We start from the raw sequence: 72,089 nt of genomic DNA on the forward strand, positions 1-72,089 counted from the left end.
GCAGTCGAATGAGCACGTAGCTTATTTTCTGTAATACTTGGTGGTGGTAACAGTCTCTATACATGTGCTAATGTAGCCAGTAACAGCAGAAGCATATTCATCCAAATCAACAGTACAATTTTCCCTCCCCGCTGCAGTTTTAAACACATCCCAGTTTTTGCAGCCAAAGCAGTCCTGAAGTACTTGATCAGTTTCTTCATTCCACACTTTAACTTCTATATGTACAGGGGGAGCTTGTTTGAGAAGTTGTCTGTATGTTGGATAAAGGAATATAGAGATGTGGTCAGCCTTTCCAAAGTGGGGTCTTGGAACAGCCTTCAAAGCACCTTTCATGTTGCTGTAGACTTGGTCCAGGATGTTATTTTCCCTTGTGGTAAAGCTCACATGCTGGTAATATTTGGGGAGGACAGTCCTGAGGTTACAGTGGTTGAAATCGCCAGATATAATAAATACAGCGTCTGGGTGTTTGTTCTCGTGTTTATCAATGATGTCATGCAGGAGGCCTAGTGCGTTAGCGTTGTTAGCTCGTGGTGGGATGTAAACAGCAGTTAAATACACAGCGCTAAACTCACGAGGTAAATAAAAAGGAATGCATTTCACCATCAGCAGCTCAATGTCCTGCGAGCAGTGCTTTTCCATCGTCTGTACGTCTGTGCACCACCGTTTGTTTACGTAGACACAGACGCCGCCACCTCTGTGTTTACCAGACGCTAAAGTCCGATCTCCCCGGTAAGCAGCAAATGTTTCCAACTGGATCGCCGAGTCCGGTATATCCTCCGTCAGCCAGGTTTCTGTGAAGGTGAGGACACAGCATTCCCTGATCTCACGTTGAGCTGTAATCCTTGCTCTTCGTTCGTCCATCTTGTTTTCGAGGGAGCGGACGTTGGCTAGCAGCAGGCTTGGTAGCGGTGGCCTAGTCGCTCTAGCCTTTAACCTAGCATGCAGGCCGGCCCGCTTGCCTCGTTTACGCCTCGGATGCTTTGCTTGCCGGGTATTCAGCTCACCGGGCCCGCAGGCTGTTGCGGTCTCCCGGCGCAGAAGAAAGGCAAAGTCTGAGAGGCTAAATGAGAGTTCATGGTGAACCCTGCCGATGTTCAAAAGTGTCTCTCTGTTGTAATGTACTGCGTGAGTGTGTTGAATGTCCCAAATGAACAATAAAATAGCAAAAAATAGAAAAAAGCGGGAGAGTGTCACAGAGACGTCTGCCACGGAGGGCGCCATCTTTAATAATGTTGTTATACTGAAGCTAATCAATAAATAAAATACTTCTTGCCCTTAGTGTAACTGTATTACTGAATTACAGTAGGGTGGGGAGCTGTTCTTTAATTATCCTTTATCTAATGTAGGAAAGTAACTGTATGGGGCTTGGTACACTTGCTGTAGGCTGCTCATCCATAAGAACGTTGATGGTGCTTTTGTCTTATTTTCTTATGTAAGTGTATATATTTCTAGGAATGCCAGTGTATAACTCCAGCCGCTACGGCGCTGTGCCATCAGAGCAAGCAAGGAATGGCATGTATGTCTCATCTTAAATGTTGTGCAAAATTCCACAAATCGTGTTCAATGTAATTATGAATGATGTACATCTTTTCTTTGAGACATCATTCCCAGCTGTACAAATGAGCTCAGATCAGCTGACTTCAGATCACTTGGCTTGGGTAAAGATGTCTACGTTCCCATTTACCCCCCAATACACAATAACCTAATGCATGATGCCTGTAGTTCTGAAAGACATTGCCATGCTTGTATCACTTGGATTTCTTTTGAAACTTACTAAATACTGTAACTAAATGAACAATATTGTATTGCTTTTTGTTAATAGAGCATGCAGTTAAGCAGCTATTCTCACCGTGTTTTCTTAAAAGAAATGCAAATGGGCAATCTACAAGCTCAGAACATATTTTTTAAATATTCACCTATGACATAATTATAATCAAGTATGGGGTCCCCCAAAACATGTCTCTGTGTAAGTGGGGTCTTTGTACAAAAAGGTTGACAATCACTGCAGTACAGCATACTTCCTATATAATCTTTGTCTGTATCTTTTTAATATGCTTCATTTAGTTCTGCAGGGGTTGCTCCAAACTTGTCTATTTGTGATATCATTGCCACTCAGGCTTATGGCAGTGATATCACTGAGAAGTAGACTACTTTGGTAGCTCCTGGTTGAAGTATACCATGAATAGAGTAAGTTAGTGATTATTTTTGAATAAAGCAAGGACTGAAACAACATGAGACCTTTTGGATTTATAAGCTTCAAGCCACATAATACCAATGAGGGCATGGATTCCAAGTTTTTATGACTGTTTTATTCTTCTAAACAATGTTCCATTTACATAACTGACCTGCATATTAACCAACCTACAGCAACATGTTATTGTAGGAGCTAACACCGAAGAACTACTTACTCGATGGGCAGTTGTCCATCTGGTCTGGTCTGGTCAGGACACCCCATACCCAGAAAAATGGGGGATTGCTGGCATATGCTGTCCAGTGCAGTGAGGAAAGCACCGATGTTTACATTGAGGAAACCGAGCAGCCACTGACCAGGCGCATGTCACAACACAGATGGGCTAACTGGTCAACTCAAGACCTCAAAGAGAAAGCACTCTTTTGAGGACAAACATGTACACATTCTGGGCAGAGAAGACAGACCGTTTGACAGAGGAGTGAGGGAAGCCACAATAAGGTAGAGAAGCCATCTCTGAATAGAGGGAGAGGTCTGCGACACCACCTTTCTCCCACATTCATTGCTGTATTTTCATCCCTTTCTAAAAGATTCAGTCATTTAGCCTCTAACAAATAAACAAGGTATAGTCACCTTGATTTCAGGTGGCTCCATGACCATTACTGTGACGCGGAGTGCGCAGGAAAACAGTTTATAATGGATCCCCAGATGCAGAAGACAAAAGAAGTTGTAGGACAGGCTTTAATAGTCTCTGTTACCAGTAAGAACAAAAAACAACGGTGCGATAAGAAAAATCAAAAGGGCACCGGGACAAAAAGGGAATAACTGTACCAGGCTTGAAGGAGCTATGGGACATGTAGCAGAACTGCTCGGGAGATGACCTTGGAAGCGTGGTGTAGCATCGTGATCCGGAGGAATAGCTGAGTGCCGAAAACAGCAACAGGTGAGTATAAGTAGGTTAGTTAATTAATGAGCAGCTGCAGCACATCCCGCAGCTCCGCCCCAGGCAGGAGGGACCAGGGTCTGAGTGCAAGACATCAGCATAAGTAAATGCACCATAAACAGAGTGACAGTCAATGACCCAAACATACCAGTAGTGTCACAGCAAGGTGTGACAATTACATTTGAATGGAATGCTGACAAAGGTGATGTCATCCAAACGACCATTGTTTGCAGTCAGAGGCCCCACTCCATTGTATCCCGATGATCGTCATTTGACACCACAAGAGCAAAACCATTCCTGCCTGGACCTGCCTCCTCAGCTCTCAGGCTAGAGCTGTCCCATCTAATTTGTGGGTCCCACCTGATCATGAGCATAAACTGATGAAACCTGCTCGGATGAGAGGCGAAACGTCTTCTAAGACAACTTGAACAAACCATTTGTGATTGATTCAATGCCCTGAAAATAAAATGACCTGGTTGAAGGAGAATATTCACAGGCATACTGGTGTCCATACTGTATTCCCTCAAAAACATGTTTTTTACATTTCATTATATAATGTTGTCAGAGTGCAATATGCTGTGGTAGTGCTAATGGTTTAATTTGATTTGAACATGCATACAAGTTACAATGGAATTCATCACATAATTCAATTCACAGTTCCACATGTCCAAAAGGAGTAGGAAGAAGCACAGCTTATTTAATCCTACTGCCCATCCTTTCCACATCTTATGCAGTAGATTTATTCACTTCCTGTATTCCATATGTGATTTGTTTAATACATAGAAGAATGACAAGGTAATGTAACAATATGATGTCTGTGTAGGCTCTCAGTCGTACAGGAGTTGTCCATCGAGTAAAAGGCTTCTTGAGACGTCATCTGTACTTCTGTGAAGAAGGTGTCGGACGTTTCGCTCCTCATCCGAAGAGCTTCGTCAGCGAACTAATAAGTGCTGGTAGCTTAGGCCTTAAATACAGTAAGAGTGGGCGGAATTGGTGTGCCAACACCCTCCTACTATAGGTTCCTTACACTAAGCCTGGGCGGAGTAGTGGTATAATCCTATCCTGCTATTAACACCTCCGATAAAAGGGAAGTGTCGCTCCCTGAATTGGGTAAGAACGACTCTGATACTGGCTCGTTAGCATCTATTGTTCTGGCTCGGCCCTGGCTTCACCTCATTTGCAAGACTAAGAGCTGTGGGTTTTGGTGTCAGTAACCTGCTGAACACAGGGTCCAAATTAAACCTCAAACCACCATTCCGATTCAATGATGGGTTCTGTTGTTTGACAAAAATAGCTTCCTTTACTCCTCTTTCAAACCATCTGTTTTCTTTGGCCAAAATCTTTACCTCGCTGTCCTCAAAAGAGTGATTGGTAGCTTTAAAGTGTAGATGTACTGCTGATTGAGGACCACTAGAATTGTCCCTGCGATGTTGATAAAGCCTTTTTTGGAGCATTTGCTTAGTTTCCCCAATGTAGTGCTCTTTGCATTCCTCATCTTTACAGTGGATGGAATAGACCACATTGCTTTGTTTCTGGTTTGGAGCCTTGTCTTTAGGATGCACTAATTTTTGTCTCAGGGTATTTACTGGTCCAATATCACGGTAGGTGTGAGGAAAGCATTAGCGGCTCTGCAGAAAGATGAGAGCATCACCATCTTACCAGCTGATAAGGGCAGATGCACAGTGGTTCTCAACACATTGGACTATGAAGAAAAAATAACAAGTCTAATTAGTGATGCCAACACATATGAGCAACTTAAAAGGGACCCATCCAATAGGTATAAGAAAGAAATCATACACTGTCTCCAAAAGTTAGAGAAGGAAGAACTAATTGACAGACAGATGTATCATAGGTTATACCCTGGGGAGGCTACACCATGTATCTATGGCCTTCCTAAAATTCACAAGGAAGGGTTTCCCCTCAGACCCATTGTCTGTAGCATTGACTCTACCACGTACAATGTAGCAAAATATGTAAAAACAGTCTTATCCCCATTGGTAGGCAACACTGATCATCATATAGAGAACACAAAAGGGTTTGTGGCGAGCATCAAAGACCTCAGATTGGAGCCGGAGGAAACTTTGGTGTCTTATGATGTGACTTCACTTTTCACATCCGTCCCCACCTCAGCAGCAGTCTCGGTGGTGAGGAAGAGACTGCTCGAGGACTCAACTCTGCATCGGAGAACAAAACTTAGTGCTGACCAAATCTGCCAATTATTGAAAATTTGCCTTAACACTACATATTTTCAGTTTAGAGGGAAATTTTACAGACAAATCCATGGTTGTGCTATGGGCTCACCAGTCTCACCCATAGTGGCGAATCTGTACATGGAAGAGATGGAGAAACAGGCTCTCACATCTTTCTCAGGGACAAAACCAAGGCACTGGTTTAGATACGTGGATGACACCTTTGTCATAATCAAAAAACAAGAAATTCAGTCTTTCACAGATCACATCAATGCGGTGGACACCAATATCAAATTTACTCGCGAGGACACTAAAGAGAACCAACTAGCCTTCTTAGACTGCAAGGTAATTATAGGAGAGGACAGACAGCTACTTACAGAGGTCTTTAGAAAGGCCACACACACTGACCAATACCCGCTTTTTGAATCAAACCATCCACTACAACATAAACTAGGGGTTATTAGGACCCTCCAACATAGAGCGGAACAAATACCAACTAGTGCTGAGGGAAAGAAAAAGGAGACACAACATGTCCAGAGAGCGCTCTCAACCTGTGGGTACCCGCGGTGGGCTTTTAACAAATGTCAAAAGAAGAGAGTAGGGAAAGAAACCCAAAAGCCCACAGAAGCAAAAAGGAGAGGAGTGGTAGTCCCTTATGTAGCGGGGGTCTCCGAAAAACTCCAGAGGATCCTATGGCAACACAAAATTCCTACCTATTTCAAACCAGTAAATACCCTGAGACAAAAATTAGTGCATCCTAAAGACAAGGCTCCAAACCAGAAACAAAGCAATGTGGTCTATTCCATCCACTGTAAAGATTAGGAATGCAAAGAGCACTACATTGGGGAAACTAAGCAAATGCTCCAAAAAAGGCTTTATCAACATCGCAGGGACAATTCTAGTGGTCCTCAATCAGCAGTACATCTACACCTTAAAGCTACCAATCACTCTTTTGAGGACAGCGAGGTAAAGATTTTGGCCAAAGAAAACAGATGGTTTGAAAGAGGAGTAAAGGAAGCTATTTTTGTCAAACAACAGAACCCATCATTGAATCGGAATGGTGGTTTGAGGTTTAATTTGGACCCTGTGTTCAGCAGGTTACTGACACCAAAACCCACAGCTCTTAGTCTTGCAAATGAGGTGAAGCCAGGGCCGAGCCAGAACAATAGATGCTAACGAGCCAGTATCAGAGTCGTTCTTACCCAATTCAGGGAGCGACACTTCCCTTTTATCGGAGGTGTTAACAGCAGGATAGGATTATACCACTACTCCGCCCAGGCTTAGTGTAAGGAACCTATAGTAGGAGGGTGTTGGCACACCAATTCCGCCCACTCTTACTGTATTTAAGGCCTAAGCTACCAGCACTTATTAGTTCGCTGACGAAGCTCTTCGGATGAGGAGTGAAACGTCTGACACCTTCTTCACAGTAGTACAGATGACGTCTCAAGAAGCCTTTTCCTCGTAACAATATGATGGTGTCATTGTTAAGATTTTTTCACAATAAATTATCAGTATAATAATGAATAAATAATAATAATAATAAGAGAGACAAGCATAACAAAACAATTTCAAGACTCTTCTTCTCTGTATTTTGCAAACATCAAGTGCTTGTATTGATTCTTGAATTCGCTCCTCCTGGTGCATTGTTTGAGTTCCTTGCTCCATCTGTTTCCATACACTGAAACGCTGTGGGTTTTTAGCATTGTTCTCGCATATAAGTGTTTCAAGTTTAGTTTTTCCCCAAGATCATATTTCTCCTCTCGTAGAAAAGTATTGTATGGCATTTTTGGGTAGCAGGTTATTATTAGCTTTATGCATTATTTTAGCGGTTTGAAAATTTACAAAATCAGCAAATTTTAATATTTGTGATTTTAAAAATAAGGGATTTGTTTCTGGGCCGCACGGTGGTCTAGTGGTTAGCATGTTGGCCACAAAGTCACAGTCTGGAGAACGGGAAGACCCGGGTTCAATTTTCCCTTGGGCATTTCTGTGTGGGGTTAGCATGTTCTCCCCGTGCGTGTGTGGGTTTTCTCCAGGTACTCCAGTTTCCTCCCACATTCCAAAAACATGCATGTTAGGTTAATTGGCGACTATAAATGCCTATATATTATACTGTATTTAGGATATATACACTGCTCAAAAAAATTAGAGGAACACTTCGAAAACACATCAGATCTAAACTCGGGGAAAAATGATCTTGAATATCTTTCCTGATAATAAGTGGGTGATGTATTAGTAACAAAATGATGCCACATCATTTGATAGAAATGAAAATGATCACCCTATAGAGGGGGGAAATCAAAGACACCCCAAAAATTAAAGTGAAAAAATTATGCAGCACACTGGTCCTTTTTGGCCAAAATGTCATTGTAGCAACTCAAAATGATTCTCAGTAGTTTGTGTGGCCCCCACGTGCTTGTACGCATGCCTGACAATGTGGGGGCATGCTCCTAATGAGACTATGGATGGTGTCCTGGGGGATCTCCTCCCAGATCTGGACCAGATCATCACTGCGGTACCTGGACGCAGATTCCAGGAGACAGGTAGTTACTCCAGGAGAGCTGGACAGGTCCGTAGAAGGTCCTTCAACCCTCAGCAGGATCGGTATCTGCTTCTTTGTGCAAGGAGGAACAGGATGAGCACTGCCAGAGCCCTACAAAATGACCTCCAGCAGGCCGCTGGTGTGAATGTTTCTGACCAAACAATCAGAAACAGGCTCCATGAGAGTGGCCTGAGGGCCCGACGTCCTGTAGTGGGCCCTGTGCTCACTGCCCAGCACCGTAGAGCTGGATTGGCATTTGCCATAGACCACCAGAATTGGCAACTACACCACTGGTGCCCTGTGCTCTTCCCTGATGAGAGCAAGTTCAACCTGAGCACATGCGACAGACGTGAAAGGGTCTGGAGATGCTGTGGAGAACGTTATGCTGCCTGCAACATCATTCAGCATGACCGGTTTGGTGGTGGGTCAGTGATGGTCTGGGGAGGCATATCCCTGGAAGGACGCACAGACCTCTACAGGTTAGGCACCTTGACTGCTATTAGGTATCGGGATGAAATCCTTGGACCCATTGTCAGAACCTACGCTGGTGCCGTGAGACCTGGGTTCCTCCTGGTCCACGACAATGCCCGACCTCATGTGGCTAGTGTATGCAGGTAGTTCCTGGAGGATGAAGGAATTGATACCATTGACTGGCCCCCACGTTCATCTGACCTAAACCCATTAGAATACCTCTGGGACATTATGTTTAGGTCCATCCGGCGCCGCCAGGTTGCTCCTCAGACTGTCGGGGAGCTCATAGATGCCCTGGTCCAGATCTGGGAGGAGATCCCCCAGGACACCATCCGTAGTCTCATTAGGAGCATGCCCCCATGTTGTCAGGCATGCGTACAAGCACGTGGGGGCCACACAAACTACTGAGAATCATTTTGAGTTGCTACAATGACATTTTAGCAAAATGGACCAGTGTGCTGCATCATTTTTTCACTTTCATTTTTGGGGTGTCTTTGATTTCCCCCCTCTATAGGGTGATCATTTTCATTTCTATCAAATGATGTGGCATCATTTTGTTACTAATACATCACCCACTTTGTATTTGTACTTTATTCATCCCACAGCGGGGAAATTCACTTGTTACAGCAGCAAGCAAGATACACAAGTAAAGAGAACAGTGTAAAGAATGCATATTGACTACAACATGGTTCAGGTGGTGCAGGTGTTGTAGAGCCTGACAGCGGTCGGTATGAAGGACCTGCGGAACCTCTCCTTCTTACACCGTGGGTGTAACAGTCTGCTGCTGAAGGAGCTGCCCAGGGAACCAACAGTGTCACGTAGCGGGTGAGAGGTGTTGTCCATGATGGATGTCAGCTTAGCCAACATCCTTCTCTCCCCCACTTCCTCCACGGAGTCCACAGGACCGTCCAGGACAGAGCTCGCTCTCCTGATCAGCCTATTGATCCTGTTCCTGTCCCTGTCCGTGCTGCCCCCTCTCCAGCAGCCCACAGCATAGAAGATGGCTGAGGCCACCACAGAGTCATAGAAGGTCCACTTATTATCAGGAAACATATTCAAGATCATTTATCCCCCAGTTTAGATCTGATGTGTTTTCGACGTGTTCGTCTAATTTTTTATATTAATTGCTTTTTATGTATAAAGTGTTTGGCCCTGTCCTTGTAACCCAGGTTAACTGGATGCTCAAAAGTAAAAGCCTGTTAATAAAAACAGCAATAAATACTTTGTATAAAGAAACAATATGAGACAATATGGTTATATAATCTGTAAATATGTGTAATAATCTATGTTGTTTAAAACCTGTTAAAATATGAAAATAATGTAAATTCATTGGTTATTGTAATTTACGTTTGAATTACGGAAATGTGACTTTTATTTTGAAAGGGTACGTTGCTACGTAACCCATGTGACTAGCTCCATTTCCTGTGCAGAGGAGGGAGAACATTACGCAGTCAGCATATAGTGGGCAGCAGAAGGAGAAGAGCAGGAAGCTTTCCAGAAAAATATGAAAACGTGTCTAAATACTATTTTTGTTGTCTGAAGAAAGTGCAAAGAAGGTATTTTTGATTTTCCACCGTGTTCCTGTTTTGGAGATGTTTTATTTTCTCGAACGGGACTTGGTAAGTGAAAGAAATGTATTTTATTTCGTTTGAAAGTGATGTGAGATAATATAGTGGTTATGTTTTGTGGTGAAGTTATGGTGTATTTTCAATAGTTAACATACTATACTGTTGCAAGTGTATTGTTCCTTCCCTCATTTCGGCGACGGCACTTGTTAATGAGCACTAATTAAGAGACGAAAGTGACGTGTTCTTTATTGTAACACTACCCACTGGTTTATTTGATGTATTTATGCATATTTCATGTTGTTTATGATAGGCCAATTAGATTGGGTTGAAGAACTATCGCGATAGATCGACATTATGGAGGATTAAAAGTGCCAAAATTAAATAAATACATCATTAGATAATTAATTAAATCTGTCAATCAATTAAAATGTATTTAATTCCAATTTTAATTAATTAATGACATATTTAATTATCTAATGATGTATTTATTTATTTAATTTTGGCACTTTTAGTCCGGTACAGTGGCTCATGAATTTATTTTATCTGTCAACCTCGCCCATCAAAGTTGGTGGGCAGATCCTGACACCTGATTGGTTACCCTGCACATCAAGTCAAGGCAAATCGATTCCAGATAATGGATTGATGCCGAACTTGTGAACACATTCTGATACACTGGGTGGCGCTATTCACCTCTACGTTGGTTTGGATACTCTATCAAACAAAACTTTATTGACAACTCGGTCCTCTAGCCCCAATGATGATACATCGCGTGAGGCGCAGGACAAAATGTCAAAAACCTGCCCAGAGCTGCTGAGAGAAGCAGCGAATTTGATTGAAGAAGCTCTGAGCAGAACTCCTTCGGCTCCGGCGGCTCAGTCACAGCAAATACCTGCTGCTCCATCACGTCACGTTACACCTGTCCAAGGTAAGCTAAATAATTTAATGTTAGCCAGGTGTGCTACTAATCAATGACTCAGGACACAGGTGGAGGTTAATTTAGAACAATTTGGAGTTGGATCGAAAGTGTATTTGCGGTAGGCTCATTACTGTGTACATGTTCAATGTAGCTAAATGGTGGGAGCATAAAACTAGTTCGCTAATCGGTAAATAGTGTTAGCTGGCAGTAACATGCCAAGATAGAAGTTGAGGCTGTTTGAGCTGATTGGTGACCATTGATGCCGCATCACTGGCTTCCTAAGGATGTTCATTGAAACGGGTATTAACACTTTATTTGAAAAATGTATTGCTCTCTTTACAAATACTTCCATGTCTCATGGATAGATATGATCAATTAAAGTTTAACTAAATGTTGTCTTGAATCCATTTTATGACTTTTAGCTTCATCAGGTACACTGGCCCAGCTGCTGACATTCTGGGTTGGCTGGGAGAAGCTTCCTCCTGAACTGAAAGTGGAGACCTCTGGGGGAACCCTTCCTACGTCCGCCACATGCTTTGAAACACTAAAGCTGCCAGCTCATTTCAAAGCCTACATGGACTTCAATGAAGCACTTTTCTCTGCCATAAGTAGTGCACAGACTGGATTTGGACTTGTTGAAGTTTTCAGACAGATGTCATTGAATGCACTGTTCAGTAGGTCAGGTCAATTGACACAAGTTCAGTGTCTTTGAAAACATGAAACATACTGTGCAGTAGTTGATAAAATTCATAATATTTTTTCCACTTACTGAAACCAAACAGTTCTGCATGTTCAGCTTTCAGTGTTAACAGAACAGCATTCATGTTATTCATTCTGTGGCCAATAATGAGACAGGAAGAAAAGGAGTGGAGCTATGCATAAAGTGCATTTACAAGATCTTAACAATGATTATGGTAGAGCTTCAAAGTAAAACAGCTTTTTATACCCCTTTTTTTTAAGGAAAGCAAACTTTTTCAGTTTATGCTTGCTTGTTGTAAGATGCTAAATAAAAGCATAGGTTGGACATCAGTCTGCTATGATTCTTGATAAAACTTGCACAGTCTCTACATATGATCTAAGTGCATCAGTTACAGAAGCTCCTGGAGCTGGCAAAATGGCAACCTCTTCCAGCGAGAGCTCACGGGCCAGCTGAACCTCTGGGACTGACACAGTGCCTCCATGAAGACTGTGAGGTCCGTTCCAGTCGATCCCATAGTCTTCATAAACCTGAATGGAGGACAAGCATGATCAATCTTGTACTTGAAACTAGTCTTACACATCATTACACAATTTTTTTTATAAAACTGAATAGGCAACATTTAATTTCTCATCAACTTGGTGACCAAAAATAACAGTCTTAAATTAGTAGTTATGCAGAGTATACACAATAGAAACTACAGCTCAGAGGTTGATCTTTGAAAGCTTTAACCTCTGAAGTAAAATATTTTCTCCAATAATTCCTTTGGAGGAACAGACATTTAAAAAGTGTTAAAAGCTGATCTTTCTTTAACCTCAGTAGGATCCTCCATAGGGCCTTGCTCTCTGTATCTTCTCCAGAGTTGCTGTGGTGACTGATTCCTTTCAGTTCTAAGACCAGGAAAGTTCCAAGCATCCCTGAAAGAGTCAAGGCTTTGCTGCATTAGTGGAAGGAAGCTCTGGTGCAGTGCAAAAAGATGGACTTCATTGTCTGGATTCAGTGTTCCCTGATCTTCCAATGAAGTGAAGATCTGATAGAAGAGGTCCAGGGCATGTTCATACACATCTCTCCACATCCTTTCTATTCTGTGTTTAGGAAAAAAAATGACAAGGTGATCATTTGTGTGACATATGCGAAAGAAGTACATTCAACTGGTATGCCGCTTGTGTGAGCCTAGTTGCCAAACATATTTATTTACCGTTGATTGTGGACACTTCTGCCTGTGATGTGCCAATTCCTGTCGGTACCTCTGCTCCCGATCATGAATTCTGCTACATCTGCATTCTCGCCCCCTTTATCAGACCGTACCCTTGATGGCAGCCCGTACTGCTCAACAGCAGCGATAAAGCTCTGTAAGACCGTACTAGCTCTGTTATTGCCAGCCACAGTCAGGTAGACGACTAAACGACTGAATCCATCCACCCAACCATGGACAACAAATCTCCACCTGTCAGGCAATTGTGAACACAAAAAGGTACAACTTTATTGTAAAACAATTCTAATGACATCTATAGAAAGAGGAATTATTTATCTGCTAGTATCACTGACCTGATGAGCTTATGATTGCCATCTATATGCCATAAAGAGTTTGGGCCAGGAACAGAATACTGCCGTCGTCTTAATACACGCAGTCTTAGACGCCTCATGTAGACTCCCTCTGCATCAACTCTGCGTAAAGACTCTTGCAGTCTTGAGACTGAGGGGAGGAAAATAAAATAAATAACCATAAACTCAATGCCAACTTCATTAGAAACACCTGTTCAATATACTTGACCAGTACTGGAACAACAAAGTACCACTGTGATTGCCAAGTGTGTGTGCTGCGTTGCCTGGCAACAGACTAAGGGAACCCTTTTTTTTCCGTGGAGCTATATAGCTTAACATAATTTATTTCATCACCCTCTATTAACATTTCCTTACTCAGCACTGCTAAAAGCTGTGGTTGAACTTTAGTATAAAAGCAATATCACACGAGATGTAGTGATGTTGTACTGTATATCGTTAAATATTGCCCATATTATACTCACTTGGAACACGCACACCTCTTGCATTCAGATGACCACGCATTAGCTTGTAGCCGGTGTTTGGATGTCTTCTGTGGACTTCACTCACAATACGGTCCAACTCCTCATCATTCACAGCTGAATACAGGTCTGTCTTTCTGTACAAACAAAAAACATTAACATCGAGTGATTCACTAAATGTAATATCCTTTCGGAGTGGATGAGACTGGCAATTCATAAACTGAAAACTCATGAATTTAATGTAAATACCTTAAACCGTATTGTTGCATGCGCCTCCTGATGGTCCTCTGACACTCCGAGCATCGCTGCAATTTGACAGGCTGGTAATCCACAATGAACGTGATGTTCCAGAGCAGCCCTCGGTATGTCAAATGCCAAACGCCCTGGTCCCTGTGTGTGCTCCTGTTGCACCCTGGTACCAGAAAAGCGGCGAAGTACTTCTTCTAAATGTGCAGTCACTCTACGGTCAACATCTTTGTCAGAAAGTGCGGAAATAACTCCAACAACTTCAATAAGTTCCTCTGCTTTACACGCTCGGGGTCAGCAGGTCCTGCTTCCACGTACTCTGTAAGGTCTAAGACATCTCTCACCAACTCTGTAGAAAGTTCACGGAGATCCTCCATCAACACAGCCGCCATGTTTCTACTTTCAGTTTCACGGCAGACCAAAGCAGTGGATAAGACAAGATTTGCGTTAGCCCCGCCCACCGACTTTGATGGGCGAGGTTGACAGATAAAATAAATTCATGAGCCACTACACCGGATTAAAAGTGCCAAAATTAAATAAATAAATACATCATTAGATAATTAAATAAATATGTCATTAATTAATTAAAATTTATTTAATTCCAATTTTAATTAATTAATGACATATTTAATTAATTAATGACATATTTAATTAATTATCTAATGATGTATTTATTTATTTAATTTTGGCACTTTCAATCCTCCACACAACATAAGAGAACATGTGCTGGAGCACACGTGCTTGAGATAAAGAAGGCGAGCCACCCAGGGAACCTGTGAACTGCGCATGCGCCAGGACCAGTTCAGGAGCAACAAGCCCTCTGCTGACCGGTGCGTGGTACTACAACTGGTAGGATTATCTATTCTTTCTGCAAAACTGCAGTGGACCAAGGATAACCGTTGGATTGTTCAAGACAATCAAAGGACGAACAAATAGAAAAGAAAGAAAAAGACTTATTCTGGTTATTCAGTCTTATGCTGAATCACTGAGTTTTGTATATTTTGGTATTTTCCTCAATGTTTGTAAAAAGGTTATTTTTGCAATAAGTGATTTGTATGTTTGTAAACAAACTAACAAATGTAAAATTCCAAAAACTAACTTGAAGGGAACCAGAATAGAACTAAACTTGGGTTACTTTCAACCAAGTAGTTGATTAGAATTTGATCAAGAACTAACACGAACTAAACAAAAGGTTGCAACCGAGTACTAAACCAACAACGGAACTAAACATTAGCCATAATACCAAATCTAGTGGTAATATGGTGCTAAACTTAATTCTTTAAACTAAAATAAGGTTTAAACAGAAAAGAGGTAGAAAGGTTTAACTCAAATGGAAGTGTGTGTAATATGTTTGTATGTGTAAATGTTATGTCCATATTTGTACTTTTTCAATAATAAGCCGGCAGTTCAACTTATTCTTGGTCTGTGGTTTTTTATGTCTGCTAAGCCAAAAAAATTACTCCAGCAGCCGAACCTGTACTGGTCAATCATATCGCCTTGTCCCCTTATCCCTTACCCTGTAAACACCCCACGGGAGTGTTACATCCTGATTTCTTTTTTTTTTGCATGTCTGTCACACTTAAATGTTTAAAATCATCAAACAAATAAAAAAATGAGTCAATGACAACACAACTGAACACAAAATGCAGTTTTTAAATTAAATGTCACATGGGCAAGTCTATTCTCATTATGGGCAGTGGTTACAGTGAAATGTATTTTTTTTTATCTTAAAGGCCAAATTGTTGATGCGTATATAGTTGATATAGTTTGTATAGTTATGTAGCTTGAAAGATGCACATTCCACGTCCATGTTAATATTGTTAGATTATTGACATTGAGATGTCCAGTTAAAGAGATTGTTAAAATGGTTTTGTTGGCATTTTGTAAAATTAACTTTGCACAATGTACATGTCAAAAGTGTGACTTTATTGTTTTGTTTGATGTGTTTATTTTATTCACATGTAAGTGATAAACAGGGATTTAGTCAGATATTGCACTTTGTTGAAATAGTAACTTTATTACTCTCAAGTTACCAATAAATTGCTGTTGTTTTTATTTCACAGTGCATTTTATTAAGTTCATGAAAAAACTGAATTACGTGTAGCGGAATACTTAAAATTATTCATATAACATGTAGCTAATTTAAAAGCAGAAGGTCTTTGCTGCCTACAAGCATACATTTTCAATCAATGTATGCTGCGTACAGTAATACATAATAAAAAATATATATACAATAAAGTTAACATGATGATTAAAAACAACCAAAACTTTGATAAATGACTGAGAAATCAATGAGGGCTTATGGAAAGCTCTTCATTTGTTCTGTCTGAGCTTAGTATGAGATGCATGAACTGAAGCTGGGATGAAAACAGATTTAGTTCAGAGACGGCTCTCTGATTTCTCTGCCTGAAATCACAAAGAGACACAAAAGTTGAGAAACTTTGAGAATTATGTCACATCTTGCTGGAACCTCTTTCGAAACTTTAAGGGAGACTAAATTGAGATTTAGCCCATCTTATTGCTCTAGAGAAAAAAATGAGACAGGAGAAATAAACCTTGGTCTCAGTTGTATAGGAGAAGTAAATTAAACATTTGCACGATCTCTTTTTGAATTTTCTTTTCTCTGAGGTACTCCAATGCGCCTCTGAAATGTTGGTCTGAACTTGAACTGAACTTGAACTCATCCCCGACCCGGTGATGGCACTCCATCCTTTTCCAGGTGAGAACCATGGACTTGGAGGTGCTAGGACAGGCAGTGAAAACAGGATGAGTTCTGGAAGAAAAGAACGTTTGGTCACCCAGCTAATATTGCATGTCTGTTTACATGGCATCAGTGTAGAAATATACCAAATGAATGAATAAATTACCCTGAACTCAATTGGTAAGTGAAAGCACCACATCAGTTGATGTTGAGGTTTTCTGCAGTGATTTCTTATTTGTCCAATTAAGTTTGCTTAAGTTTGCCACCTTCTGGAAAAATCCTTAAACACAATTTGTAACCAAGGTTGACTCTTTTGGAAAAGAAAAAAACAAAAACAGACTTATCTGCTTACTATGAGCAGTACAGTACTGACCCAAAATCATAGCCCTTTTTGTAAAATCCACTTATTACTGATTCGGAATGTATTCTGAACGTAATCTACTTTTGTAGTTTATTCAACAGCAATGAGATTGTAACTGTTAGGGACAGTATGATACAAAGTGCTCTTACCCCAAACAGGTAAATATATTTTTGATTTAAAGAATGTCTCATTTGTTTTCACCATTACGTAATACAACAGCATCACATCAGAGAACCTGATCTTTTCCACATGTACAAAACACTGTTTCCGTTGTGTTCATCAAACTGATACACCATTGTAAATAAATGACAGTGATGTTGATGAACTCACTTTTATTTGCCCATTGTTAGTCACCCCTTTCCAATTTGGGGTAAAGTTTCATGGTTTCTGTAGATTTGGATATGCAGCATTAAAACACAGTCAACTACATTGTTAGAAATTTTGGGTTTATTTACAGATGACAAGTGTACACTGATCATTCAGTTACAATACTCAATTTTCAGGGAATAAATAACGTGTTGACCGCATTATGGGACGACCTCTCTTTTTCAAGTCATGTTTTTGGGAAAACATTTTTGAAGACAAAATTAATCCTTTTATAAATCAAACCGAACTAACTTAATTTCAGTAAGTAACAATTAAGCAAATAACAGTCAAGTACTATCAGCATTAATACTCAGATGACAAGTATAACAAGCAGATGAATTAAATGTATTACTTACAGGAAGCGAGCACAAGTTTTCTTCACAGTATGTTGTCCCCGTAGGAGCCAGGCTGCAGAATGTGCAGAGTGGCAACTCGTCGAACAGCTCTTCTAAACCAGGGATAAAACAAGGCATAGATCAACGGGTTTAAACAGGAGTTTAAATAAAACAGATAAATAGCATACTTTGCAAATGAATATATTATTTTGTTGTCACCTGCGAGAGAAACACTGTAATATGGACAGAGACACATGAGAAAGACAAGGACAAAGACACCAAGAGTCCTGGCTGCTTTCAACTCTGATGTTTTTGCTCCGACAGAGACTGAATGTTGTAGCATGATTGATGTAATGTGAGAGCGCATGGCTCGGACCTGAGACACAGCAACCACAAACACTCATGTACAGAGTGATGATGGTGCTGAAAGGAAGAATGAAAACCATTACAAGGTCAAGAATCCCTCCTTCAAAGTCAATGCAAATAACACACTCTCCATAGCAGGAATTAGACTTGCCAGGATGAGTCAGACCATCTTTCAAAATGATGCTACACAGGAGCAGAGCAAAGAACCAACAGAGACAAACACAAAGTTGAACTCTTTTGTGACTTTGGTGTTATAATGCAGAGGATCAGAAATAGCCACATAACGATCAACTGATATCAGCACCATGTTTCCTACTGAAGCAGATGTCAGTGTGACGGCCATGTAGAACCAGAGACAACAAAGAACATCACCAAGAGTCCAGCACGATGTTCTCATATAGATCTCACCAGGCCATACCAGTAGGCCCACCAGAAAGCCAGAGACAGCGAGAGAGAGGAGGAGGAGGTTGGTGGGAGTGTGGACCTGCCTGGAGACAAAGAAGAAATAAAGAAGACAACATATGTTCTTAGTGGACGAAAGAGACCGAACAAAAAAGTCAGATGAAGATATTAACAACAACACTGACATTTCATTGATAAAAATGTTACATCATATAAATGTGTGCCTGAAGTGGGAGATTGAAATGATGAACAGCAAGTTGAGAACCACAGTGAAGATGCAGATGATGGACAACAAAATATTTAAAAAAAACACCATCAGACCAAAGAGACGTGGGCTTCCTGCAAGAGATGTTGAAAGCAGAGTTGTGGAAAGCAGAACTCTAATTGGTCCTCCTTCTCCATCATCAAGAAGAAGAAGAGACAAACATTCTCTGTTATACATCTGATTTATGTGTTCAGGTGTCTTTGTCCAACACATTGTACCTCCCCCAAGCAAAACTTAGTGGGTCAAACTTTCAGCCTCAGACAGTGTCATCATTAAAAAATATACATGTTTACAATATATGTTGACAACAATACATCTTATAATCATGCACGTTTATAAAAAATAAACATAAAAATCAGTTCTTTGGCATGGAGCTACACGGTCGTCAAACATCTTTATCTTCATGACTTATGCTCAATGTCTTGACATACACCATGAATGGTGTCCATATTCCCTCAAAAACATCCATCCATCCATCCATTTTCTATACCGCTTCATCCTCATTAGGGTCGCGGGGGCATGCTGGAGCCTATCCCAGCTGACTTCGGGCGACAGGCGGGGTACACCCTGGACTGGTCGCCAGCCAATCGCAGGGCACCAGCATCAAATAGACAAACAACCATTCACACTCACATTCATACCTATGGGCAATTTAGAGTCGCCAATTAACCTAACATGCATGTTTTTGGGAATGTGGGAGGAAAACCCACGCGCACACGGGGAGAACATGCAAATTCCACACAGAAATGCCCAAGGGAGAATCGAACCCAGGTCTTCCCGATCTCCAGGCTGTTCCTGTATTGGTCAACGTGCTAACCACTAGACCACCGTGCGGCCACCCTCAAAAACATGTTTTTTTTAAATTTATACGTTATCCTTTTAAACGGAAGGCTTACTAACATCTGTGTTAACCAATGTGCTTTATGAGGTCTTTTTCCACCAGAGTGCAATACATTTTTTTGGCAGAAAGCGACCTGAGGTCTGCCGCACACTGCCCAAGTGATTAGCATGTTGGCCACACAGTCAGCAGATCTTCAAGATCTGGGTTTGAAACTCGGTTAGGCATCTTGTGTGGAGTTTTCATGTTCTCCACATGTGTGAGTTTTCTCCGGGTACTCCGGTTCCCTTCCCTGTTGTCCATAAACATGCACGTTAGGTTAATTGGCCGCTCTAAATTGTCCATAGGTATGAGTTTGAGTGTGCATGGTTGTTTGTCTATATGTGCCTTGCGATTTATTGGCGACCAGTCCAGGGTGTACCCCGCCTCTTGCCCAAAGTCAGCTGGGATAGGCTTCAGCATACCCTCGCAACCCTATTGAGTATTAAGCAACATAGAAAATGAATAAATGAATGAAGCTGAGGTCTATAAATGTTCTTTCCCCTTTAGAGAACTTATATTTTTCTGGGCCCCACATACATAGCAGGAACAGTACAGGGTTCACTGTAAAGGGTTATAAAATAATCTTCTCAACAGAGAGCCCAATCTTCTTTGAAAATATTTGTATTTTCCTGAGTTGCCATAAGCAATGAAATGGAGATCCATTTTTTTCCTGCATTCTGTGCATATGTCTGGTGTGTTTTTGTGATATCTGTTAAGTTCAACCGGTGTCACATACATACGCATTAACCATTTGCAGTTTATCAATTGAAGTCTTACATTGGAGTTCAAGACATCCTGTGTTTTTTATTTAGCATTTTTTTGAGAAAGTGAAGAAAATGTTATGGTTTTCATTGTTTTACATTGGTCCATTAAATTGTGCACATTTAGGGCACTCTGTTGCATGTGATGTAATCCCTGAGAGCCAGCTGGATTTGCTAATATAGCTATTATTATTATTTCATATTTTATAGCTATTTATTTGTCATTAAGAAGGGGTGGTACGATACACCCAGCTCAAGAGACGAGACAATACACAATGTTGGGTTCACAAGAACGAGACACTATCTTAACATAGTTTTTAAGAAAACTACAATAACAAAATATAAGACTGGACAAACAGACTTTATTTAATTGAGTCTCAAAACAATGCAAGTGTATTTTTAAATGTTTATAACATAGCACAGGTGAATGTAGGAAAGTAAACAGACCGATAAATTGAGAGCTTTGCCGTTCGGCTCAGCTCTGTCCTCACCACAACGGACTGGTGCAGGGTCCGCATCACTGCTGATGCTGCACAAATCTGCCTGTCAATCTCCCATTCCTACCTTCCCTCACTCGTGAACAAGACCCCAAGGTACTTGAACTCCTCCACTTGGGGCAGGATCTCATCCCCGACAGGGGCATGGCACTCCACCCTTTTCCAGGCGAGAACCATGGACTCGGACTTGAAGGTGCTGATTCTCATCCCAGCCGCTTCATACTCGGCTGCGAACCGATCCAGTGAGAGCTACAGATAATGGCCCAATGAAGCCAGCAGGACCACATAATCTGCAAAAAGCAGAGACACAATCCTGCAGCCACCAAATCGGATACCCTCAACGCTGTTAAAACCCTTGTTACCAGGTGGTGTAAGACCCTTACCCCTTCGTGTGTTGAGCAGGCGCACCTACCTCTCTGACTTCTCCACTCAAAGGGTTAAAGCCTCCTGTGTTAAAAAGAAAACTTCTAAGTCAGGTTGAAGGAAACTCACCCAGGTTTTCACAGCTCGTGTAGAGGCAGCCCCGCTACATCCAGACCAGGTACAATAGAGTAACCATATTTATATTGCACCCAATATTGGACCCTCCACTTCATAGCTTTATAGTTTTCCTCCGTATTGGTTTATTGCATTGGTATAGACCTGGGAAATTTTACCAATCTGTTAGTGATCAGAAGGACCTGTTTGTAAAGTTCAAATAATAATCGGAACAACCTCAAAGGAATTATCTCAAGCAGAAAGCCTACTCTTATCACACAAGATGTAAAAACAACAGTTAAGGTGAATAAAAGAAATTTAATAGTCAAGTTGGCAAGGGCAAAGAGCAGTAAAAAGGCAAAAATCATACATTACTTTGTCTTAAAAATGTGGATGAGCTCCAGTTACATACATGAACAAAAGTTGTAAAAATGTCCCAAACCGGAAATGTCCAAGGTGGTTTAAAATGAGGAGTGGGTCGCTACCACCTTCTCAGGTTCATCCCAAAATGAACAATAATCATGCCGCAACAGCATCCAGATAAAAAAGCAAAAGACCAAAGTAATCCTTTCTGAAATCCACTGCTGGGAGGAAAATCTTTATCCCAAAGGTGAGACTCGTCGATATACGGTCGTTTAATCTTCTTTGGTCTCCTGCAAGGCTCTAAGTCGCACATGAAGGAAGAAGAGAAGGAGAGCTGCATCTGTGTGTGGCTACCTCCGATGTCCCCGAACACTTCCTCTCTTCTCTAAACTGCGCCTTGCTGGTCTAACACCTAAGTTTTGTAAAGTCTTTGTTTCTCCTGACGAGAGAGCAGATTGCTCTTTTCGCTTTCAGAACAAAGTCACAGATTTGGTCAATTTGGTAGATGCAGCTACACGAAGCCACAAGGAGAAGAAACCCCGATAGTTCTTGGGTGCGGTTTTTATACCTCTTCACCCTTGGTGGACCTTAAGCAATATTCCTGTAAGTTAGGTACTTCACAGAGCTTACTCAACCCTTCTCGGAACATTGGGAAATATTCCCGTAAGTCATGCCTCAACCCCTTCCCAACAGTGGAGTCACATGTCATCATCATATATTTCCCAAGCAGGCCACAAACGGTTCAAATCAACACTTCCCTTTTATGGGTGACTTGTCTGTATGTGTGTGTGTGTGTGTGTGTGTGTGTGTGTGTGTCACAGTGTCCCTAACAATGCATCCACTCACTTGTGTTAAAAATGTGGTTACTTTATTTAAGTAAATGTAATATTAGCTGTTAATGATAGTTAGCCAAACTAGCAAGCTTAAAAAGCTCAAACTGTATCCCTTCTGTGAGCATAACCATCTTTCCATAACCATTGCTTATACTGTACATACAGCTGTATATGTACTACATACATATCTTCCTTTTACAAGGCGAGGTCGACCTAATAATACTTAATTGCATAGCCATAAGCACAATCGTATTATAGAGTGTGCCTCCTTTTTGCCATGCATGCATGCATGCAACGTCTGCCCATATTGACCATACATGTCTTTTATATTTATTATCGACGATGGTATTTATGGCGTCATAATTTTTGTCTTTGGTTGTAGATAGTATTCTGTAATATTACAATTATCTATCCATACAGAGGAGGCATAGTTTACATGTATTGAAATGATATAAGAGTGACCATATTTTGATTACTTAAAACCAGGACACTTGGCCCGGCAATGAGATACTGAAATTATACTCTAAGTTTACTTAAAGATGTGCTAATTACATACTTAAAGGTGTCATTTCAGTCCATTTAAAGTATGCCTCCCGTGTATAGACAGAATGAATGAATAAATTACCCTGAACTTTGTATTGTTGTGGAAACGCAAACCACACAGGGCCACAAGAACATTTTAGTTTCAGGAACTAAAAATATCATCTCTTATTATGAAAATACATTATTGTGAATGTGGCACTGGTCATTGCTTTAATGTGCCAGAACAGCTTCAAATGTAGAAAGAAAGAACAAATTAAGTGCTTTCATGTGATCTCATTCTATCAGTCTGTGACACAACACATTCATTACAGTATTTGTGCCATGGCTTGGTGATTGTTGAGTTTCCTCAGTCAGTTCAAGAATCATAAACCAGGCCAGTAAAATCACTCAAACAGCTCAGACTCCCCTCTGTGAATTGTATATAGGCGATCAGTGCTGAGAAAAGCCACTCTCGTCACTGAGGATGCCACACCCCCCCTGCACCACTCCCTCACTCTGCTGCCGTCAGGCAGACGATACAGAACCCCACTGGCCCGCAAAAACACCTACAAGAAATCCTTTATTCCAGTTGCAGTAACTACAGACCCTTTCCAAAAAATTAGAATGTCATGGAAAAGTTGTTTAATTTCCATAATTCTATTCAAAAAGTTAAACTTTCATAGATTATAGATTCAGGGCCCACAATTCAAACGATTTCAAGTGTTTATTTGTTTATTTTTACATAATTTGGGCTTCCAGCTCATAAAACGCACGAAAACAGGAATTCAAAAAATTAGAATACTGTGAAGAAATCACCATTTACTTCTCAGTTTTTGCAGGAAAAAAAAGAAAGAAATTAGGATCACATGAAATCAATCAAAATATGGTACTTTCAAAACGATATGTGTTTTGGTTGGGAATCCCTTTGCCTTAATCACTGCCTCGATGCCACGTGGCATTGAAGCAATCAGCCTGCGGCATTGCCTGGGAGTTATGGAAGCCCAGATTTCCTTGATGCTTGCTGTCAGCTCTTCTTTGTTGTTGGGTCTGGTGCCCCTCATTTTCCTCTTGAGAATACCCCATAGATTCTCAATGGGGTTTAGGTCCGGTGAGTTGGCTGGCCAGTCAAGCACTGTGACGGCATGGGCATCAAACCAGGTTTTGGTGCTTCTGGCGGTATGGGCAGGGTCAGGTCCTGCTGGAAGATGAAATCTGCATCTCCATACAGATCCTCAGCAGAAGGAATCATGAAGTCCTCTAAAACATTCTGGTAGACTGTTGCCGTGACCTTGGATTTAAGAAAGCAGAGTTGACCAACACCTGCACCGGACGATATTTCACACTGGACCTCAGGCAGCTTGGGTTCTGTTCCTCACCCGTCTTCCTCCAAACCCTTGGACCTTGATTCCCAAATGAAAGGCACACTTTACTTTCATCGGAAAAGAGGACCTTGGACCACTGGCACACAGTCCAGTCCTTCTTCTCCTTGGCCCAGTGGAGACGCTTCCTACGTTGGCTCAGGTTTAGAAGTGGCTTGACCGGAGGAACCCGACAGTTGTAGCCCATCTCCCGGATGCGTCTGAATGTGGTGGTTTTTGAAGCTGTGACTCCCGCCTCATTCCACTCTTTCTGGATCTCTGCCAGATTCTTGAATCTTCCCTGTTTGATAATCCGCTGAAGCCCACGGTCATCTCTTTTGCTGGTGCATCTTCTCCTGCCACATTTTGCCCTTCCTCTAGACTTTCCATGGATATGCTTGGACACAGCACTCTGTGAACAACCAGCCTCCTTAGCTATGAACTTTTGTGGCTTACCCATCCTATGGAGGGTATCAATGATGGTCTTCTGGCCAGTTGTCATGTCTGCAGTCTTCCCCATATTGAACCGAAATGAGACAATTGAACCAAACGGAAGCAATTTAATAACACCTGGGGAAGCCTGTGCAGGTGATTTGAGTTTAGTAGATGATTAGTGTGTGACACTCAGTTTAAAACATTCATTCCCTGCAAAATTTGGGCTGATTTCTTCACAGTATTCAAATTTTTTGAATTCCTGTTTTTGTGGCTTTAATGAGCTGGAAGCCCAAATTATGTAAAAATAAACAAATACTTGAAATCGTTTAAATTGTGGGCCCGGAATCTATAATCTATGAAAGTTTAACTTTTTGAATGGAATTATGGAAATTAAACAACTTTTCCATGACATTCTAATTTTTTGGAAAGGGTCTGTATGTTAAACAGCGCCCGGTAGCACTGTTATTCTTGTATTGTAGTATTTTTTTTGTTTGTGACTTATGTTTTTGTTGTGTGTTTTATATTGTACTTCATTGTGAGTGAATTTTTTGGAAGTGTTGGAAGACAAATTTCTGTTCTCTTGAACAGCCAATAAAGTTCTATTCTATTCTATTCTATTCTATTCTATTCTATTCTATTCTATTCTATTCTATTCATTGCTCAATTGATAAGTGAAAGCACCACATCAGTTGATGTTGAGGTTTTCTGCAGGGACCTCTTATGTGTCCAATTAAGTTTGCTTGACGTGATGCTGCCACCTTCTGGATCAATCCGTCAACACAATTTTTAACCGAGGTTTGAGTCTTTTGGAAAAAAAAACAGGCTGCTCTGCTTACTGCGAGCAGTACAGCAACCATATTGATGCAAAGTCAGCACTTTTTGTAAAATCCATTTTCTACTGATCCGGAATGTATTCTGAACGTAATCTACTTTTGTAGTTTATTCAACAGCAATGAGATTGTAACTGTTAGGGACAGTATGATACAAAGTGCTCTTAACCCAAACAGGTAAATATATTTTTTATTTCAAGAATGTCTCTTTTTTTTCACCATTACGTAATACAACAGCATCACATCAGGGAACCTGATCTTTTCCACATGCACAAAACACTGTTTCCATTGTCTTCATCAAACTGAAACACCATGATAAATGAATAGAAGTGATGCTGAATAACTCACTTTTATTTGCCCATTGTTAGTGATCCCCTTTGCAATTTGGGGTAAAGTTTTATGATGCATGTGGATTTGGATATGCAGCATTTGTCACCGGACGGGTTGATGTTGAGATTGAGCTTGACCTACAGTACACAAAGACAGGCAGTGGTGGAAATATAAGTCTCTAATTATGCAAACAAAAGGCGACAGAGGTGAAAAAGGCTCTGTGACAGGAAACACACTTGACGTCAAAGACAGTATAGAAAGAGTGGAAGTACAACTAAGTGACAGCACAGGCAGCTTCCTCCCAGCAGGTAGTGCAGTGCACCAAAATAAGAGCGCATGACAGGAAGTACTCACTCCTGTCCTGTGGAACATGACAGCATGAAAGCAAACACAACAACACAACATTGTTAGAAATTTTGGGTTTATTTACAGATGACAAGTGTACACTTACCAGTCAGTTACAATACTCAATTTTCAGGGACATCGTCAGAAATAAATACCATGTTGACCCGAATATGAGAGGACCTTTCTTTTTCAAGTCCTGTTTTTGGGAAAACATTTTTTAAGACAAAATAAATCCTTTCATAGGGCCGCACGGTAGCCTGGTGGTTAGCACGTTGGCCACACAGTCAGGAGATTGGGAAGATCAGAGTTCGAATCTGTGTTGGGCATCTCTGTGTGGAGTTTGCATGTTGTCCCCGTGCGTGTGTGGGTCTTCTCCGGGTACTCCGGTTTCAGGTTAATTGGTGATTCTAAATTGTCCATACTATGAATGTGAGTGTGAATGGTTGTTTGTCTATATGTGCCCTGCGACCAGTCCAGCGTGTACCCTGCCTCTGGATAACCCTGCGACACTAATTTGGATAAGCAGCATAGAAAATGGTTGGATGGGATCCTTTTATAAATCAAACCGAGCTAGATTACTTTCTACTATCAGCATAATTACTCAGTTGAATGATATAACAAGTAGATTAATTTACATTTTGTTTTGTATTATAAACAGGAATCAAGCACAAGTTTTCTTTACAGTATGTTGTCCCCGTAGGAGCCAGGCTGCAGAATGTGCAGAGTGACAACTCGTCGAACAGCTCTTCTAAACCAGGGATAAAACAAGGCATAGATCAACGGGTTTAAACAGGAGTTTAAATAAAACAGATAAATAGCATACTTTGCAAATGAAGATATTATTTTGTTGTCACCTGCGAGAGAAACACTGTAAATTGGACAGAGACACATGAGAAAGACAAGGACAAGGATACCAAGAGTCCTGGCTGCCTTCAACTCTGATGTTTTTACTCTGACAAAGACTGAATGTTGTAGTGTGACTGATGTAACATGAGAGCTCATGGCTCGGGCCTGAGACACAGCAACCACAAACACTCTCATGTACAGAGTGATGATGATGCTGAGAGGAAGGATGAAGACCATGACAAGGTCAATAATTCGTCCTTCAAAGCCAATGCCAATAACACACTCTCCATAGCAGGAATTAGACTTTCCGAGATGAGTCAGACCATCTTTCAAAATGATGCTACACAGGAGCAGAGCAAAGAACCAACAGAGACAAACACAAAGTTGAACTCTTCTCACAGTGACTTTGGTGTTATAATGCAGAGGATCACAAATAGCCACATAACGATCAGCTGATATCAGCACCATGTTTCCTACTGATGCAGATGTCAGTGTTACTGTCATGTAGAACCACAGAAAACTAAAAACATCACCAAGAGTCCAGCAGGATGTTCTCATATAGATCTCACCAGGCCACACCAGTAGGCCCACCAGAAAGTCAGAGACAGCGAGAGAAAGGAGGAGGAGGTTGGTGGGAGTGTGGACCTGCCTGGAGATGAAAAAGACAAAAAGAAGACAACATATGTCCTTCGTGGACGAAAGAGACTGAACAACAAAGTCAGATGAAGATATTGACAACTACAACACTGACATTTCATTGACACAAATATTACATAATATAAATGTGTGCCTGAAGTGGGAGATTGAAATGATGACCAGCAAGTTGAGAACCACAGTGAAGATGGAGATGATGCCTAGCAGAACACTTAAAAAAACACCATCAGACCAATGAGATGTGGGCTTCCTGCAGGAGATGTTGATGAGTTGTGGAAAGCAGAACTCTAATTGGTCCTCCTTCTCCATCATCAAGAAGAAGAAGAGACAAACATTCTTTATTATACATCTGATGTATGTGTACAGGTGTCTTTGTCCAACCCACTGTACCTCCCCCAAGCAAAACATAGTGGGCCAAAATTTCTGAGACTTCTGAGATTTCTGAGCCTAAGTGTTGTCATTAAATGTAAGAAATGTACATGTTTATAATAATACAACATGTTACATGTTTATACTTATATATATTTTTGATCAAAATAAAGCATGGAGCTACACAGTCGTCAATCATCGTTATCTTCAGGACTTATGTTCAATTTCTTGACATACACCATAACTGGTGTCCATATTCCCACAAGAACATGTTTTTTCATCTCAGTATGTACTGTTTTTTATCCTTTCAAATGATCAAATGTTAGAAATAGTACAGCTTCTGCTTGGACATAACACGGCGGCAGCTGTTGAACGCCAATAAAAAAAAGCATCCGCTGAGTGACAAGTGACGCTGGGAACACAGAGGTAGGTATAGGATTGCAAGGTTTATAGCCTCGCTATATCGAGGTTTGGATATTGCTCCCTCACTATATGTCAGTTTTTCAAAAAACAATTAAATAAAGACATGCCATGGTCCTTTTTCCCCACTCCGTTTGAAACACTTTAAGTTTAGATTAAGTAGATTGGAGAGGCTAACTAGTTAGCTCGGTAGCAATGCTATGCTAGCGGCAGCTGTCTTTGGTCCCTGTAGTGATCCCGTAGCCTGAGCACTGTAATGTAAACAATGAATTTCATGTCTACAGGGCTCTAATCATGTTAAAATTCATATTTACAAAGCCATAAACAGGTTTTCTATGCTCTAACTACAAAAATATTCTGTTTATTAATATTGAATCCTATTTTGCGGAAATCCTGGAACTAATTAACTGGGATAAACAAGGGATTACTGTATTATCATTCACAGTAGTGATGCTATAGCTCACAGTCGGAGGTTTTTTGTTATAGTTACCCTTGTGGACATTTTCTGTTATTTTTGTGCCTTTATTAATAAATTGTTTACACGGACTACTTGGGTCTCTCTGCATTCCGGAATTCTGCCAAACAGCTACACGCCGCCCATGACAGTTATACAGAATGTATTTGACTTGGATGCTTTGTGCAATATGGAGCGGCCGGACTGGAGCAGTAGGGGACAGAGAAAAAGAGAAAAGAAAACGGGGAGGGTAAGAGGGGGAGAAAAAAGACAAGGACAACAGCAACAACAACAACTGTGACAACAATAAGAGAAGAACAGAAACAAACAGGACTACATCAGCAAATGTCTGTGACGACAAAAAAGACCCTGACGGAAAGGACAAAATAATATCAACAACCACAATGACAATACTGCATTAAAACAGTCACACATAATAGTAGTAATGAAATGATTAACTATAATAGTGATCACAATGACAATACTGCATTGAAACAGTCACACATAATGGGGGTGGGCAAACGGGCGAGCAGCCGGGCAAACCACCAAACAGCGCCAACCGACACCCGCGGGGCAGCAACTCCTTCTCCCGGAAACCGCAGGGAGGCCGAGCACCAGAGCCTGGAATGCGAGACCAGCAGCAGACCAGCAGCCGGACCCCACCAGCCACAAGGAGCCAGACCACCCACATGCCACCAGAGCCGACGGATCACCACCCGCGCACCGGAGCCCTGCCCCCGACAAGCCCGCAGACAGACCGGGTCACACCCCAGGGAACACGCCGCTTTGTGCGAAAATGCTTCTGTTCTTCATTCTACTTTGTTAAATTACTTTAATTTGCCTGAGGAAGAGCAACATAGGCAAAAGGTCTGGTTTAACACTCGAACTACTGGCCTCAACCTTCCCACCCTAGAAATACCAGAGAGGCCAAAATGGCCCTGTGCATTTGGATTAACAAGTTGATAGTCCTCACCAGTCAGTTTTCATATGTAAATGCAGTCGTTACCTGTGGAATGTGGCGGAATGTGGCTCAAACTGAGGGGGAAGATGTGGCAACTGTGGAATGCTTTCAAAGACTTGTGTTTCAAGATTCAAGAGTTTTATTGTCATATGCACAGTAAAACAGCAGTTATACTATGCAATGAAATTCTTATTCTGTTCATTCTCCCAAGAAAACAAAGAAAACACAAGAAAGAATAAGAGCATAAGAAACATAAATACCAATAAATTAAGCAGCAACAACAACAGAAGAGACATGAAGACAAATAAATAAATAAATAAATAAATAAATAAAGTGCTATGAGTGTGTGTGTGTGTGTGTGTGTGTGTGTGTGTGTGTGTGTGTGTGTGTGTGTGTGTGTTGCATGTGGCGTGTGTGAGTGCTTCGTTGAGAAGCCTGATGGCCTGTGGGTAAAAGCTGTTTGCCAGCCTTGTGGTCCTGGACTTCAAACTCCTGTAGCGTCTGCCTGACGGTAGGAGTGTGAATAATGAGTGTTGTGGATGTGTGCTGTCCTTGATGAGGTTGTGTGTTCTTCGTAGGACTTTTATTAATGTCTTGCAGTGAGGGGAGGGCTGCCCCAACAATGTTCTGTGAGGTCTTGATCACCCCCTGGAGTGCCTTCCTATCACGTGTTGTACAGTTACCGTACCAAACAGTGATGGAGGTGGTAAGGACACTTTCCATAGTGCATCTGTAGAAGCAACTCAGGATTGTGGTGGACATGCCAAATTTCCTCAGTCTTCTCAGGAAGTACAGTCTCCTTTGGGACTTCTTCATAATTTGTTGGGTGTTGTGAGACCAGGTGAGGTCCTCGCTGATGTGTGTGCCAAGGAACTTGAAGGTTTTCACCCTCTCCACCTCAGTCTCATCAATAAACAGGGGTTTATGCGGCTCCTTTTCCCTTGTTCTTGGGTCGATGATCATCTCTTTAGTCTTATCTGTATTGAGAAGGAGATTGTTATCACCAAGCTATGAGGTCCGCCACCTCTCTTCTGTATGACGTTTCAACACCACCAGTGATCAGGCCGATGACTGTAGTGTCATCCGCAAATTTAATGATGCTGGTGTTGTTCTGGGAGGCCACGCAATCATAGGTGAAGAGCGTGTAGAGGAGCGGACTCAACACACACCCTTGTGGGGTGCCAGTGCTCACAATTCTCGAGCTGAATGTGCAATTGTGGACTCTGACTGACTGGGGCCTGCCTGTTCGAAAGTTAAACACCCAGTTAAAGAGGGAGGGTGACAGGCCAAGTGTGAGGATCTTGTTTGTGAGTTTGTGGGGGCTGACTGTATTAAATGCAGCGCTATAGTCTATAAATAGTTCAGTTCAAGACAAAGTAAAATTAGAGGACAAAGGGTGTAAGAATGCTAGCAGCATGCATAGCATTGTGGAGACTGGCGATACTGACAAGAAGAAGCCAAATACAGTGACAGACTACAATACCATGAAATGTGGAGTCGCTGTGATGGACCAGATGGTGCGGGAATACACTGTGCGTTAGGGTTAGGATTAGGATTAGGGTTAGGGTTAGGGTTCGGGTTCGGGTTCGGGTTCGGGTTCGGGTTAGGGATTAGGGATTAGGGTTAGGGTTAGGGCGTGAAGGAGAGACGGGTCGACTTCCTGGTGGAGCTAGCAAGGCAGTTGCGGCACTCCCATGTTGGAGCCCAGAAGGCCAGCGTGGAGACCCGTCTTCGGCAACAACATGCCACACCAGAATGCTAGCAGCATGCATAGCGTTGTGGAGACTGGCAATACTGGCAAGAAGAAGCCAAATACAGTGATAGACTACAATGCCATGAAATGTGGAGTTGATGTGATGGACCAGATGGTGCGGGAATACACTGTGCGTTAGGGTTGGGGTTAGGGGTTAGGGTTAGGGTTAGGGTTAGGGTGTGAAGGAGAGATGGGGTCGACTTGTGGCAGGTGCAGGAAGGAGGTGGTTTGGAAGTGCCATGACTATGCAGTGTAGAGGACAGAGGCTGTATTTGCAGTATATAGTGCATTTGCGTGTTTTCTATATTTTATAGTTGTGATTTCAAAGCTGATAACTCTTGTTTGAATCCTGTGCCTCATAAATAAATGACAGGAAGAAATGAAAAACATGTGTCAACCTCTTACTGCAAAATTACAGCAAAATTTACAAAATACAAAAAAACAAATACAACAAATGCAAAGGACTAAAATAATGACAAACACAAGTCTGGAGTCAAGTCTGGAGTCAAAAGAAACACAAGTCTTTGAAAGCATTCCACAGTTGCCACACCTTCCCCCTCAGTTTGAGCCACATTCCGCCACATTCCACAGGTAACGACTGCATTTACATATGAAAACTGACTGGTGAGGACTATCAACTTGTAAATCCAAATGCACAGGGTCATTTTGGCCCCTCTCTGGTATTTCTAGGGCGGGGGCCAAATTGGCCCCTTCGTAGAAGTTCTAGTGTTAAGTTAAAAAAGGACGCTAATGAAGAATTTATAAAAGATGTGCACCTTTGGTTGAACGAAAATTGTGGGGTGATCATGAAAATACATGTAATAATGTTGAAACAGAGGAACATGATGACGTATGTCCCTAGGACAGTGTTTCAAATGTTTCCAGTGTTTACTCAAGCAAGCACAGCCACGCTTCTGGATACAGCACGTGTATGTTATGCCAGCAAGCCATGGCAGATCAAGGTGCTTTATTTGCAAAGGCTACTGTTCTTAAAAGAAAACATGAGTTGGAGGAAGAGGAGCAGAGGCACAGGTTGCAAGCAGACAAAGTAAGGAAACAGAAGGAACAAGTAGAAATGGATGCTGAAATGGCTGCTGTGGCAGCACGTTTGTCCGTGTTGGAGAATGGAAGCATAGGCAGAAGGTCAAGTGCTAATGGGAGGAATTCCTATGTTGTCAAAGAACGCATTTACCAGACGAAGTAGCCTTAACACACAATCAAAGGAGTGTATGCCTGAACCTACCACAGTGACTGCTCAGCTAAGCTCAACAGCGCCCCCAACATCCATGCCTTGTATGGAACCTAAAGGTTTCAACATGATAAACTTGAGTGCACAGGGACCTTTGCAATACCATGACCAGCCACTAGATGTCAATGTCAAACTTAATTCATAAAATATAAAGGACGAGTTGGCTACTTCCAGGAACCAGTTTGAGAACGGTATGCCAATGTCAAGGGTAGTTTCTATTCAGCCTGCAGCACAACCACAAGCTTTGCATAACATACTGATACAACAGTTACCCACGCTACAAGCTTCAGATGTAGCCGCTAGGCCAATCTGTACCATCATGCAAAGGCAGAATGAGATCACCGCTATGCTCGTGCAGCAGCAGTTGGCAGATACTTTGCCTCAGCGTGGCATTCCACTTTTTGACGGTGACCCCTTGCACTGCATTCCGTTTATGACAGCATTTGAGCAAAAGACCAACAACTTGTATTGTCTGCATAAGAACTGTTAATGGAGCACTTTGGAAATGAACATCAGATAGCCTCTGGTTACATGGACAAGGTTTTTACTTGGCCAACTATAAAATCAGAAGACGTTCAAGAAATGCAGGACTTCACTTTGTTTCTTTGCAAATGCTGTAAGGCATTGTGTGAAATACAGTACACGGGGGATATGAATGCCCCGTCCCACATTAGGCAAATGATCATGAACTTGCCCTACAAGCTGCAAGAAGGTTGGAGATCAGCAGCTTATGAGCTGCAGGAGCACAGAGGCTTCAGAGCTACTTTTCCTGATATGGTTACTTTCCTGGAGAGGCAAGTGAAGATCTTGTCCCATTCTCTGTTTGGCGACATCTCTGACACCAAATCCCGCCATGTAATTACATACAAGACAAAGGGTAACATCAAAGGCAGAAGCTTCACAACATTCATTACAACCACGGTCACAGCCCCTCCACCAGCAGTGTCTGGGTCACCTAAGCAGATGCCAGATTCGAGAAATATTTCCTCAGAAACCTGCCTTTGTTGTGAACAGTCTCATTCTCTGCTAGAGTGTCCAAATTTCAACATGTTTCTCGTGAAGAGAAAGTTGAACTCCTCAAAAAAAAAAGGGAGCATGTTTTGGATGTTTGAGGGTTGGTCACATCAGCAGGGAATGTAGAAGTCGTCTCACCTGTGATACCTGCAATTTAAGGCACCCCACTATTTTGCATTTGGCGAGAGATCAAGTCAAAGCAGCCGTAGCACCAGTGAGCAGGGCGCTTGTTTCTCACCGAACCAGTGTTTGTACTGGGACCGGGGACCAGGACTATAGTCTCTCCATTGTTCCCGTCTAGATCAAGGCTAAGAAAGGAGATAAGATTCTGTAGACTTATGCCTTTTTAGACTCCGGGAGCACAGCTACTTTCATCACCTGCAACCTAGTAAAGGAGTAAAGGCGCAAGCTGCGAGAACAAACATCATGTTGCGGACAATGGGTCAGGGAAGACGGGTCACCGGTCATTGTGTGGTGGGGCTGGAGATCTCAGAGTTAGGAGAAAACAGATTTATAGAGCTTCCAGAGGTCTCAACACAAGACATCATTCCTGTCTTGACTGGCAACATCCCCCGTTAACAAGACTTAGAAAATTGGGAATATTTCAAAGGCATTAAGATCCCAGAACTGGACGCCGATGTGGGACTTTTGATCGGGATGAATGTACCAAAGGTATTGGAGCCATGGGATATAATCAACAGCCAAGGTAATGGACCGTATGCTGTGAAGACTTTATTGGGATGGGTCATAAATGGACCCCTGAGAAGTGCAGCGAGTGGTCCAGGAAGCTGCCCAACTGTTTATACCAACAGAATTTCTGTTGCCAAACTGGAGGAGCTGTTGGTGTCTCAGTACAATCAGGAGTTGACTGAGAAGGCATTAGACGAGGAGTGTGAAATGTCAATTGAGGACAGGAAGTTCATGGAGGTTATCAAAAGATCGGCTTGTTTATTAAAAGGACATTACTGCATGGACTTACCCTTTAATAAGGATGACATCATTATGCCCAACAACCGGTGTATTGTGGAGCATTGTCTTCAGAGCCTCAAAAGAAAATTTTGAAAAAACGAGACTTATAAGAAGGAATACACAGCATTTGTGACTGAGCTCATCGACAGAGGCTATGCTGAAGTGCTACCTCAGTACCAGTTGAGATCAAAGGATGGACGTGTGTGGTATTGCCACATCACAGTGTCTACCACCCAAGAAAAGGGACCTTGCGAGTCGTTTTTGATTGTGGAGCAAGCTATAAGGGCACCTCACTGAACTGCCAGCTTCTACGGGGCCGCATCTTACCAATTCTCTTTGGGGTGCTGACTCGTTTCAGGCAGGAAACCATTGCCCTGATGACTGACATCCAGGCCATGTTTCATCAGGTGAAAGTGTCTTCAAAACATGTACTTTGACTTTCTCTGCTTTCTGTGGTGGCCATGTGGAAACACTTCAGTTGGCCGGCTTGAGCACCGTATGACAGTTCATACATTTGGAGCAGTTTCATCTCCAAGCTGTGCCAACTATGCTTTGAGAAGGACAGTGAAAGATCATGCAAGATGGTATGAAAAACAAGTGGTTGACACTGGTTATTACAACTTGTATGTGGATGACTGTTTGAAAACCATGGCCACAGAGCCCGAGGCGGTGAAGTTGATGGCAGACCTCATTGACCTCTGCTCAAAGGGTGGTTTTGAGCTTTTGACGTGGACCAGCAACAGTAGGGCTGTTTTGTCAGAGAGGAGGTGCTCAAAGACCACCACGCAGCTTCACTTGGAGCAAGATCATTTGCCTGTAGAGAAAGCTTTGGGCCTCAGCTGGTGTGCAGAGAATGATACTTTCATCTTTCAGCTCGAAATGGAAGAAAGACCATACACAAGACGGGGTATTCTCTCAATGATCAGCTCCATCTATGACCCATTGGGTTTCTTGGCACCATACACTTTGCTACCAAAGCTGTTGTTGCAGCAAATGTGCAGGCAAAATTTATCCTTAATAATAATAATAATAATCCCATTCCAGAAGAAATGTCAAAGTGTTGGACAGGCCCAGTTACATCATTTCGCAGATGGAAGCGATCACTTTGCGTCTTACTTGAGGCTACAGGCTGTGAAGGGACGTGTGCACCTGGCTTTTATGCTGGGGAAGGCTAGAGTGGCACCGTTAAAGCAGACAACTATTCCTCGTCTTGAGGTTACTGCTGTTGTAAAGGCTGCCAAAGTGGACAAAATGTTGAAAAGGGAGCTGCCACTTCAGCTGAACAGCTCATGCTTTTGGACCAACAGCCAGACGGTGTTGAAGTACACCTGTAATAATAGCAAGCAATTTCACACCTTTGTTGCCAATAGAGTGGCTGTTATAAGGGAGGCAACAGAAGTGTGTCAGTGGAGATACATAGAGTCAAAGCTCAATCCAGCAGACGAGGCATCAAGAGGACTGAATGCAGACTGCTTTATATCCTGTCACAGGTGGATAAATGCCCCCGACTTTCTCAGAAATCCAGAACAAGAGTGGCCAAAGCCCTTTGAACCCCAACTTGTTTCATCTGAAGATCCAGAGGTAAAGCGAGAGATCCTGATTAACGTCACTGATATACAGCTGGAAGACCCTACCACCAGGCTGGTGCATCATTTTTCAAGCTGGGCCAAGATTAAGGCCTCAGTTGCTTGGTTTTTGAAGCTAAAGGATGCTTTGCTGGGCTTCAGTAGAAAAAGAAAAGAGGTATCTGCTCTACTGGTTGTTGACCCTTCAGCTGATGAGGAGGAAATAAAACAGGCTAGAGTTGCTGCTTTTAAACAAGCTCTGTCAGAGAGCGACCTCTACAGAGCAGAAAACGCCATCATACGATATAGCCAGCATGCAAGTTTCAAAGACGAAATCAGTGCATTGCGAAGCAGAGCATCCGTTGTGAAGAGCAGGAGCACCATCTCCGAGCTTGATCCGGTACTACACCATGGTTTACTGAGAGAAGACTGTGGAAGACTCAGGCGCTCAGCCCTACCTGAAGAACAGAAGCATCCTGCTATCCTCTCTAAAAACCATCATGTTTCCAAACTCATCCTGCGATATCTTCACCAGCAGCTTGGTCATGCAAGAAGGAACTACATGCTCTCGGTTCTCAGGGAAAGATACTGGATCATCAATACCAACTCAGCGTGTAGAAAGGTAATTTCTGAATGCGTGTTTTGTAGACGCTACAGAGGACAGCCATCCGAGCAGAAGATGGCTGATATGCCAGAAGAAAGAATATGTTCAGACTTGCCACCCTTCACCAACGTAGGCATGGACTATTTTGAGCCTATTGAGGTCAAGAGAGGCCGAGTGATGGTCAAAATATACGGGTTATTTTTACCTGTATGGCTAGCCGGGCTGTACATTTGGAGGTGGCACATTCGTTGACAACTGACTCCTGTATCAATGTCATAAGACGCTTTATATGTCGAAGAGGTCCGGTGCGCCAAATAAGATCTGATAATGGCACAAATTTCATTGGTGCAGAGCATGAACTTAAGACAGCTTTATTAGGAATAGACCACACTAAAATCCACCAAGCTTTGCTGTCACAGGAAATTGACTGGATTTTCAACCCCCCTGCTGCGTCCCATTATGGGAGCGTCTCATCAGAAGGATCCGAAAGGTGCTTTCCTCTGTTCTACGACCGCAAACACGATGAAAGCCTTCAAACCATCCTATGTGAAGTCGAAGCCATCCTCAATGGCCGTCCCATCACAAAGATCTCTGAAGATGTAGACAATTTGGAAGCCCTCACCCCGAACGACATTTTGTTGCTCAAAGGGAATCCTATTCTTGCTCCTGGTGCTTTTCAAGACAGTGACCTGTAGGTCAAAAAATGTTGGAGGCAGGTTCAGTACCTTTCAGACCTGTTCTGGAAAAGATGGACAAGAGAGTACTTGCAAGAAAGGCAGAAATGGTCCAAAACACGGAGGAACTTTGCAGTCAGTGACATTGTGGTGATTATGGATCATACTGCCCCTCGTGGTTCCTGGATTGTGGGAAGGATTACCAGCACTTACCCAGATAAAGATGGACTTGTGAGGGCTGTACAGCTGAAGACAAAGACTGGACTATTGGAAAAACCCATTCGCAAGATCTTCTTACTACAAGAAGCCCTTTGAGAAAGGGCGTTAAGTTACTCACTTAAGGATCCTTTTTTTGTGTTTAATTGTGCTGTGTACACAATTGGGGCCGGTGTGTAGGAGCCATTTATATTGCTTTTGGGTTTAGTTCACCTGGTTTGTGTTAGGGTAATTGTGGAGTGTTATAATTGGTTGACCACTGGTGGCGGTATGGAGGTGTTGCATATATTGGTGCGGACGTGATAGTGCATGAAATTAGGTTGACGGGAGGTCATACGGTTTTTACTGCTCACACGTACATCATTGCACCACTTTTACATCCTCCATATATTCAACCAGGCATAACATTTAGCATCTTGGACGTGTAATTCATCGTTTTATTGTTTTTATACAATAAACGCAATATTAATTCCAACGTAAGCATCCGTCTGGACATTGCATTATTGGAGCGTGTTATTACCTGAATTCCCCATACCCAGAAGCGACTAGGACAAGACGTAACTGTCGCTACACTAACGATGCAATTGAAATTGTGGGACAGCTGCATCACGGTCGGCCCCTCACCTGCTCAGCCACCCCAAACCCAAAGTGTCTACTGTTAAAATTGAGGGGCAACAGGTCAGTGGCATGGCAGGGGCAAAGGAGCCTCCGCAAGGCCACTCCACTCCCCCACCACGCCCGACCATAGACCACCCCCCAAAATCCTATATGTATGTGAGGTGGTGCAGCGGAACAGGAAGAACGAGGGCACCACAAGCCCACACCCCAACACCGCCCAAACCGAACGGGGGGTGGGGGGGACCAAGGACACATGACTGACAGACCACTCACCACAGCACAGGCTCGGGCAAGCCATGGGCCGCAGGACACACCACAGGCCCTACCCGGCCCGCCAGGACACCCAGTCCGGTCCACCCAACCCCTCAGAGTTGATACCCACAGCCCCCCAACATCAGAGCCCCATCGGAGGCAGAGTCCACAGCACCACCCTCAAATCGCCAAACACCACGGACCAGCCACATGCCCCAAGGCAGACCCGATCGCCACCAGAACAGCAGGAACCACGCCCACGCGGCACACACACACAATCACGACTGGTAAGGGAGTCACACCACAGTGACCACTAGAGAACCGGACCCCACATAGAGTGGAGCACGGCCACACCCACGAAGCACGCAAGCCAGAAGTGCCAATGAGGGACAGAGAAGCAAGCACCACATGATAGGACCCACGAGAGGAGCAATCCCCTGCCGGATGCTGAATAACACACCCCCGCCCGCCTCGCCCCCCCGCCACACCGCAGACCAGCCATCACCCCTCGCCCATCCACCAACACGCCAAGGGAGACACCCCGGAGGCAGGCAGACAGCCGCCAGCCAGGAAACAGAGACTAGCCAGGCACCAGCAAGTAGCAGGGACCGCCCGCCAGCCCCCCACAAGACCTGCCAAACCACCCCCGACCACCCCACCCGAGAGTAAGCATCCCCCTGCCGATCCCGGCCAGCGCCACACAAAAGAACACCCCGCCCCCCGCCCGCACAGGCGCCCACACACCCATCCGCCCGCAGCCCCCATGCGCCCCCCATCCACCACACCCAGCGACCCCGTCCCCGAAGGGAGACAGGAAAGGATCCCCCCACCCCAGCACAATGCACCCTCCATCCCAAGCCCAAACTGCACATCTGAGACCCCCACTCCCACGCACCCCGGGCATCCCAGCATGCAGGCCACAAAGAGAGCAGGGCATCACACAGTAAGACATCTTTTATCTAAGAAAGAAAAAATATCATCACGTTTTAATCTCGCAAGATTTTGTGTCTTGTGACACCCCTACCATCTGGTTTGGTTTGGTTTAGTTTATTTGAACATGAAGGTTACAATGGAATACATCTCATGAATCATCCTTTCACAGTTCCACATGTCCAAAAGGAGTAGGAAGAAGCAAAGCTTATTTAATCCTACCCCCCCCCCCCCCATCTATTCCACAGCTAGTACAGCACATGTTGTTCAGTTCCTGCATTCCATCTCATATTTTCTATAATAAGAGTGATAATAAATAATTAATTAACAGTAAAAAGACAAAAGAAAAATAGAAAAAAACAAAAACATAAAAGACGAGCATGACAGAACAATCATTGTGATGATCAAGACTCTTCTTCCTTGTATTTAGCAAACATCAACTGTTTGTATTGTTTTTGAATTTACTCATCTCTGTACTTTGTTTGAGTTCCTTGCTCAATCCATTCCATAATTTAATTCCACATACAGAAATGCTGTGGCTTTTCAGTGTTGTTCTCGCATATAAATGTTTTAAGTTTGATTTCCCCCTAACATCATATTTCTCCTCTCTGTTTGAAAAATACTGTATGAGGTTTTTGGGTAACAAGTTGTTATTAACTTTATGCATTATTCTAGCGGTTTGAAAGAGTACTAAATCTGCTAATTTTAATATCTGTGATTTTAAAAATAAAGGGTTTGTATGTTCTCTATACTTGGCATTGTGAATTATCCTCACAGATCTTTTTTGCAGTACAGTGAGTGAGTGAAGATTGCTTTTGTAATTATTTCCCATATCTCCACACAATACATTAAATATGCTAATACTAAGGAACAGTACAGAGTGTGGAGTGATTTTTGGTCAAGAACATATTTTGCTTTATTCAATATAGAAATATTTCTCACCACATTTTGTTGTATATTTTTAATATAAGATTTCCAACTCATTTTTTCGTCTATTATGACCCCCAGGAATTTATATTCTTCCACTTTTTCAATGTCCACTCCGTTAATTTGTATTTGGTCGTACGTATCCCTTCTGCTATTTCCAAATAGCATTATTTTAGTTTTACTTAAGTTCAAGGATAATCTGTTCCTGTCAAACCACAATTTTAATATGACCTTTTCATCCTTGACCTTTTTAATGAGTTCTTGTGTGCTTTTGCCAGAACAGAAAGCAGTAGTATCATCCGCAAATAAGACCAACTTTAAGTCCTTTGTTACTTTACAAATGTCGTTGATATACAAATTGAACAGTTTTGGTCCCAGTATGGACCCCTGGGGTACTCCACACGTGGTGTATAAACTCCCAGATGTATATTCTCCTAGTTTTACAAATTGTTTCCTCTTTGCTAGATAGCTTTTAACCCAATTCAAAACTAATCCTCTAATTCCGTACCTTTATAATTTAGAAATTAAAATATTGTGATTAATTGTTTCGAAAGCTTTAAGTCCTTTTGAATTTACAAATGTCATTGATTTACATATTTAACAGTTTTGGTCCCTAAGACTTGAAAAGAGACTTATTCTTTTGTTACAGCCCAATTGTTCTAATTCAGAAGATACATTATTTCTATCGTTATTTAATTCCAGAGATTATGTATGCACCACTGAAATGTATCATCCATTCATCTTCTTCTGCTTAACCGAGGTCGGGTTGTGGGGGCAGCTGCCTAAAAACTGAAACTGCGAACTAGTGAGAGCTGATGATCACTGCCCAATGATGCCAGCCAGGATCACATAACCTGCAATAAGCAGAGACCCAATCCTGCAGCCAGCAAACCGCATCCTCTGCATGTAGAAATTCTGTCCATAAAAGTAATAAACAGAATCCATTACAATGGGCATCACTGGCGGAGTCCAACCCTCACTGGAATCAAGTCCGATTTAGTCCAGCAATGCCGAGCCGTTTTTGACACCAGTCATACAGGGCGAATTGCCCAAATTAGGTGGTACGCCATACCTGTACATACTATATGGGGTACCCCATAACCCATATAGAAAAATTTTACATTACTAAATACTATCTATAATCAAAGACACATTTCATAGAAATAATGTTCAAAAACTGGCATGAAAGTGATTTCCAAAATCAGAACAACGCAGGAACCTGAGGTCAAATGCTTAAGTTTTGAAATGTAAAACAGTAAAAATTTGAAGGAAAAATGTGTCTGTTAAGGTTGAAATCTACTGAGCAATCTTTGTGCAATCCAATTTTACCAGACTTCAACAAGCGGCAGAGGATTAGTTATACGTTGTTGTAGTCAGTGCATATGTTTTTGGTTTTTGTTTGACTTTTTGTGCCTTTTTGGCATCTCTGATTCAAAAAGCAGCTCACACTGCAGCCTCAACAGCGTGCCCTAATGGCACTCAAGTTAATGACCCACTGAAAAATGATCAAAACCAGGACATTTTCATTTCTTTCAGAAAAAAACACCCAGATGGACAGAATATACCACTCCCCCCTCAACTTTAGTAATAAGAATACAGTGGACCAGGACTTTGACATGTTGGTTGACATAGACGGGTTGGTGAAAGAAGCGGGACCAACTTTCGCCGTATCTCTAATCACAATGGTGAAGTCAAAGGTCACAATCAATGACTATCATCACTAATTAGTCTTTGAATAAACATTGATGCCAGCCTCATTTAGACATTGTACAAAGACAATTCACAACGGGAGACACAACGTTGTTGTGTTTTCTTCACACCTCTGATTGCAGCCAGGTTTCATCATTGTACGCTAACGCATGCAGGTGTGAACCAGCGTCCCCTGAGAGCATCAGCTAACCGCCTTTTCTGACTGATGCATGGGAAAGGACGGTCTCAAAGGAAAGTGAGCATGCGTTCATGTGGGAGATAACCCTTGAGTGTTGTAAACAAAAAATTTGATTTTGATAGATGAGTTTAATAAAAAAGCAACTGTCTCAATTGGCACACTTCAACACAAAAGATATACAGTACAGTGGAACCATGGTTTGGGTCATTAATCTGTTCCAAAAGGTCTGACAAAAAACAGAAGAAAACCAAAAATGTTTCTCATAAGAAATAATGCTAATTCAATCAATCCGTTCCAGACATCCAAAAATATTAACACAAAACACATTTTAAAGAGAATAATTATAGTTTTACATGCCTGTAACAAGTGAATTTCCCCGCTGTGGGATAAATAAAGTACAAATACAAATGCAGAAAACAATGTCAAATACTTTATGAATGACAAATTGAATGGATAAATGACCAGTCAAACCTGTCAATTACAGTATCAGGGGAATAGGGGACTGGACTGTATCAAAATTGTGATCTTCTTCTTCTTCTTTTCCTTTCGGCTTTTCCTTTCAGGGGTTGCCACAGCGAATCAATTGCCTCCATCTAATCCTGTCTTCTGCATCACATCAACTACCTTCATGTCCTCTTTCACTACATCCATAAACTTCCTCTTTGGTCTTCCTCTAGGCCTCCTGCCTGGCAGTTCCAAACTCAGCATCCTTCTACCTATATATTCCCTATCTCTCCTCTGGACATGTCCAAACCATCTCAGTCTGGCCTCTCTGACTTTATCTCCAAAACCTCTAACATGTGCTGTCCCTCTGATGTACTCATTCCTGATCCTATCCTTCCTGGTCACTCCCAGAGAGAACCTCAGCATCTTCATCTCTGCTACCTCCAGCTCTGTCTCCTGTCTTTTCCTCATTGACACTGTCTCTAGACCAAACACCACCACAGTTTTCTACACCTTTCCTTTCATTTTAGCTGAAACTCTTCTATCACACATCACACCTGACACTTTTCTCCACCTGTACCATCCTGCCTGTACACGCTTCTTCACCTCTTTTCCACACTCTCCATTGCTCTGGACTGTTGACCCTAAGTACTTAAAATCTTCCACCTTCTTGATCTCTTCTCCCTGTAAGCTCACTCTTCCACTTGGGTCCCTCTCATTCACACACATGTACTCTGTCTTACTGTGGCTAACCTTCATTCCTCTCCTTTCCAGGGCAAACCTCCACCTCTCTAGCTTCTCCTCCACCTGTTCCCTGCTCTCACTGCAGATCACAATGTCATCTGCAAACATCATAGTCCATGGAGATTCCTGTCTAACCTCGTCTGTCAGTCTGTCCATCACCATAGCGAACAAGAAGGGGCTCAGAGCTGATCCCTGATGCAGTCCCACCTCCACCTTGAACTCCTCTGTCACACCTACAGCACACCTCACCACTGTCTTCCAGTCCTCATACATGTCCTGCACCGCTCTAACATACTTCTCTGCCATTCCAGACTTCCTCATACAATAGCACAGTTCCTCTCTGGGCACCCTGTCATAAGCTTTCTCCACATCTACAAAAACACAATGCAGCTCCGTCTGGCCTTCTCTGTACTTCTCTATCAACATCCTCAAAGCAAATACTGCCTCTGTAGTACTCTTTTTTGGCATGAAACCATACTGCTGCTCACAAATGCTCACTTGTGCCCTTAGTCTAGCTTCAACTACTCTTTCCCATAACTTCATTGTATGGCTCATCAGCTTTATTCCTCTGTAGTTGCCACAGCTCTGCACATCTCCCTTGTTCTTAAAAATGGGCACCAGCACACTTCTCCTCCATTCCTCAGCCATCTTTTCATGATCTAAGATCCTGTTGAACAACCCATTCAGAAACTCTACTGCCACCTTTCCTAGACACTTCCAAACCTCTACAGGTATATCATCAGGACCAACGGCCTTTCCACTCTTCATCCTCTTCAATGCCCTCCTCACTTCATCCTAATCTTTGCTACTTCCTTGTCCACAAAAGTCCCCTCTTCTAGTCTTTGTTCTCTCTCATTTTCCACGTTCATCAGCTCTTCAAAGTACTCTTTCCATCTTCCCATCACACTACTGGCTCTTGTCAATAGACTTCCATCCCTATCCTTAATCACCTTAACCTGCTGCACGTCCTTCCCATCTCTGTCTCTCTGTCTTGCCAACCTGTATAGATCAGTCTCTCCCTCCTTACCCTCCAAGCACTGATAGCCTGTGATTGGCTTCTGCCAAAGAAAGAACTATCGTTTCCTCACTGATTCACAATCGTCACAGTATTTAAACAATTAATAGTAGTTATAAAGTAAAGAAGATGTCACAAGATTAAAATTAGCCGCACCGCTGTATAAGCCGCAGGGTTCAAAGTTTAAGAAACCAGTAGCGGCTTATACACTGGAATTTACAGTACTCATTTCAGCCCACTGGAAATCAAACACTAATTGCCATCTATATAGAGGTGCGCAGCTTGGCAAAACTGGCCATCAGATGCTGATAGCAGACATGCGAGGGAAGCTTCAAGGCTATGATATTGGACAGACGGACCCTTCAGTTGGACTCTTCCCGCCTCCAGGATCCCACGTTTCAGGAAATGTATAACTGTGCCATCTCAAACTGCTTCAGCAAACTTTCTGAAGAGTCTCTGACGAACTGGCACCTTTTCAAACTCAAGGTGTTCCAGGCAGCCAAAGAAACAATTGCCAGCCAAAAAAGCCATGGATTTCCCAGGAGACTCATCAACCTCAACCGTGGAGATGTAGACCAGTATGTCCACCTCAACTGTTGTCGAAACCTGGCCATCTGACATGACAGAGAAAAACTATGTAGTGATCAGGCAACAATCCATGAGACAGCCAGAACAACAATCTACAGCAACTCTACTTCGCCGAGCAATGTCCAGGCACCGCTGCTCCCTAGTTAAAGACAGCACCGTAAACGTTGTCTCAAATCAGCAAGACTGCATTGACCGCTGGAGAGAGCACTTCAGACAGTTTGTTAACCATCTCCCACATGCCTGAAGACCCACAATCAACACAGCCAGTACCCCTAACCAAATCTGCGTCACCTCCACTTTAACAGCCGAGGTAATAGCCTCTCCTTTAAAGCTCAACAATGGCAAAGCACCCTATGTTAGGAGTAGTATTTTCTGGTGAGTCAACTCAGTGAGCGACCATGATGCTGGTGAACTATTTCACTTGTTAGCTTCTTTTGTCGCTCATGAACAATGGAAACTATAGCGACATGTAGAGTGGTCTTTGAAATGGAACTAATCGATGTGTTGCAACACTTTTATTGTGAATGTTGATTTGAAATCAGTGGAGAAGGCTAAAGAAAAGGCTTAAGAAGCATGACTAATTGCCTGGTAGCAACAGCTGTGGCTTGTCACTCAGCCAGTGTAACCCACGTGCTTCACACTGCCCGCTCCAGGGCTCGAATGGAGGGTTACGTGTTCAGGTCTCCTGAAATATGACATTTTCACCTGGCCTGATGCACTTGCAAACTTTGGTGAGTTTTCATGCATGCTGCATGCATAATGTGAGGAAATTGTTGCAATAGGGCTCTTCCCTTCCTAGTCCTTTTGCAAGTTGATAGAGGCAACCATTTCAACCACAGTTTTCCGGCCTGGTCAGTCTTGGAAACAATGTTGGGCTTCATCCAGGGACACGTTACAGGCCCCCAGGGGATCATTGTGATGATCAATACTCTTCTGCCTTGTATTTAGTAAACACCAACTGCTTGTATTGTTTTTTGAATGTGCTCGTCTCTGTACTTTGTTTGAGTTCCTTACTCAATCCATTCCATAATTTAATTCCACATACAGAAATGCTGTGGGTTTTCAGCGTAGTTCTGGCATATAAATGTTTTAAGTTTAACTTTCCTCTAAGATCATATTTCTCCTCTCTGATTGAGAAATACTGTATGAGGTTTTTGGGTAACAAGTTGTTATTAACTTTATGCATTATTCTAGCGGTTTGAAAGAATACTAAATCTGCTAATGTCTAAAAGGTTTGTATGTTGTCTATACTGGTATTATGAATGATCCTCACCATCTTTTTTGCAGTACAGTGAGTGAGTGAAGATTGCTTTTGTAATTATTTCCCCATATCTCCACACAATACATTAAATATGCTAATACTAAGGAACAATACAGAGTGTGGAGTGATTTTTGATCAACAACATATTTTGCTTTATTCAATATAGAAATATTTCTCACCACCTTTTGTTGTACATATTTAATATAAGATTTCCAACTCATTTTTTCGTCTATTATGACCCCCAGGAATTTTATTCTTTCACTTTTTCAATGTCCACTCCGTTAATTTGTATTTGGTCGTACGTATCCCTTCTGCTATTTCCAAATAGCATTATTTTAGTTTTACATAAGTTCAAGGATAATCTGTTTCTGTCAAACCATGACTTTAATATGACCTTTTCATCCTTGACCTTTTTAATGAGTTCTTGTGTGCTTTCGCCAGAACAAAAAGCAGTAGTATCATCCGCAAATAAGACCAACTTTAAGTCCTTTGTTACTTTACAAATGTCGTTGATATACAAATTGAACAGTTTTGGTCCCAGTATGGACCCTTGGGGTACTCCACACGTGGTGTATAAACTCCCAGATGTGTATTCTCCTAGTTTTACAAATTGTTTCCTCTTTGCTATGTAGCTTTCAACCCAATTCAAAACGAATCCTCTAATTCCGTACCTTTCTAATTTTTATATTAAAATCCATCCATCCATCCATTTTCTATACCGCTTCTTCCTCATTAGGGTCGCGGGGGCATGCTGGAGCCTATCCCAGCTGACTTCGGGCGACAGGCGGGGTACACCCTGGACTGGTCGCCAGCCAATCGCAGGGCACATATAGACAAACAACCATTCACACTCACATTCATACCTATGGACAATTTAGAGTCGCCAATTAACCTCACCTGCATGTTTTTGGAATGTGGGAGGAAGCCGGAGTACCCGGAGAAAACCCACGCACACACGGGGAGAACATGCAAACTCCACACAGAAATGCCCAGGGGAGAATCCAACCCAGGTCTTCCCGATCTCCAAGCTGTTACTGTGTTGGCCAACGTGCTAACCACTAGACCACCGTGCGGCCCTTATATTAAAATATTGTGATTAATTGTATGGAAAGCTTTTGTCAGATCCATGAATACAGCTGCTGCCCATCTTCTGTTGTCCATAGCAGTAGTGATTTCCTCCGTGATTTCCATCAGTGCCATAGAAGTTGAAATGTTGGCTCTGTAACCATATTGACTGCCTGCAAGTAATTAATTGTTATTAATACATTTGTCCAACCTATTATTAAATAGCTTCTCCATAATTTTAGATAACTGAGGTAACAAGGAAACTGGCCAATAATTTGTAAATTGATGTTTGTCTCCTTTTTTAAAAATTGGAACCACTTTGGCTGTTTTCATTTTGCTTGGAAATATTCCAGTCTGAAAAGATAAGTTACTAATATATGTTAACGGGTCTGTGATCTCATTGATGACCCTTTTAATTGTTTCCATTTCCATTCCATGACAATCAGTTGATGTTTTTGCCTTAAAATGTTTGACAATGTCAGTGATCTCCTTTTTAGTTACAAGTTTTAGTGAGAAACATAGAATTAAGATTCCTATCACTATCATTCCCTTCATCAATTGTGTCTTGTTTTGGAATTTCTTCTTCCAGTTTTGGTCCAAAGTTTTGGGGGTAGGATTAAATAAGCTTTGCTTCTTCCTACTCCTTTTGGACATGTGGAACTGTGAAAGAATGATTCATGAGGTGTATTCCATTGTAACCTTCATGTTCAAATAAACTTAACCAAACCAAAGGCTTTGCAATCTTGGCTGTATATTTAAGGTGTTTACTGAATAATCCAAATCCAAAAAATGTTTTGCATTTGATTGCAGTATAAATTGTGGTTGTTGTTCCTCACTGCAAACTGCAGTGTGTGCATACCCGGAACCAGTCGACTACAGCGACAAGGTTAGCAAATGTTGAGAAAGGTGGATTCTCTGCGTTTTCTGGTTGTTTCCGGAACTTGTTTTGCGTTATGATGGATTATCTTAGTCATAGCATTTTCCGGAATACATATTTAAATTAGTCATAGTTCTGAAGTATATGAGATGTCACAAGATTAAAACATGACCACATATTAGCCCGCACCGCTGTATAAGCTGCAGGGTTCAAAGTTTGACAAAAGAGTAGCGGCTTATAGACTGGAAATTATGATAATGGTTTTTTCATGAGGTTTTCAAAAATAAAATTCATTTGTGATCGTTTACTCCTATGTAAGCAGACTTCAAAGCATTTATGTTCAAGCTAAATGGTTTGATATTTATATACTGTTGAAAATAGCCCTGTCAGAAATTCGGAGTAAAGAAATTCTTAAAAAGCTCAATAGTTTAAAAAAATCATAGCGACATTCAGACATTTCCACCAAAAACTTTGGTTAGCGCCCTAATTTAAACCACGCAAACTTTTATGACCCTACCTCTGAAAAGAATCGTAATCGAGAATTGTTAGGACCAGAATCGAAACGAGGAATCAGCTCAAATTCAAACGATGCCCAACCCTAGTGTCCAGAGACACAAAAGTCCGTGTTTGCAGAAAAAAAAGTATAATTGATCTGTCCCTGGGTACTTTATACCTGGAATATGTGCTTCAGTAAATGAACCTTATGTGGTAAATTAGCACCGAATGTCCCTCATGGGAGAAACATGGACCTTTACTATTTACCTTTTTCTAACAGTGTGGACATCCTTGCTTCGACTGCTGCATCCACCAACCAGGACCAGTTAAGTGGATAACAATGGAGGACTGCATAGATGCACACTGGACTTCCCGTATATGATGCCCTCTGTTGAGCACTACCACAGCCCGACAGCGCATATCTTACATGAGAAGTTTTTCCATTTAATGTGACGTCATGCTTGGAAGTTCGAGAAATGGGCAGGTTTAGGGGTGAGGAAAGGAAGCAGAGGGAGGAGAATGAGGAAGGGCAGTACTGACGGAGAGGATGGATAAAGCCACGCGTGAAGATCACTTGAGAAACTACAAGAAGCTGTGAGCTGTCAGAGCTCCAGCTTCGCGACTCTTCTACTTCCTAATAATGGAGATAGAGGACCAATCGGAGCTCTGCTTTCCACAACTCGTCAACATTTCCTGCAGGAAACCCACATCTCATTGGTCTGAAAGTGTTCTTTTGACTCTTTTAATGTCCATCATCTGTGTTTTCACTGTGGTTCTCAACCTGCTGGTCATCATCTCCATCTCCCACTTCAGGCACTTATTTTTATTCTGGAATTTGATCAATTTCTCCTCACTCTAATGATGCAACTCTTGAGTTCACTAAGAACAAAAGTTGTCTTTTTTTATGTCTCCAGGCAGCTCCACACTTCCACCAACCTCCTCCTCCTCTCTCTCAGTGTCTCTGACTTTCTGATGGGTCTCCTGGTGATACCAGTTGATATCTACGTGAGAACGTCCTGCTGGACTCTCGGTGATGTATTTTGTTTTCTGTGGGTGTACATGTCCTTCCTTTTGACGTCTGTCTCAGTAGGAAACATGGTGCTGATATCAGCTGATCGTTATGTGGCTATTTGTGATCCTCTGCATTATAACACCAAAGTCACTGTGAGAAGAGTTCAACTTTGTGTTTGTCTCTGTTGGTTCTCTTCTTTTCTTTACTGTAGCAGCACTTTGAAGGATCAGCTAGTTCATCCTGGAAGGTATATTTCCTGCTATGGAGAGTGTGTCATTGGTGGTGACTATTATGCAGGCGTTATTGATCTTGTTGTGACCTTCCTCCTCCCTCTCAGCATCATCATCACTCTGTACATGAGAGTGTTTGTGGTTGCTGTGTCTCAGGCCCGAGCCATGAGCTCTCATGTTACATCAGTCACACTACAGCATTCAGTCACTGTCAGAGCAAAGAAATCAGAGTTGAAGGCAGCCAGGACTCTTGGTGTCCTTGTCCTCGTCTTCCTCGTGTGTTTCTGTCCATTTTACATTACCACTCTGGCAGGTGACAAAAACTTAACTTCTTCTTTTCCTGAATATGTTAGTTATTTCTTTTATTTTAACTCGTGTTTAAACCCGTTGATCTATTCCTTGTTTTACCCGTGGTTTAGAAGAGCTGTCAGACATGTTGTCACTCTGCACATACTGCAGCCTGACTCCTGTGAGGACAACATACTGTAACACTGGATGATCACTGTGTGAAAACAACTGTCTTCTTTATATTATTTATCAGAAAAACATGAAACAATTCTATTTGTAATTTATAACTGTTGAAGCATTGTGAGTGTTCATAAAACTGTCTAATAAAAACACTACTGCAATTTCTCTATGTTATTTGCACTTATGTCTTTTAAGGCGCTTTTACTGGCACCGCAGTCTACTTTGTGACAATGTTTGGAGGCCAGAATACATGTGACGACACCGTAAAAAGAAAATTATAAAATAAATAATAATCACAGAGTAACTCATGATATACAGATAGGCCTACTGTATATCCAGTCATGGAAAAAATTATTAGACCACACTTATTTCTTCTTTTTATTGATCCACTTTAATGCCTGATACAACTAAAGGCACATTTGTTTGGACAAATATAATGATGATAACAAATATAGCTCATAAGAGTTTGTCCTATCCTGAACTACGATACAAAATGGCTTGGCACTGAGACTGAGTGAGGAATAAGACTAAACTGAAATACTGGTACGTATGTATGGTATGGATGTGGAGTAGTCCATACCTACAGCAAAATCCACAATTGGAGTACATATGTTCACTTCGTCTCTCCCCCCACCTCAACATAATGTTGGTGTTAGGTCATCTACAATGTACATATTACTTGTGGACATGTCACACCATCCCCCAACATCATGACGGTTCTGTCACAAGGTGGCTTCCGCCAGACATTTTTCATTGTGGTGGCCAAGGTGAGACTATTACTCACATAGATGTGGCAATAAGTGGATACCTGCAATGTCTAGATGGCCAGTGGGGTGGCTTGAGATTCAAGATTCAAGATTTTATTGTCATATGCACAGTAAAACAGGCAGTTCTACTATGCAATGAAATTCTTATTCTGTTCATTCTCCCAAGAAAAGAAAGAAAACACAAGAAAAAGAATAAGAACATAAGAAACATAAATACCAATAAATTAAGCAACAACAACAAAAGAGACATTAATACAGATAAATAATACAAATAAATAAATAAATAAATAAAAGTGCTATGAGTGTGTGCGTGTGGTGTGTGTGAGTGTTTCGTTGAGAAGCCTGATGGCCTGTGGGGAAAAAAAATTTGCCAGCCTTGTGGTCCTGGACTTCAAACTCCTGTAGCGTCTGCCTGACGGTAGGAGTGTGAATAATGAGTGTTGTTGATGTGTGCTGTCCTTGATGAGGTTTTCCTCAGTCTCCTCAGGAAGTACAGTCTCCTTTGGGACTTCTTCAGAATTTGTTGGGTGTTGTGAGACCAGGTGAGGTCCTCGCTGATGTGTGTGCCAAGGAACTTGAAGGTTTTCACCCTCTCCACCTCAGTCTCATCAATAAACAGGGGTATATGCGGCTCCTTTTCCCTTGTTCTTGGGTCGATGATCATCTCTTTAGTCTTATCTAAATCGTGTTATCTAAATCTATCGTGTTTTTCTATTTTTTGCTATTTTATTGTTCATTTTGGACATTCAACACACTCACGCAGTACATTACAACAGGGAGACACTTTTGAACATCGGCAGGGTTCACCATGAACTTTCATTTAGCCTCTCAGACTTTGCCTTTCTTCTGCGCCGGGAGAACGCAGCAGCCTGCGGGCCTGGTGAGCTGAATACCCGGCGAGCAAAGCATTCGAGGCGTAAACGAGGCAAGCGAGCCGGCCTGCATGCTAGGCTAAAAGCTAGAGCGACTAGGCCACCGCTACCAAGCCTGCTGCTAGCCAACGTCCGCTCTCTTGAAAACAAGATGGACGAACTACGAGCAAGGATTACAGCTCAACGTGAGATCAGGGAATGCTGTGTCCTCACCTTCACAGAAACCTGGCTGACGGAGGATATACCGGACTCGGCGATCCAGTTGGAATCATTTGCTGCTTACCGGGGAGATCAGACTTTAGCGTCTGGTAAACACAGAGGTGGCGGCGTCTGTGTTTACCAAAACAAACGGTGGTGCACAGACGTACAGACGATGGAAAAGCACTGCTCGCAGGACATTGAGCTGCTGATGGTGAAATGCAGACCTTTTTATTTACCTCGTGAGTTTAGCGCTGTGTATTTAACTACTGTTTACATCCCACCACGAGCTAACACTGCTAATGCACTAGGCCTCCTGCATGACATCATTGATAAACACGAGACCAAACACCCAGACACTGTATTCATTATATCTGGCGATTTCAACCACTGTAACCTCAGGACTGTCCTCCCCAAATATTACCAGTATGTGAGCTTTCCCACAAGGGAAAATAACATCCTGGACCAAGTCTACAGCAACATGAAAGGTGCTTTGAAGGCTGTTCCAAGACCCCACTTTGGAAAGGCTGACCACATCTCTATATTCCTTTATCCAACATACAGACAACTTCTCAAAAAAGCTCCCCCTGTAAGTACAGCAGTTAAAGTGTGGAATGAAGAAACTGATCAAGTACTTCAGGACTGCTTTGGCTGCACAAACTGGGATGTGTTTAAAACTGCAGCGGGAAGGGAAGATTGTACTGTTGATTTGGATGAATATGCTTCTGCTGTTACTGGCTACATTAGCACATGTATAGAGACTGTTACCACCACCAAGTATTACAGAAAATACCCAAACCAAAAACAGTGGATGAACTGTGATGTAAGGGCTAAGCTATGTGCTCGTTCGACTGCATTTGTCATGGGCACCGCTGATGACTACAAAAAGGCCAGATATGACCTGAGGAGGTCCATACGAGAGGCCAAAAGACAGTACAGACAGAAGCTGGAGGGCTACTATTCCACCTCAGACCCTCGGCGCATGTGGGTGGGGCTCCAGCACATCACAGACTATCGACAGCGGAGTAGCGTAGCCACGTCCAGCCAAACCACACTTCCAGATGAGCTGAACGAGTTCTATGCCCGCTTTGACACCCAAACTCCTGATGAGCAGAGAGGGTGGCTGAACCTGGGGAGCACACAGGACGCACCTCTCATGGTGACATCAGCTGATGTGCGCAGGGTTCTAAACAAAACAAACCCACGAAAAGCAGCAGGCCCAGACAACATCTCAGGACGTGCACTTCGGGTTTGCTCATCAGAGCTAGCTGATGTGCTTGCTGACATATTTAACCTGTCGCTTGCACAAGCTCGCCCGAAGTCAGCTGGGATAGGCTCCAGCATGCCCCCGCGACCCTAATGAGGAAGAAGCGGTATAGAAAATGGATGGATGGATGGATGGATGGCTTGCACAAGCATCTATACCGACCTGCTTTAAGTCCACCACCATAGTGCCCGTACCCAAGAAGAGCAACGTGACCTGCTTGAATGACTATCGCCCTGTAGCACTCACTCCTATTGTTATGAAGTGCTTTGAAAGATTAGTCATGACCCACATCAAAAAGAGCATCCCGGCGGCAACTGTGGGCCCTCTACAGTTTGCATATCGCCAGAACCGGTCCACGGATGATGCAGTCAACACTGCCATCCACACAGCCCTTTCTCACCTACAGGGCCAGGACACATACGTCAGAATGCTATTTATAGACTATAGCTCTGCTTTTAATACAGTCAGCCCCCACAAACTCACAAATAAGCTCCTCACACTTGGCCTGTCTCCCTCCCTCAGTAACTGGGTGTTTAACTTTCTCACGGGCAGACCCCAGTCAGTCAGAGTCCACAACCGCACATCCAGCTCATGAATTGTGAGCACTGGGACCCCACAGGAGTCCACTCCTCTACACGCTCTTCACCTATGATTGCGTCGCCTCCCAGAACAACACCAGCATCATTAAATTTGCGGATGACACGACAGTCATCGGACTGATCACTGGTGGTGTTGAAACATCATACAGAAGAGAGGTGGCGGACCTCATAGCTTGGTGTCGTGATAACAATCTCCTTCTCAATACAGATAAGACTAAAGAGATGATCATCGACCCAAGAACAAGGGAAAAGGAGCCGCATAGACCCCTGTTTATTGGTGAGACTGAGGTGGAGAGGGTGAAAACCTTCAAGTTCCTTGGCACACACATCAGCGAGGACCTCACCTGGTCTCACAACACCCAACAAATTATGAAGAAGTCCCAAAGGAGACTGTACTTCCTGAGAAGACTGAGGAAATTTGGCATGTCCACCACAATCCTGAGTTGCTTCTACAGATGCACTATGGAAAGTGTCCTTACCGCCTCCATCACTGTTTGGTACGGTAACTGTACAACACGTGATAGGAAGGCACTCCAGCGGGTGATCAAGACCTCACAGAACATTGTTGGGGCAGCCCTCCCCTCACTGCAAGACATTTATACATCTAGAGTCCTACGCAGAACACACAACCTCATCAAGGACAGCACACATCCACAACACTCATTATTCACACTCCTACCGTCAGGCAGACGCTACATGAGTTTGAAGTCCAGGACCACAAGGCTGGCAAACAGCTTTTACCCACAGGCCATCAGGCTTCTCAATGAAGCACTCACACACGCCACACGCAACACACACTCATAGCACTTTATTTATTTATTTGTATTATTTACTTGTATTAATGTCTCTTCTGTTGTTGTTGCTTAATTTCTTGGTATTTATGTATATGTGTTTATGTTTCTTATGTTCTTATTCTTTCTTGTGTTTTCTTTCTTTTCTTGGGAGAATGAACAGAATAAGATTTTCATTGCATGGTATAACTGCTGTTTTACCATGCACATGACAATAAAACTCTCTTTAATCTTGAATCTTGAATCTTATCTGTATTGAGAAGGAGATTGTTATCACGACACCAAGCTATGAGGTCCGCCACCTCTCTTCTGTTTGATGTTTCAACACCACCAGTGATCAGTCCGATGACTGTCGTGTCATCTGCAAATTTAATGATGCTGGTGTTGTTCTGGGAGGCCACGCAATCATGGGTGAAGAGCGTGGGATGGCCATGGCCACCACTAGCCACTGGCCACCCTGTCCAAAAGTTTAGAGCATCTATTAGAGCAATTAATAGCTGAGCAGTGTGCCAAGGACATGGTTTCAATGCATAGTTTCTGGATCACCATCATGGCAGCCAAACCAGCGCAGGGCATAATATGGAAGTAGATGCCAATCGGCACTCCTGTTTTAGACGCCTTGCTTTACATGCCCACTCATGCTGCTACAGAGAGCTTCCAATATTAACAGATTTATGTGCTGAATCACACGTCAGAATTTAAGTCAAAGTCAACATAGTGAGAAAACTTGACCAGAACCGATCAAAGAAATCATGGAGAGTCAGGGAGTACTTTCAATGTTACTGCAGACCTGTCACCATATATAAATTGATCGTACTCAACATGCAATTTGACTCTTGAATACGCTTGTATGCTTTACTGCTCTCCATTTTGTTGCATTCTCCTGGTTTCAGTTTTGAGTTCAGTACAGTACAGATAAATAAATAGATATTATCAATTTCTCAATGGTATTTCTGTCAGTGTTCACTTCCTGTCTCTGCCACCTGTTCTTCCCTGCCTTCTCCTGGGCGTATTCTTTCCCGTTTCAGGAGACCTTTCTCCGGCTGGAGGCGGGACTACTGGGCACACCTGCCTCTGGTGAGCGCTCACATCCTTTTAAGCGAATGGACTGCACCTGAGAGACGCTGGATTATTCCACATGGTTTGTGCCTCGGACAAGGACAGTAGTTCTGGCCTTTTGGACTATTCCTTTTGTTGCAGTTTTGTCGGACCTCTTTTCCCTTTCCTGAGGTCCAACTTGTCCCTGCGTCTCCCAGAAGGTGTGCTCCAGTATTCCCGGCTCTCCAGGCTGGAACTCCTTCAGTTCTCCTCCACGTGTGATCTTCATGGTGCTTTTTCCGTTCGACCTCCTGACTCATGCACCATCGCCTTTTGTTCTGTTTGTATGAAATTAAAAGACTCACTTACCTGTTCATCTGCCTCCTGCCTCTGCATCTGGGGTCCAACGCCCGCCGAATGCAACAATTTCAAATCGAGGGGGCTGTCCCCCTGTGGGGACTTGACAGCAAATAACTGACAACCACTGCTTTAGGCCAATATTGTGACTTAAAATTATGGCTGCCAAAAATAGCGTTAATGGCGGTAACTGATATATTTCATTAATTACGTCAAATTTTTTTGTGAAATTAACGCACGCACATCATGGCAAGCCATGGCTCTCTATTATGACAACAGACGGCAGCACAGTGTAGCTCCCCACAAAGTCACACAGTGTCTGACGCTCTTTATAACTTTATTCTTACCTGAACACATCAACAGAAGTACAGTTCCAACGCCATAGATCAAATCAACTATAGTCAAAGTTTATTTATATAGCACCTTACAACATCCCAATGGTGCCCAAGGTGCTTCACAAAAGTAAAAACACGAAACAGCAAATGAGAACAGGGTAAAATCGAATAAGAATAAAAACAACTAAAACATTAAAATAAAATAAAAATACAGGCACAGAATCACAACTAAAGAACATATAACCATCATAATGTGTCATAAGCCAGTCTGAATAAATGAGTTTTTAAAAGAGATTTAAAAACTGACAACTCTGTAATAGACCGTAGCGCAGGTGGAAGGGAGTTCCAGAGTGTGGGGCAAACGCAGCAAAAGCACGATCCCCCCATTTTTTGTATTTCATCCTTGGGACTTCTAATGTTGTGTGTTGAGAAGAGCGCAGGGCCCTGGAGTGGTGACGGACAGTTAAAAGCTCAGCCAAGTATGCTGGAGCAAGTCCATTAATGGCCTTGAACGCAAATAAAAGGACTTTAAAATGTATTCTTGATTGTACCGGGAGCCAATGGAGAGAACGGAGAACTGGAGTGATATGGGAGTATTTTGGGGTATTAGTAAGAAGGCGAGCAGCTGCGTTTTGTACCAACTGGAGCCTGTGGAGGAGGGACTAATTTACTCCAGTGTAGAGGGCATTACAATAGTCAAGTCTCGAGCTGATGAAAGCATGGATCGCTTTTTCGAGATCTGTACGAGACAAAAATGGGCTTTACCTTTGCCAGGAGCCTGAGGTGGAAGAAACTCGCTCTGAACACAGAACTAATTTGCTTATCGAACTTTAGACTGTTGTCTAAAAGCACACCAAGGTTTTTAACGGCAGGAGCAAAAGGAGGGGTGGGGGTGTCAAAATTGATTCCATTGTGCGGTGAATCGGGGGTAAAAACAATCTACTCCGTTTTTCCTTCATTTAAAAGAAGGAAATTCTGAGACAGGCATTGTTTGATGTCATGAAGGCAACTATGGAGGGGATCTAGTGCCTTCTTGTCACTGAGCATTACTGGTAGGTACAACTGTACATCATCGGCATAAAAATGAAAATGGATATTGTGTCTGGAGATTATTGGACCCAATGGTAGCATGTATCGTGAAAATAAGGTAGGCCCAAGGATGGAACCCTGGGGCACGCCAGAAGAGAGGGGAGCGGTTGTAGAGGAGAAGTCATTAATCATTACTGAAAAAGTCCTGTTGGTGCGATATGACATGAACCATTTCAGCACAGAGCCACGTAGGCCTACACAGTGTTCTAGACGGGAGATGAGGACTGAGTGGTCCACAGTATCAAAAGCAGCTGTAAGGTCTAAAAGCACCAGCACAACAGAGTTTTTAGCGTCAAGGGCTGTGAGGATGTCATTGTGTACTTTCAATAATGCAGATTCTGTGCTGTGACGGGTTCTAAAGCCAGATTGAAATTTGTTAGCAATATAATGCATAGACAGATATGACTGGAATTGTGAGAAAAAGATTGTGAGAGTTTCTCCATGACCTTAGACAGAAAGGGCAGATGTGAGATTGGACGGAAGTTGGATAGACTTGATGGGTCTAGATTCGTTTTTTTAAGAAGTGGTCTAACTACAGCTTGCTTAAGGGCAGTGGGGACAATACCCAGCCTGAAGCAGCTGTTCATAAATAGAACAAGGCTGGGACCAATGGTATCTATAACCTCCCTCAATTATCCTTGCAGGGAGAACGTCTAGAGGGCAGTTGGTGGGGTTTAACTGTTGGACTGATTTTTTAAGAAGAGAAGTGGAGATTGGCTCAAAGTTCTCAAAAGTGTGCTTTACAGAGGAGTCAGGCAGACTAGCAGATGTGACCTTTGGGATGGATTGTCTGACTGTTGCAACCTTGTCCATAAAAAATTGTTGAAATGTACTACATGTGCGTTCAGAAACATCATTAAAAACAGCAGTGACAGGGTTAATCACAGAATTAATGATGCTAAATAACACTCTTGGGCGATGGCTTTTGCTAGAAATGATGTTTGATAAATATTTTGTTTTTGCTTCCTTCACGGTTTATATGTTAAGTGGCAAGACTGCCCCTGAAGATGCCCAGTAATACAGGAAGTCCATCCTTCTTCCATTTGCGCTCAGCCTGCCTACACTGCCGTCTCAGGGCACGAGTGGTTTCATTCAGCCATGGTTCAGGTGTGAGTCTGGTAGCTTTGTCCTTGAATGGTGCCACAGAGTCCAGGATCTGGGAGCATGTGGAATGGAAAGAGGAGAGGAAGGTGTCCGAACACATTATAGGAATTAGGTCTGTGCCTGAGAATGCAGCAGCAAAGTCATTGGCTGTTGTGGAGGTGATAACCCGGCGGTAGATGTAACTCCTACTCCAAACAAACACTGTCATTTTTGTACTTGTTTTGCTCAGACCATTGGCGCCAGATTCTTCAAAGATAACTTTCTCCTGGATTGCTTGACGAAGCCAGCAGATGATAGCCGGCTCCTTTGCTGTCCCGATAACAGCAACAGCAAAACACTTACTATAGTTGTTGACGTGAACTTCGCTCAGGCACATGTTTATCTGTTTTGACAACATTCTGGACCATATCTGGCTGCTGACCGTGGCTGGTGCAAGCTGTGGCAAACAGTATTTCTGTTGAACCTTTGACACACTTAAACAGATGTTCATCTACTCAGATAATCATTCACTAAGTTAGTAGATTACTCACTCAACAATAATTCAATCAATAAACATCAAACAGTTATTCTAAAATCTACTTGTAATAATTATTTACCCACTCAGTAAATTATTTTTTTCCTACATTAGGCAACATAAGGTTGATTAATCATAATTAATTAATTTGAAAATCGTGATTAATCTGATTAAAAAATGTAATCATTTGATAGCCCTAGTTATAATAAAACCTCCATTTGGCAGAAGACTGCTTGTGTGTCACTTAGCATTTTAGTTATACATTTTGTGAGAACACAGTCAAACATCTTACTCAGAATTATTTGTTTTTTGATTTATTTATTTAATTACTGGCATTTTCAATGCTGTTTCAATGTTGTTTGTTTTTTGAAAAACAAATCTTCACAGAAGAGTATGATCCTCAAGTGTCCCTTCATGTCCCTTCTAGCTCTTTCTGTTGACTGGCCGAGTATACATCCACCAGTGCAAAGCCATCAGTGGTTAACTGCACGAACTCCACAGGAAGCCACCGGTATCGGTCAATTATAGCGATCCAAGTGCCGTGTAATGGACATGCTCACCACTAGAGGGTAGCCTTTACCAATGTGTAATTTGTGGCTTGAAGGCTCCCGTCTGCATGTCTATTTATTATAGTCTCGTTTCCAATGCAGTCACATTGTTTTAAATTTTAATCCACGTACCCCCTATGACAATTTGGACCATTTTGGGCACCTAACCAGTTTAGATTACACATAAAATATAGCATACTATTTGTGAGGATCAATTTTAAAAAGACAGACCAGAGGGATATATTTTCAGTCCAAACACTTTGTCAGCTTTTTAACAGTATGTACAGAAAAAGACAAATACATAACATCAGTACGCTTAATGTTCAGACAGAGGTCAGCATTTACAAACAAGTCCTGTACAGTTGCCTGTTGGCTGTGTGAAACATTTCAATTTCAAAGGGAAAAAAACACAGTTGACTTCTTTTACACTCCAGTATGTTGTCCGCACAGGAGGTGGACTGCAGTTTGAGCAATGACAACTCTTCTAAACAAGGGATAACACAAGGCACAGATCAGTATTAAACAGCAGTCAAGTCAAACAGATACTTAGTATACTTTGCAGATGAAGAAATGGCTGACTTGGCAAAAGAAAGAAGCATGCGGTTTCAAACGCCGATGGTAGCTTCTTAAGGGCTATAAAGTGAGCCATCATGGAAAATCTATCAACAACGTTAAGTATAACGGTCCTTCCCTGTGATGAAGGTAGTCCAGTGATAAAGTCCAAGGAGATATGGGACAAGGGGCGGGATGGCGTGGGTAAAGGTTGTAACAGTCCAGCAGGCGGCCAATGGGATGGCTTGCTTCTAGCACAGACAGAGCAGGCCGCCACATACCGTCTGGTGTCAACATGGACGACCACCAAACCCACAGGATGGCAGGAGAACTTGGATGTGGGGCCCAGCGCAGGACCTCGGGTCTGAGTTCAGGGGGCACGAATAATCTTCCTTCCAGGCACTCACTTGGCAGTTCCAATTCCGTGGCTGCATCCATCACTCTTTTCTCAATGTCCCAGCGCAGTCCCCGCAAGACTCGGGCTACAGGTACGATGGTTTCTGATGGTCCGTCTTCCTTGACAAGGTCAAAGATTCTGGAGAGAGCGTCAGGTTTAACATTTATTGAACCAGGTCTGTAAGTAATGGAAAAATTTAATCTTGTCAAGAATAGTGACCAACGGGCTTGACGAGAGTTGAGTCTTTGAGCCGTACGGATGTCGGCTAGATTCTTGTGGTCGGTGACAACAATGAAAGGTTTGGCTGCACCCTCCAGCCACTCCCGCAGCACAAGAACGATGGCAAGTAATTCCCTGTTACCCACATCATAATTACCCTCAGCCCTGGTGAGGCGACGAGAGAAGAATGCATACGGGTGGAGCCTCTGGTAGACTGGGGATCGTTGGGAAAGGATGGCTCCCACTCCTGTATCCGAGGCATCAACTTCTAAAAAAAATTGTAAGGCAGGATTAGGATGTGTCAGTACCGGCGCGGAAGTAAATAATGATTTAAGCTTGACAAAAGCGGTTTCGGCTTCTGGAGACCACGAAAAGGGTAGCTTGGCAGATGTAAGCTTGATCAGATTACTCCTGTAATCGTGAATGAAGCGCCTATAAAAATTGGCGAACCCCAGGAGCCTCTGTAGATGCTTCCTTGATGTGGGAGAGGGCCAATCGACCACCGCCTTTATCTTGGCGGGATCGACTCTAAGTTGACCCTTCTCCACAATGTACCCCAGGAAAGATACCATAGAGACATGGAACTCGCACTTCTCTGCCTTGACAAAAAGGTGGTTCTCCAGAAGCTGCTGAAGCACCTGACGCACATGGCGAACGTGATCCTGCAATGAATTGGAGAAAATTAATATCTCGTCCAAATAAACAAAGCAGAACTGATTAAGATAGTCACGGAGAACGTCATTGATGAGATGAGATTTTGGAAAATGGCGGGTTCGTTGGTGAGACCAAAGGGCATGACTAGGTATTCGTAATGTCCGAGTGGAGTGTTAAATGCTGTCTTCCACTCGTCCCCCCCTTATGCGCACCAGGTGGTCCGTAGATCTAATTTAGAAAAAACTATAGCTGCATGTAGCGAGGAAAAAGCTGAGTCCATGAGCGGGAGAGAGTAGGAATTCTTAACTGTGATATCATTTAATCCACGATAATCGATACAAGGTCGTAGCGACTTATCCTTTTTCTCGACAAAAAAGAAGCCGACCCTCAGGGGCGACGAGGAGGGTCGGATAAGCCCTGCTGCCAAAGGAGTAGTTATGTAATCCTTTAAAGCCTTTTGCTCGGGTGCCGATACATGGTAGAGTCTAGCATTAGGCAGGGTGCGTCGGGCAAGAGCTTGATAGCACAGTCATAAGGACGATGTGGTGGTAAGCTTTGGGCGCTGTCCTTACTAAATACGCGAGCCAAATCGTGGTATACTTTAGGAACTTGGGATAGGTCAATCCTTTCTTCAATAACTTTAACCATCAGACTCTCGGGTACCGCTGAACGTAAACAGTTAGCGAAACAATTATTACCCCAGTGGCTAACCGTCATATTTTTCCAATAGACGGGTTGTGAAGCTTCAACCAGGTGAGACCAAGAACAACGGGTGCGGCGTGAGAAGGAATAATAAAAAAATCTAATCATTTCCTGGTGGTTACCCGAGAGTCGTAAATTCAATTAGGATACTTTGGCCAATAATTCCCCGTGAAGGAAGCGCACCTCCTTGGGACTAGGTAACTTAACGTTGGGAATACTATTAACTCCAACAAACTTGGAATCCAAAAAATTATCATCTGAACCAGAATCAATGAAAGCAGACACTGGGATGTTCACCCCCCCCAACCATGGTTCCAGCTACATAAAGTCTTAATTGAGGCATTCTCCCGCCTCCCTGCTTGGCCGAGTACTCACAGTCCGATACGGGGGGTCGATCTCCGGCTGACTTCTGGTCGGCACCGGTAGTTGGACGAGACGACTTGACGACATCTGGCGGTGACGATGGGTGGCGAGGCGGCCAAGTGGGGCAGGACACGATGAGGTGGTTGTCCGCTCCACAATACAGGCAGAGAAAAAATCGACGTCGTCGTGCCCTCTCCGCTAGCGTTAGGTTGCGTGCTCCCAGCTGCATGGGTTTCTCTGGGGTGCAGCCAGTGTTATCTGCAGCAGCATGGAAGCGCCGTTGCTCCCTGTATGGCGCAGGCGTCACCCATGGTAGCGGCCGTGGAGGGAATCTTCCGGATCGGCCTTCCTCAGCATACTCCCGGTCGCGTTCGAGTAGGCGTTTGTCCAAGCGAACTGCCTAGTCTATGAGCTCATCCAACGTACGGGTTTCATCACGGACGACTAATTCGTCCTTTATACGGTTATGTAGGGACGAAAAATGTCCCGCAACACTGTTTCATCGTAACCGCTCTCGGCGGCCAAAACCCTAAACTCAATGGAATATTCGGCAACTGAACGTTTTCTTTGCCTCAAATCCAGTAATCTACTTCCTGCTTCTCGTCCTCTAATGGGGTGATAAAAACTTTATGCATTTTGCTCAAAACTAAAGACAGTGATGAGCGTATGACTGGGTTGGCTTTACTACTGGCTAGTGCCCAAGCTGTGGCCCGATCGTTTAGAAGGCTCATGATAAATGCGACCTTGGCTGAATCTGAGATATACGTACTGGGCTGTTGATCAAAAACGAGCAAACATTGGTGTAAAAATCGTTCGCATGAGTCCGTCTCTCCCTAAAAACGTGGTGGGTGCGGTATACTGTACTAGGTTCTCTAACGGACATGAATGAATGAGATTCAGAGGAAGCAGAACCGGAGGAAACTGAGCCCTCGCTCTGAGGTGTAGTTACAAAAGGGTATTCGAGACGCCGGTCCAAAGCAGATAAACTGGTGGACAAAGTGTTCAGTGCCTCCATGACCTCCTTAAGGGTCTTGCCATGGCTCCCTACCAGGTGGCCCTGGTGTGCCAAAGCCGACCGGAAATGGTCTAATTCTGCGGAATCCATCTTGGCCAGATTGTACTTTCACGTGGTGGCACACGGCCTGGTAACTGGATTCCAAGATGCAAAGAGACACCGGTGGCAATTTATAATATTTAATGCGTTAGTCGTGGTACACAAAATTCACAGTCCAAAAACATACCTGGGCACAGCCGCGGGGAAAAACGAGAACTAAAGGCGCTGCACAAAACTACTTGCAGGAACTAAGGACAAAATACAAAAACTAAGGTAGATGCGAACAAACAGAAACTACACAAAAACTAGGAACTGAACTAGATACTGCAGTCAAAAGTAAAAACGTGGCAAAAAAAATGGCAAAGCAAAAACATCTACAGCAATGTAACCTAAGGATGAATATCATTAGCGTGGTACAAGAGCATGGTTAGAACTAAATACTCACAAGAACTAAGGCTGGCCAGAACAATGCGTATCAAACAACGGCAGAGCATGAGCATGGAAAGTCAGAACGAGAGAAGACAATCTGTCAAATGACTAAGCGTGGAGCACAGGTCTAAATAGCCCAACGAAGATTGAGAACAGGTGTGTACAGGAACTCCCCGAGGTAGGCAGGTGCGCTACACAACTATCACAGAAACATTGTAAAATGGACAGAAACACATGGAGAAAAAAAGAGCCTTTACAAATACAATGGTGCACACAATGGTGTTGGACTATCTGAATACTTTTTCATGACTGTTTGTGTCGTAAAGTTGAACAACCTGTTGCCACTGTATTGTCAGTAAATACGATTCACTTTAACTCAGAATGTGGCCAACGTATAAATCGTTTGGAGCGTAACTGTAACTGCACACAAATATCATAAAAATATACTTGAATGACATTAAACAATTGGTTAACTGAATCATGTGATCTACACTGAAAATAAATTGTCCGCCTTTTAGTCTACAGTATGTTGTTCCCCCAGGAACCAGGCTGCAGTATGTGCAGAGTGACAATGTGTCTAACAGATATGAAGCAACAGAGACACCTGTAAGAGTGCCAATGTAAAATGGACAGAAACACACGAGGAAGACGAGGACAAGGACACCAAGAGTCATGGCTGCTTTCAGCTCTGATTTCTTTGCTCTGACAATGACTTAATGTTGTAGCCTGACTGATGTAACATGAGAGCTCATGGCTCGCGCCTGAGACACAGCAACCACAAACACTCTCATGTACAGAGTGATGATGATGCTGAGAGAAATGATGAAGGTCACAACAACATCAACAACTCCTGCATAACAGGCAATAACAACAGTACACTCCTGATAGCAGGAATTATTCTTTCCTAGTTGCATCAGCTGATCCTTCAAAATGATGCTGCAGTAGAGGAGAGCAAAGAACCAACAGAGACAAACACAAAGTTGAACTCTTCTCACAGTGACCTTGGTGTTGTAATGCAGAGGATCACAAATCGCGACATAACGATCAGCTGATATCAGCACCATGTTTCCTATGGAAACAGACGTCACAAAGTAGGCCAGGTAGTTGTACCACAAGAACTGAGCGTCACCAAGAGTCCAACAGCATGTGTGTCGCAGGATTTCTCCTTGCATCACCAGGAGGCCCACCAGACAGTCAGAGACAGCAAGAGAGAGGAGGAGGAGGTTGGTGGGAGTGTGGAGCTGCCTGGAGACAAAGAAGAAATCAAGAAGAAAACATATATTCTTAGTGGACTAAGGAGTTGTAATAAAACAAATCAAGCGAGACATCAGAGTGAGGACACATTAACAAACACATATTGTACAGTGCCAGAGTATAAATGTCATGCAGCACGCTACATCAGGAAAATAATAAGTGCCTAAAATGGGAGATTGAGATGATGACCAGCAGGTTGAGAACCACAGTGACGATACAGATGATGGACAGCAGAACAGTCAAAAGAACACTTTCAGACCAATGAGTTGTGGGGTTCCTGCAGGAAATGTTGAGTTGTGGAAAGCAGAGCTCTGACTGGCCCTCCGTCTTCATCATCACAAAAAAGATTTGCAAAGCCAGAGCTCAGACAAATTTCTGTCTACGCCTATCTGATACATCTCATTTATGTATTCATAGCTGTTCATTCCTCCCCTCAGTGAGGTAATTGACTCAATCTTGTGGTGGACCAAACACACAAGCATTGCAACACATGACACACAATGTGTATACTTACCAGACCTGGGGGGCCTGGCTCATCATCAGCCAAGGTGGGAGGTGGGGGCCAAACGGACACTGTAACCTGCTATGCTTTTTAGGGGGTTGGTGGCTGGTGGTTGGCTGGTGTCAGGGTCGCCTGCTGTCCATATACCAGTGATGATCCATCCAACTTAAATTACATGGTGTCGTTGAACGAAAGCCCTCATCAATAGTGTTAATCAAATAGAGTTTAAGACATGTGTGCTATCTTTTAGCTTGATTAAATTTTCAATTCATTGCTAATATAGTAATACAAATGCTAATACATATACATTAGAAATGTAACGATTAATTTTTTATTACAATTCGGCTCGTATCACGATTTGTGGTTGCTGATACAATTCATAGACGATACTGGTTCATTTACAACCATACGATCCGAAACAATTCAGTAACTTTAAATCGATTCAGTAACTTTTTAGCCAAAAATTCAACATGGGTGACTGTGAAATAAATGCCTGGACACTGGTAAATGATAAAGTGCTTCTCTACCTCCAAGGCACTCAAAGCACTTTGACACTGTTGGCACATTTACCTACAGATGACACAGCATCAGGAGCAACTGGGGGTTCAGTGTCTTGCCCAAGGATACTTCAACATGATCACGGGAGGATGGACCGAACCCGCAACCTTTAGGTTGTGAGACGACCACTCTACCACCTGAGCCATGCCGCCCCCAGTGCAGTGCCAGTGCAGGTGAAGTTTCCATAGATTCTCGTTGTTTTTTTGGAAGGGAATCAGGTAGAAATGATTAATAATGCTGACATAATTAACCCCTTGTACTTACGCAACACACACTCATAGCACTTTATTTATTTATTTACTTATTTATTTGTATATTTATTTGTATTAATGTCTCTTCTTTTTGTTGTTGCTTAATTTATTGGTATATATGTTTATGTTTCTTATGTTCTTATTCTTATTCTTTCTTGTGTTTTCTTTCTTTTCTTGGGAGAATGAACAGAATAAGATTTTCATTGCAAAGTATAACTGCTGTTTTACTATGCACATGACAATAAAACTCTTGAATCTTGAATCTTGAATAAATAAATAAAGACGAAACATACAAATGTCTACCAAAATGGCAGATGTGTTAGAAGTGTAATATCTAAGTCATTTCTGAATATTTTTTTACTTCCAACCACTCAAAATGTTCAGTGGCATCAGAGCTATCCATACACATATTGTTTTATTTTTAATTTCATTATTTGCCCTCTATGGACAATAAAAGCAGTATTGTGCTATGACCAAAAACCAACTATGCTGGACATATATATATCAAACAAATTTGAATTGGAAATTTTCATTCAGCATAATTAGAGCCTTCAATAAGTCAAAAAGTCATAACAACATAATTTTCTTCTGCATGCCCATTTTTATACAATGGCAGTTTTGGGGGAAAATACCCTGAAACATAGCATTTCTACCACAATGGCAGATGTGTTAGAAGTGTAATATCTAAGTCATTTCTGAATATTTTTTACTTCCAACCACTCAAAATGCTCAGTGGCATCAGAGCTATCCATACACACACACACACACACACATATATATATATATATATGTATTTTTTCCCCACGAGGTAATTATAACTTTGAAAAGGTCAAAAAGTCAAAACAACTATGAAGAATTTATAACTAACAGACTTTATGTAACCACCAAACTGAACAATACTGAATAAGAACATAACCTAGAACAACAAACACTTTTCAGAACAAACAAACAACAACAACATGAACACTTTAAAACTTTTTTTTTTGTTTTTTTTTTACAGTTTTTGCAAATTTTCTTCATGTGCTTGTGGCACATGGGTGTACCACAACTCTCACAAATGTTTGAAGCAATTAGGGTCCTTGTGCAGAGTCCACATTGCTTTCTTTTGCGGGTACCTGTGGGCTGCGCTGCAACTCCAATGTGGACTGTGGTGGGCGGTTTCTCGACAGTTATATGCCGAGTCCTTGACCAATCGGGGGATCAGAAATTCAAGTTCAAAGTATAACACTATTGACGGACCAATTAGAGTTTGAGATTCAAACAACGTGACTTATGCATCCGTTGAAAGCTGAGCCAGCGTTTCCGCCGATCTCGCATTCAAAAATAATCAGAGACGTGCATGCGCGCAGACTACAATTTTCAAAGGATAACACTTTTTTTTTTTAAAGGAATTTGCCAGCAACACCCACACATACACACACGCCTCAAGTAACAATCACGACCATATTTCCTGCAGAAATATAAACCGGCTTGCAGCCCAATGCAACGGAGCACAATCATTTGTTAGTATCTAGCCCCCCATAATGGTGTAGGGGTGTAAACACTCTCAACACATTTTTGCCATGCACACGTCATTCGAGCCTCAGTTGAAGCGATTTATGTGGTAATTGCGGGAAATGCATTTTTACACATCAAGTTTACAGTATATTAAAAAATAGGAATTATAATGAGGGTCTATGCTGCCATTTTGGTTGATTTGCTACGTTTCAGAATCAAATTTATTAACACCCAGCAGCAAAGTGTTAGAAAGGTCAGCATGGTGCCATTTTGAAGTTCAGCACATCTTAGACACGTCCGGGGACATTTTAACCCCTAGTGTTTTTTTTGTAATGCTTTGCCTTTGATTTAACAAAAAATGTAGTGAAAATTGAGCGAATTGACCAAAATGGTCGACGATACCGTAAAAGGGTTAAATTATCAATGAGTTCAAAAAAGTTTAAAAAAGCAATACAAAATCAGAATGAACAGATGCTGGTATAGCTTGCCATGATTAATTATTTACTTTAAAAAGTGAAAACCAAACCTGCACATTGAAACCTTCTCACCTGTACAAACCGATGGCAGCAGGCGCTTTTTTGTGCTAATAATCCGCCTGATCAGGGCAGCAATTTGAAGGAATGGTGCAGCAACTAGCAAGAATACGCTGACAGAAGTTTTGCATTGTACATATGTTACTAAATTTTGAAATATGTAAAACCAAGTATGTGATTAATTCTGTCTTATAAAACTTGACTTGACCTTTAATTTGATACCTCATTCACTTCTCTCCCCAAAGTATGAAAGAAGTTAGATCAAATTTCATCACGGGAAATAGTTTGGTTTGGTTTGGTTTGGTTTAGTTTATTTGAACATGAAGGTTACAATGGAATACATCTCATGAATCATCCTTTCACAGTTCCACATGTCCAAAAGGAGTAGGAAGAAGCAACGCTTATTTAATCTATTCCACATCTAGTACAACACCTTGTTCACTTCCTGCATTCCATGTCATGTTTTCTATGATAATAAGAATAATAATACATAATAAATAACAGTAAGAAGACAAAAACATATATATATATATATATGAAATAAATATAAATTGTTACGGTGTGGCGTGTGTTTGTTTGGACCCCAGATGCAGAGGCGAGGAGAGGCGCAGGTTTTTGCCAGAGTCTTTAATGGACAAAACTTGAACAAAAGGCGATGGTGAAAAACGTACCATGAGAAACAAAAACACAATTTACCCTGGCTGAGGCAGGTAGCTGCTGGAGGCAAAAAGTAACCGGCGAGAACAAAGCTCGGGCGTTTGGTGTAGCAGCAGGTACAATAATCCGACGCCTCACAGCTGGCAGCACAGGGCCTAAGTAGGTCGGTGTAAATTGGAGTCAGGTGCGTCCAGCAGCTCCGCCTCCCACTGGGAGTGTGGGGTCTGAAGAGAGAGGGAAAACAAGGAGAAGGCAGGAACCAAGCGAGGACATGGAATGTAACAGTACCCCCCCCTACCAATGGGCGCCGCCTGGCGGCCTACCTGGCTTCTCCGGGAAACGGCTGTAAAAGTCTGCCAAGAGAGTGGGGTCCAAGATAAGGGCGCGAGCGATCCAGGAGCGGTCCTCGGGACCATACCCCTCCCAGTCTACCAGGTACTGAAAACCCCTGCCCCTTCTTCTCACGTCTAAAATGGCCTTGACCGTGAATGCTGGGTGACCGTCGACAAGCCTGGGAGGAGGGGGAGGCACCTCGGGAGGGCTCAGGTCGCTGGAAGTGACTGGTTTGAGGAGGGAGACGTGGAACGCCGGGTGGATCCTGAGGGAGTCCGGGAGGCGAAGCACAACGGAGGAGGGATTGATGATACGTTCGATGGTGTATGGGCCAATGTACCTGGGCTGTAACTTCTTAGAATCCGTGTGGAGAGGAAGGTCTCTGGAGGACAGCCAGACCCTTTGTCCAGGTTTATAATCCGGAACGACCGTGCGATGCCGGTTGGCCAGGCGTTGATTCCGTTCCGACGTTCGTGCCAACGCTGCCCTGGTGTTGCGCCATGCCTGGCGAGCACGCCGTAGGTGGGACGACACAGAGGGAACTGCAGAAACCGACTCCAACGAGGGGAAGGCCGGAGGCTGATATCCATAGGCCCCATGGAACGGGGAGAGGCCGGTGGCAGAACAAACCAGGGTGTTACGGGCGTACTCTATCCAGGGTAGGTGGAGGGCCCAGGAGGCGGGTTGTTGATGGCACACACATCGGATGGCGGCCTCCAAGTCCTGATTGGCCCGCTCCGTCTGGCCATTAGTCTGAGGATGGTAACCGGACGACAAGCTGGGCGACGCTCCTAGCGCCTTGCAGAAAGCCTTCCACACCGCAGATGAGAATTGTGGCCCCCGGTCAGAGACCACATCGAGGGGAATGCCATGGAGCCGGAACACATGGCGCACCAGCAGGTTAGCCGTCTCGAGGGCAGAGGGGAGTTTGGGAAGGACGACGAAGTGGGCCAGTTTGGAGAATCGGTCCACCATCGTCAGGATGACTGTGTTGCCGCAGGACGGTGGGAGGCCTGTCACGAAGTCCAGAGCCACGTGAGACCATGGACGGGAGGGAATGGGCAGCGGGCGAAGGAGTCCCGCCGGAGCCTGATGAGACGGCTTGTTCCGGGCACAGATGGGGCAGGCTGCCACAAATGCTTTTGTGTCCGCGCAAAGGGAAGGCCACCAGAACCGCTGCGAGAGAAGGAACATGGTGCGGGACACTCCTGGGTGGCACGCCAACTTAGACTCATGTGCCCAGCGCAGTACCTCCGAGCGCAGTCCCGGGACCACAAACAGGCGCCCGGCAGGGCAGTTCTTTGGGCGGGGGTCGTCCTTGCAGGCCTCTTCAACCCGCCTCTCAACATCCCATTGCAGGGCCCCGAGGATGCGGGACTGGGGCAAAATAGATTCCTGGCGAGCCTCTTCGGAGGGAGGGGAGTGCAGTCTGGAAAGGGCGTCTGGTTTGCCGTTCTGGGAGCCTGGGCGGAACGTCAGTGTGAAATTGAACCTATTGAGGAAAAGGGCCCAGCGTGCCTGTCTGGGGTTCAGTCTTTGAGCGGATCGAAGGTAAGCAAGGTTTTTATGGTCCGTATGCACGATGAAGGGGACCTCTGAACCCTCCAGCCAGTGCCTCCACTCCTGCAGCGCCAGGACGACAGCCAATAGTTCCCTGTTGCCAATATCATAGTTCCGCTCAGCGGGGGTCAGGCGGCGTGAGAAGAAAGCGCAGGGGTGCAGCTTGTGGTCGGAGGTGGAGCGCTGGGAGAGAACTGCTCCCACACCGGTGTTGGAAGCATCCACCTCGACAAAGAATTGAGAGGCGGGGTCAGGGTGAATGAGCACGGGAGCAGAAGTAAACAGTGTCTTAAGTTCTTCAAAAGCAGAATTGGCGTCTGGG

The 72,089-nt window shown here is 43.0% G+C and overlaps 2 protein-coding genes and 1 pseudogene across 4 annotated transcripts; 1 reads left to right on the plus strand and 2 right to left on the minus strand.

The window, feature by feature from the left end:
• The first annotated feature begins 9,773 nt into the window (after positions 1–9,773).
• LOC129187941 (trace amine-associated receptor 13c-like) lies at positions 9,774–50,794 on the plus strand. Of its 3 annotated transcripts, XM_054787790.1 has the most exons (3): positions 9,774–9,952; positions 14,501–14,614; positions 49,978–50,794. In XM_054787790.1, the coding sequence occupies exons 2-3, from the start codon at positions 14,571–14,573 to the stop codon at positions 50,792–50,794; spliced, it is 861 nt and encodes a 286-aa protein (XP_054643765.1). In that variant the 5' UTR covers positions 9,774–9,952; positions 14,501–14,570. The 3 variants fall into 3 exon arrangements, 1 of the variants encoding a protein (XP_054643765.1); XR_008572492.1 differs by lacking the exons at positions 14,501–14,614; positions 49,978–50,794 and adding an exon at positions 11,240–14,234; XR_008572491.1 differs by lacking the exons at positions 14,501–14,614; positions 49,978–50,794 and adding an exon at positions 10,651–11,224.
• Positions 16,479–18,720, minus strand: LOC129187940 (trace amine-associated receptor 13c-like; annotated as a pseudogene).
• On the minus strand, positions 26,890–28,023 carry LOC129187943 (trace amine-associated receptor 13c-like). The gene is made up of 2 exons (XM_054787791.1): positions 27,848–28,023; positions 26,890–27,706 (listed from the first exon to the last, which is right to left on the minus strand). Exons 1-2 carry the CDS (start codon positions 28,021–28,023, stop codon positions 26,890–26,892), a joined length of 993 nt encoding a protein of 330 aa, XP_054643766.1.
• Positions 50,795–72,089: the final 21,295 nt, after the last annotated feature.

This window comes from Dunckerocampus dactyliophorus, chromosome 9 (genome assembly GCF_027744805.1).
Source record: "Dunckerocampus dactyliophorus isolate RoL2022-P2 chromosome 9, RoL_Ddac_1.1, whole genome shotgun sequence".
NCBI classification, from domain to species: domain Eukaryota; kingdom Metazoa; phylum Chordata; class Actinopteri; order Syngnathiformes; family Syngnathidae; genus Dunckerocampus; species Dunckerocampus dactyliophorus.

Excerpts from the sequence above, each read along its gene's own strand:
- LOC129187941 (XM_054787790.1), top strand. The coding sequence starts at position 14,571 with ATGCGCCAGGACCAGTTCAGGAGCAACAAGCCCTCTGCTGACCG. Across the intron at positions 14,615-49,977 it reads AACAAGCCCTCTGCTGACCG|GCAGCTCCACACTTCCACCA; the intron begins GTGCGTGGTACT and ends TTATGTCTCCAG.
- LOC129187943 (XM_054787791.1), bottom strand. The coding sequence starts at position 28,023 with ATGATGGAGAAGGAGGACCAATTAGAGTTCTGCTTTCCACAACTCATC. Across the intron at positions 27,707-27,847 it reads ATTTCAATCTCCCACTTCAG|GCAGGTCCACACTCCCACCA; the intron begins GCACACATTTAT and ends TTTCATCTCCAG.